General features: G+C 42.4%; 6 protein-coding genes across 7 annotated transcripts; 2 read left to right on the top strand and 4 right to left on the bottom strand.

The window, feature by feature from the left end:
- Window positions 1–6647: 6647 nt before the first annotated feature.
- LOC311488573 (ribosyldihydronicotinamide dehydrogenase [quinone]-like) lies at window positions 6648–7970 on the bottom strand. The gene is made up of 6 exons (XM_084545363.1): window positions 7952–7970; window positions 7663–7827; window positions 7457–7587; window positions 7260–7373; window positions 7089–7190; window positions 6648–6998 (listed from the first exon to the last, which is right to left on the bottom strand). Exons 1-6 carry the CDS (start codon window positions 7953–7955, stop codon window positions 6699–6701), a joined length of 816 nt encoding a protein of 271 aa, XP_084401489.1. The 5' UTR covers window positions 7956–7970; the 3' UTR covers window positions 6648–6698.
- Window positions 7971–16046: 8076 nt separating this feature from the next.
- Window positions 16047–17057, top strand: LOC311488020 (helix-loop-helix protein 1-like; the record flags this gene model as incomplete). The annotated part of the gene is made up of 3 exons (XM_084544523.1): window positions 16047–16096; window positions 16419–16480; window positions 16693–17057. The coding sequence occupies 3 exons, from the start codon at window positions 16047–16049 to the stop codon at window positions 17055–17057; spliced, it is 477 nt and encodes a 158-aa protein (XP_084400649.1).
- An 8548-nt stretch (window positions 17058–25605) lies between these two features.
- vangl1 (VANGL planar cell polarity protein 1) lies at window positions 25606–39234 on the top strand (the record flags this gene model as incomplete). Its single annotated transcript, XM_084544097.1, has 9 exons — window positions 25606–25676; window positions 26273–26444; window positions 32754–33182; window positions 33739–33914; window positions 34923–35056; window positions 35201–35236; window positions 36616–36769; window positions 37277–37511; window positions 37967–39234. 9 exons carry the CDS (start codon window positions 25606–25608, stop codon window positions 38225–38227), a joined length of 1668 nt encoding a protein of 555 aa, XP_084400223.1. The 3' UTR covers window positions 38228–39234.
- A 1821-nt stretch (window positions 39235–41055) lies between these two features.
- On the bottom strand, window positions 41056–46827 carry casq2 (calsequestrin 2). The gene is made up of 11 exons (XM_084544002.1): window positions 46211–46827; window positions 44399–44483; window positions 44162–44262; window positions 43921–44032; window positions 43447–43520; window positions 43244–43374; window positions 43092–43137; window positions 42942–42996; window positions 42299–42399; window positions 42063–42137; window positions 41056–41930 (listed from the first exon to the last, which is right to left on the bottom strand). Exons 1-11 carry the CDS (start codon window positions 46445–46447, stop codon window positions 41676–41678), a joined length of 1272 nt encoding a protein of 423 aa, XP_084400128.1. The 5' UTR covers window positions 46448–46827; the 3' UTR covers window positions 41056–41675.
- A 1188-nt stretch (window positions 46828–48015) lies between these two features.
- LOC311488019 (potassium voltage-gated channel subfamily E member 2-like) lies at window positions 48016–58314 on the bottom strand (the record flags this gene model as incomplete). The annotated part of the gene is made up of 4 exons (XM_084544522.1): window positions 48016–48680; window positions 48955–48999; window positions 49906–49913; window positions 58260–58314. The coding sequence occupies 4 exons, from the start codon at window positions 58312–58314 to the stop codon at window positions 48348–48350; spliced, it is 441 nt and encodes a 146-aa protein (XP_084400648.1). The 3' UTR covers window positions 48016–48347.
- A 1685-nt stretch (window positions 58315–59999) lies between these two features.
- Window positions 60000–67885, bottom strand: slc5a3b (solute carrier family 5 member 3b). Of its 2 annotated transcripts, none has more exons than XM_084544871.1 (2): window positions 67709–67885; window positions 60000–65491 (listed from the first exon to the last, which is right to left on the bottom strand). In XM_084544871.1, exon 2 carries the CDS (start codon window positions 65233–65235, stop codon window positions 63115–63117), a length of 2121 nt encoding a protein of 706 aa, XP_084400997.1. In that variant the 5' UTR covers window positions 65236–65491; window positions 67709–67885; the 3' UTR covers window positions 60000–63114. The 2 variants fall into 2 exon arrangements, with proteins under 2 accessions (XP_084400997.1, XP_084400998.1); XM_084544872.1 differs by lacking the exon at window positions 67709–67885 and adding an exon at window positions 66121–66156.
- Between the last annotated feature and the right edge of the window lie 3497 nt (window positions 67886–71382).

The raw sequence follows: 71382 nt of genomic DNA, 5'->3' as shown, positions 1-71382 counted from the left end.
TCCCTGTCTGGAAATGTAGCAATCAAGGCATTCCTCACGTTGACAGAGCGTCCCCTACACCAGGCGCTGAATCTGAGTGAAATCTGAGAACTGCTCGGATGTCAAACGGGCGAAAAAATATACTGAGAGGCTGTGCGTTAAACCGGTATGTGAAACAGATTCTTAAACTTGCATTGACTTTTTGACCGCGCGGTTTAAATGAAAACTGTGCCAACATTCTTTAAGCTTTTTGAATGCAAGGAAAACGGATTAACAAAGAAACCCAGCACACAGAGCAATATCATTATCACTGAGATCCTATAGCTGACTGGTGATTGTAGCCTAACTCTCATTTTTGCTATACAGCAACTCCTAAGAGAAATATTCAGCGTCTAAATGCTCCATGGTGTTCACCAGCTAGTTGCTTACTGTATGTATGAAAAAACACTCTAAAAACCTAAGCGGGGCAGCGGAGATAGGTGGTAACTCTCTGTGGATTTATCACTGCCAGGCTGTTTGTATTACATGGAGCAAACTGATCCATTTTTAAACAGGACCTTTCACAGAGAGTAGCTTTGCATGATGCACAGATTTAAATTGCAAGATCTCATGTAAATCTGTGCATGTTAGAACCCTAATGCATTCAGGAATCTGAGCGTAGGCAGCAACAGCGGCAACAGAAGGACATCTCTGCTTTGTTAAACATCACACTTCACCATCTTATTGTGCAACAACTGTATGTCGTATTTTTTATATGCTGGAGTACCATAAAAGCCTTACTTATTACTACTCACGTAGGCTGCAAGTATGCGCATATACAGTTACAGAGAAAACCACAGTTTGATTTGTAGGTATGCTGTGGCTTGAGTAGATGATGATGAAGTAATCAGAGTGAAAGTAGAAAAAATAAATGTTGGGAGCGTGCTGAGCAGTCTGAACCTTGAGCTCCTTTTGGGACACAGGGATGACTTTTACATACATCCACCTCACCGTAGGAAACTTTACGGCTTTCTGAACTTCTTGTATGGAACGTCTTCTTTAATATGAGAGCGCTGTGGAGCTTTTTTTATCGCGTGTCTCTCTTCTCTCTGTCTCTTGCGTCAGTGAATCCATCAGTGCCTTCATGCTAAGCTGTTGACTATGAACGCCTGCACCTCATACAGTCCATTGACTCTGTCTATCAACTCTGTATGGAGTAGTAACTTAAACAAAAAGCAAGCTCTGCTTTCCACAAGCCTTACTTTGTTCACTCACACCCTTTCTCCACCTTTACACACACACATGCACACACACCAAACCACTCGCGTTCATTAATACGAGCCAGGTCAGCGGGATCATGCAGAAGATGGGTAAAAGCAAAGAAAAGCTTTGCCCCAGGGGAGTGAGCGTCCACTATGGATTAGTGAATGACAGAATCTGTCCACAAGAGAAGGTGTCCTTCTCTCTGCGTACCCTCGGGTCTGCAGCTCTACTCTAGTAATCCTATCCTGACAATCCCGACGTGTGCTTTACAACACGTTGCTCTTCCTTACTGCTGACACAGAGTTCACAGATACGGTGGGTAACTTTCACCCCTATTGTCCTGTCACGCTGAATGAAAAATGGACCATCAAAGCTGCTGGAATGCAGCGGTGTTTTGGAGAAGCCTGCAGCAAAAGCTTCTCCAGCCATATCACCTGTAGGTGTCGTTCTAGGATGTGACTGTTCCCGAAAGCCTCGGTGCTGACATACATGTCACGGGGGATCAAGGTCACGGTTTAATTCAAGTTCTAAACTTTGAAATTGCACCAACAGGCTGGGTTGACATAAACAAAGTGACATTTCAATTGCAAACACAGAATGTCAAGTTTTATATGAGCGTGACAACTCGGAGAACACAAACACTGCGGGCTCTATCGGATATAAACACAGTTACACAGCGCTCAAACAAGATGATGGAATAAATAATGTAGATAAACATACTTGCAGAATGAACTCTGACTCAGTTAAATGGAAAAAGACTGAAATGTCGATACACTGTAAATAAAAAATGACCCCGAAGCACTAAGTGATAGATCAATATCGCGACAGCGCCATGCGACGGAAAATACCCTCAAGCCACATTTTTTTTTCTCCGTTCCAGGTGGTTCCCATTCATGATTTCCAAACCAATCGCATGCATGCAAGTCGACGCAGCACTGCAGGGGGATTACAGCCAGGATGTGGCAGCCCAGGCAGCATCTGGAGTTGAGCCCCGAGTGCCCAAAGCTCCAAGTGAGAGGAACTAGTATTCCCACTCATCTAGTCTTTCTTCGCAGTCTCATCTATAAATCTGAGACAAAAAACATACAAGGGCATTTGTTGTCTGTCATTGTTTGCGCGGATATGTGGCAATGTGAGAAAGACCCAAAGGAAACACACGAAACAAAAAGCAGAAAGAATACAGAATCTGTTAAAAACTGAAAAAAGAGGAGGGGTCAGCGGTGGATCAAGGGAGCCAACAGGAGTGAAGGGTATGCTGTGTCTGTTTCTCCCATCACTGTGCAGCTTGTGGTGGAGATAGTGGAGATCTGCTTCTCATTAAAATATAGGAAAGGATTTGAAGAGGAGCGTAATGGCTGACTGGAGTCTTAACCCTGTCACTCAGATGCTGCAAACCACCAAAAGCCTTCCACGAACCTCCCATCTCAACCCTTTGTAAATAAGAAACAGCTTCGGTGCCTCACGTCAACCTCCCAGTACCAGGCACTCTATACATCAGAGCCTGAACAGAAGCCAATAGCCTCGTGTCCATCCATTCATCAAAAGCATGAAGGCAGGCCTTCCGTGTAAGAGTTTCAAAGTTGCAAAGTGCAGGCTTGCCTGGGCCCTGTCACTGCCGGGCGAACCGCCTGTCAGGGGGCTTCATTTGTGAAAGCCTATATGCGGTAAGCTAAAATCCAATCCCCTTGAGAAATGGCCTCCCCGGCGAACACTGAAATCCCCAATGAGCAAAAGATGTGTGAAAAGTCCCATTGTGGTAAAAGTTTCCTGTGTAGTTTCACATCGGTGAGAGGAGAAGACCAACACAAAAGAAGGACGGAGATGAGGACAAAATGAACGGGGGATGAAAGACACATCCTGCAGAGGTTCATGAAAAGAGGAAGGAGGTAGTGTTTGTTATTATTTTTCACCCGTGTTTTTCCCTCCTTTTTTGGACTTTGTATGGAACTTCTTGGCCCTATTTGTGGTCGTGTTCCTCCACAGCTGTTGTACTTAGCTCTTTTTATATCTTTTCTAACCAGCTGTTCAGGCTGTGATCCCAAGCGCAGGGCTTTGGGAGGTTTATCCTTGACGCAAGCATACTTATGAACCCATGCTAGTATGTTTCTGGACTAAATTTATGAGATGTTGAAGCCATAAAAATATTTGAATTCTTATCATGCTTAAGGCAGGTGAACCTGAAGTGTTTCTTGTTACGTGAAGAAGCATTTTGTTGGACTACCAGTCTCAGAATTTTCCTCTTAAACAAAACTGTGGGAGCCAATCTACATGCTGTAAGAAAGACTTGATTTAAGAGGCTACTGTGATTGGCGCAGTTCGGGGGATGATTGTGCTCAGATGTCAGACTGAATTCCTCAGTTCGGTAATGACGTGGAACATACAATGGACACTCTGTGATACGAAGGTAAAGGGGGCCTTTTGGAAAGTTGAAGCATAAAAGGTAACGCCGGTAGTTCTTCATTACAAACCTTTCCTGCTGCCAATCTTAATATAACGGCCCCGAACGGTGCCTCACTCTCCTCATGTATGTGCACACATGGGTTCACTCACTCACACACACGGGGGCAAAGTTCGACGGGGCAGTTTTTTTTTGTTTTGTTTTTTTTGAGGTATAATTGATTGGATATTAATGTAAGCCGTGAAAGAGTGAGGGGATGAATGATATAAATAATTTCTCCCATTCCTCCGCCGACCTCTTTTCCTCCTGCACTTCCACATCTCTCTCTCTCCCTTTCTCTCTCCCTCCCTCCCTCTCTCTCTCTCTCTCCCTGTTTGTTGTGGGTCACTGTGTTTAATGGCTGGCCCGCTGTTAACCCCGTGACATCTGCTCCAAACACAGGGTCCGATTTATGGCCTAATCAAAACACACCAAAGTCAGCGAAGAACAATCAGTCACATCTGGCTCACGGCGACCTTAAATTTTGAGAAGTAGGGCTGCGTGAAGTATGACGTATATTTGTTTCATATTTACATTACAGCTTAGTCTCAGTTCTCCAAGAGATTAGCTTGATAAATTGAGAAAGCACAGAGACTGGTAACGTAAGAAAATACCATACTAATAGCGAACACCTCTACAGCTCATTAATTAATTAAAAAATGTTAAATCTGTTTCTTTATTCTGTGGGAACTTTTGCTTGGGAACATGTGGAAACTCCACAAGCTCAGTGGACAGCTACAGAACCCTCCTATTCAAGCCCCTTGAGGGTTTTGGGGGTTTCCCTGGCATGCCTTTATACTTTTTCTTTCTTTAATTGTGTATTGTTAACCTACTTTCGGTATTGTTATTGTTGTTGTGGTTTTATTGTATTTTATGAGCCAAATAAAATGAATGAATGAACGGTCATGGAGGACGAAGCTAGTTGTTTTCTTATCTTATCTTCATGCTAAGCTAGCAGTAGATACCAAATCTACCTGCTATATTCATTGTTATCTGTTGCCTGTGTTTTCAGCCTTTTAAATCATCCAAGCTCATCTGAACATTAGGTTTCTTTATTATTATTATTATTATTATTTTAATAAATGCGTGCCTCTGAGCTCTAAGTGAAGCAAGACTGTTTTTTTTTTTCCCACAGACACATTTCCATGCCTGGTGTAAGACGGTGCCCACTTCCTCCCATTGAGCCAGACTAAAAATGTCCTTCCCTGCTTCAAGTGTGGGAGAACTGGCAAGCCGGGAGGGACACCAGATCAGATAGTGTGGTGTAACCCTTAGATACATAAACACTTCATCCTCAAAAACACAGCAATTCTAACACTCTAGTTTTCCATCTGGGACATTAATCCCTGTGGACTATGCTCCTGTCAAAAGATAATGTTAATGTTCTATTATCTATGACTCAGTGTGGTAAGAGACTTAAGTATTTTATTACACAAACTAAATGTATGTTGTTTTTTTTGTTTTTTTTTTTTTTGACCGGAAAAGTAGGAAATGATTCCAAAACACTCCTGTCACTGAGACAGGTGATTATGAGACTGGACCTGACTCAACGTAAGCAAACACACGGTGACCTTGTGAAACCTCAGCTGTGAAATACGCTCACCGTCGAGTTCCTACATGTCACAAGCTGTGGTCTGGACATCAGAGTACAAGGCCATTTCCTTAAGTGTGCCTCACCCCCTCCACCCCCCCGGCCCTGTCTCATTTCCTCCCTACCCAAACAAAAGCTGCTTCTCTGGGAAAAGCGCTCAGCCACTCATGTTTCTTTGCAGAGCCCGAACCTGCATGCAAGCAGACTCTTTACTTGCCAGCACGTCTGTTTACAGGGCACAGAGCACTCTGGCTACAGACGGACAGCATGTGGAACGAATGACTTGTTCAAGATAACCGGCCCAGAGCGGAGTGCTCATAACAGACGTTGGCTCGGTGCACCCAAACTTTCAAGTCAGACCTGATTGGCGAGAGATAAAATGCAAGCTCTACAAGATGAGCCGCGTTCATTTCTTCCATCCAGCTTTGATCGCTCTGTTGGAAAGGAGTGTATTCACGCGATGGGTTCCATTGTCATGCTCCGCGTTTAGTACGTTTCCAGTGGACTTCAAGTTCCACCTTTAATCCTCAAGGAATTGTCAGAGGGCGTCCCCGGAGGCCCCCAGAGAACTGGGCGGGGTGTTGGAACAACACGATGGGAACAATGATGCATCCTGACCTTTTACACACCCTGCACTCTCAGAGGAACGTCAGCATTCATTTGCAGGTTTCTGGCCACTTTAATGTAGCACTGCAACGTTCAGGGTTTAAGATTATCTGGATTTTCAGTTGCACAATCCACCAGCTTACTGCTATTTGGTGTTTAGAAGTTGGCATTGAGCGAGTTTGCGTTGCTACCTGTTGTGACTCAAAACGAGACTTAAGTGAACCAAAACAGAAAAGTAGCAAGTTCAAACAGCTGAAAACCAGGATGAGTTCATTTCATGCAACCACTGTAGCCTTGACAAAATGTGTTGTAGAGTAGATGGCACCGTACCGTCAAGATAGATAAGGTCCCTGAGGAATATGCTTAGAAATGAGGATTACTGCAAGGCCAGCAATTTACTTTAAAACCTACCCCAATCTCCTTCCATATTAAATGGTAGGAAGCCAAGACAGCCCTGCGTGCAACTTTCCCAAATCTGCTACGTGCATGAGCAAGACACGTATGAATGCCTCCGCCTGCTTATTCTCACATCGGTCTGTGAGCTACTTGCCTCGAGCAGAGAGGTTTCCCCATGAGACAATTCTGCTCAAGTTCCTTTTAAAGCTTTTCTTGCCATCACCCTTTTCTTTCAGACGGAAATGCACAACTTGCTAAGACACATTGAAAATCCAGTGGTTGTCATGGCAACATTTAAATTATTCCAGAAAAGCCCAAATGTTTAAGACTAAATTCATAGAAACATTGACCTTTTATAATCAAGTCTCCCCAGCAAAAACAACAAAACAAAAAAAATCCATATGAATCTGCTTTTATTCACACACACCCATCAAGACAATCATGTGTCTAGACCCCAGCTTTCATCTGGTTGTTGGGCGGCAGCGGCAAGCCCAGGTGGATTCCCACAGTCAGGCCGAACTCTTTGCCGGCGTGTTTCTCGCGGACCTCGGGCTTCAGCTGGAAACCCTTCTCCCCGTCGAAGCAGTCCAAGGGAGTAAAGGAGAGCGGCAGTTCCGCCAGAAGTCCTTGCAGTCGTGCGCGCCAGCCCTCCAGCATGGTGTCGCGGGCTTCCGAGGGGACGTAAGATGGAGCCCAGAAAATCTGAGGGGCCAGAACCTGGAAGCCGCAGTAGTGCAGGATTCCATTCTACAGAGAAAGCATTTGTATCGAGTCACTTGATGTTCAGCATTAATGGCCAATTTAATGCTTGGCCGAGCCAATTCAGTGAAACAATACCTGAAGTGGCCACAGTGTAACATTCATGTCTCCATTAATTCCATTTGCGCTGAACATGGACTCATGAGACCCGGTGGTGAAGGACAGCATGGCTTTCTTGTCCTAAGACAAAGTAAACAAATGAGACAACATCTGTTTAGATTAAAAGTAAAGCTTTGCTCCATCCCTTACCTTGAAGAGACCCTGACTGTATCGCTTCTCTTGAGAGTGAGCGTAGCCCAGCGTGAGCACCCGGTCTATCCAGCCCTTCATGATTGCAGGAACTGTGAACCAGTACATAGGGAACTGGGAAAATTGGTTAAAAGCCAGGGTTAGTGTCGAGGACTCACAGCATAACACACACACACACACTGCCACTTAAGCTCTACCTGAAAGATGATAAGGTCAGCTTCAGTGAGTTTACGCTGCTCTTCAGTAATGTCAGCAGACAATTTCCCTTCCTCCCACGCCCGTTTAGTCTCTTTTGCGTAGCAGAAGTGCTCAGCATTTTCAACCTCTCCTGCAGCCAGATAAAACAATTCTTAAGTCTGAAGAGCAAACGGAAAGCCATTTAGACTTGTGGACATTAACATACCGGTTATGTCCTCAGCAGTAGCAGCGGCTTTAAACTTCATGGCATACAGGTCGGATACTTCCACCGTGCAGCCCTGAGCCGTTAAAGCCTCCACAGCAGCATCTTTTGCTGCAGCGCTGAATGAGCCAGGACTTTGGTGGGCATACACAACCAATACTTTCTTTGCTGCCAAGTCAACAAATAAAGATTAAATTCAGACCGGGAACATTTCAGCCAATTCATCACAGTTTAGAATAAACACCATCAAAACTTTCAACAATTACAGGGGAAAACAAGAACGAACAATTACCCATCTTGACGCAAGTTGTCAACAATGAATGATTAGTTTTACAAATAACTGGTGCGCTGATGGAAAAATGTGCTCATCCTGCAGAAAGGACCCAACGTGCTGGTTTTATAGGGCCTTCCGGCTCATTCAGGTGCTGCCAATCAGCAATTGAGATCATCAATCAGTCAGAAAGATTACCTCCCAGGACTCTCATCAGCACATCTTTTAATGAAACTTGGAAGCATTTTCAAATGGGAGTGGAATTAATGAGCCTCTCAGAGCGAGCCGATGACTTAGCCAGCACACGTGCCTTCTACTTCAGGTTATGATGTGTATTTTCCTATCTGAGCAAAACCGGAAAGAGGCAGAGCCCGCGTTCGTGCGCCTCTCCCTGCCTTTGCATCATTCGTGGGTGGATACTGGATAGCCCCGTGTGTCTGTCTACAAGATGTTCAAAATTTGTGCGCCACTCCTGATGTCTTGAAACCACATGAAGACAAATCCTCTCGCTCCATTGCTTTCTAGCTGTGTTTTCATTTACATTTACTTTCCTCTGAAGAAACAGTCGCCTGCGGTTGAGCCCACTCACGAATGCTACCCCGTAAAAAAATCAGCATTTTTTTGGCATCAAAGTCAGACATGAGCTGGCGCACATCTGGGAGCAAAGCAATCCCATCTATGTAGCCACAGTGAGAAGAAGGGGGGGGTAATAAACAACTGCTACGTATTATCGCGTATGAGCGTGTGCGTGCAAGCATGCCACATGAGTGAGATTTGGATGTGCTTTGTCAGCTCTTGCTACTGTCGCTCCTTCTTTTCCATGTCATTAGTAATTTTTAAAGACGGGCAGCCATTGTCAGACTAACACTTCCGCTGATCTAATGCAAACGTGATGAGCTAATCGTGTTTATGAGGCCGTAATCTTTCATCTCCGTGGCCTTTCTGTGTTTTGCACCATCACCGCACCAATGTCAGCCTCCACTGTGCTCCGTATTGAGCCGCCTCTGGCTACATTCCCTCTGTTGTGACAGGATGGGATCATGTGTTTTGCTGACGGGTATCTTTTCACGGATTGTGATGTATTGAGCTACACGATCCCACTCGGTTCTGAGGCCCCGTTTTTAAGTGTGTTTTACACTTTCTCCTGCATCTGTTAAGTTGTTCGCATGTTTCACCCCGGCTTTGGTAATATACAGTAAAACATAAAAAAGGAACATCTGCAGGTTTTCGATGAACTTTATACACAACCACGGCTGTGCAAATGATAGAGGACACAGAGGGCATAAAATGGTCCATACACATAATTATAGATGATATTCAACTGGTTTGCTGGACAGTAACAAGGAAAAAAGTTGGCCTACAGTGCCATCATGTGGCCAAAGTGAGACCTCATTCATTCATTTTCTGTAACCGCTTGTCCTCTGGAGGGTCAGGGGGAGGCTGGAGCCTATCCCAGCTGTCATTGGTCGCCAGTCTATCACAGGGTTACCACAGAAAGACAGACAACCATTCATACTCATCACAGCTACAGCCAATTTAGAATCACCAATTAACCTAACGAGCATGTCTTTGGACGGTGGGAGGAAGCTGGATAGAACCCAAGCAGACACAGGGATCCACAGGCATCCACAGGGATCCACAGGCATCCACGTCTTAGACTTCCTTTTATATACATATGCTTGTGGCACATATTCTGTAGTTTTCGTGTAATATTTTTGGAGATAGTTGAGCTGTTGCAGGGATTTTGGACAAGATTAGTTGTAGACCAATCCTCTTCATATAAGACAGAAGCAATGCAGTGAAAAAATAATCACTAAAATATCACTAGAAGAAACAAAAATCTTGCTTGCAGCTCCTTGTTTTTTCTTCCACCCTCTTTTCTCTAATCCTGAAAATGACTTTTGCTTTTTTTTTCTACCGTTAGAGGGCGACAGTTCCCCGTTTCTCTCGCGGCCAAGAGATTGATTTGAAGCAGTTTATAGTTTAATCACAAATAAATTCCAAAGTGAGTAACATCCCTCCAGATGGTGACCCCTGAATTATGACAGGACAGAGTCACTGCAAAGCGTGACAAACTGGGCAGCCTTTAGCAGATTAATGTCACTGATCTAATAGCCAGAAATAAACAGAGCTCCAGGATTTACTGTGATACTTTTGGCACTCTCAGCACTGCTGCCTTGGCGAGGAGGCAAACTGGCCGATGTTCCAACACGCAGGAGTAGATTCCGGGGAAGCCAAATCAATTTCTCCACTGATAAATGTTTCCCTAATGTGAACCCAAACCCGACCCAAGCTGATGGTGTTTTATGATGATTTAACCTGGCCTAACGTTTAATTATCCGCACTGGAGTGGCTAAATTATGGGCGAGAAATAAAATGCAATCAGTAACTTCTGATTGTTGTTTTTCTATGAAATTCTTCAGGTTTCTTCACAGGTGTGGCTAGATAATTTGTTCAGCAGCATTTAGATACCTATAGTCTATAGTCTATATCATTATGAACAGATATGACATGAAGTGTTACAGTATATATTCTATATATTTTGTTCAGGTATACAGGTTAGAAGATAAAGTATATAAGAACGCTTTAACCCAATGTGCATCTGTTCATTCGGTGTGAGAATACAGTAATAGTAAGTAGTGAGGGGTGGACAAAGGGACAGCCAGTAAGTCAGTCTAACTCAAAAATAACATCACATGTACACTAGCTAGCCATTTGTCACATTTAATATCAGACTTCATCATCACCTGAGAAAAAAAAAAAGCCCAACTTATCTTCCTTCAGCCCCTTCACTTGACATTTTGTCTGTGGAGTGGCACGAGGCAGTGAAAAAAAAAAGTGACTGAAGCAGGTTTTTAGTCTGAAAACGCAAGTAAACTTGCCAGTCACACACAGTTAATACGTCACAGCTGGATGAACTGATCTCAAGGTGGAAGCTCATTTTCTGGTAATGAAGTCTTGATACGTGGAGAATGTGGATTTGAAACAGAAACCATAATGAGTTCTCAAAATCATAGAGGAAAATGAAACAACATTAAAACTTTTTTTTTAGTACCAAGGGATTTCCAGAGATTTCATGGGGGCCTCAAGAGAAGAGGGAGAAACCTGGTCTTCTTCACCATTATATCATCAAACATGTTGAATGTTTACCTGTCCTTTAATGATGGAAAGTACATTTACTCGTGCACTGTATCGAAGTACAGATCTTACATACTTTTTCCTACTTTAGACTTCCACTCGACCACATTTATTGGACAGCTTTAGTTAATTTTGTTGTGCAGTGAATGTTACAACAAGCCTTTAAAATGCAGCACATTGTCAAAGATTAAACTCCAACCTTTGTAACTTCTGATTCCTTTTAAAAAGAGACAAATTTCAGATGTCTATGAGTGATTTCCCCCCACGTGGTTTCATTTTAATGAACAGATGATAGCCATCTGCAGCCACTGATCGTTGTGAGAGATGCCGACTTATGCAAGTAATAAAAAACAAACTCAAAAATGGAAAATGGGGCAGCATTGAGTCTTTAAAGCTGCAAATGCTGTGCAACACCATTTGGAATAAATAAGCTGTCCAAATGATTATAATAACTCTCTGACTCTGTCTTTAGTTTATCTTTTAGTGTTTATTACATCTGGGGCATTCTCCGTGTCTTTTCAGTTCTTGTGTTGTCAAGCGTTTAGCTCATACATGATATGTTTCCCTTTTGGATGTATTTTTCTATATTTAGTTTTGGAAAGTGATTTACTCGTCAGGTGGGACATTGCTGCTTTAATTCGCAGTGTCAGTAAAAATTCCACATTTTAAATCTCAGCATGTACTTCTCGTGCTCCCTTATGTCAGCCCTCCTCTGAATAACAAGTCACTTATTTTGTATTCGTCAGCTGGGAAGGGTTTCCTGAGCCCAAAATCCCCGAAGGCACGGCGATCAAGGGATGTTCACTGAACCGGCACAGCGTCTAGCAGCGCAGCACTGAGTTACATTGTTAGCAGAGCGGGTGGCAGAAGAACCTTGAGCATTTTTATTCGATGTTACAGCACAGGCGTCCACGGAGATAAGAGACACTGCTTCCGGAAAAATCCTCCAACAGAAGTGAGAGTGTCCACTTGTCTTCACCCTACACTAACATGAGGCGTGTGTCTCTCTCCACTGTCCCCAAAGAACCCCAGACAAGTTAGAAACAGGTGTTCTCTTTAATGTTTTTTTTGTAGTTTAACTTCATTTTGAGAAGTTTCAATTTCAAATGTTCAAATTGAGGCCTGTTTTGGTTTCAGGGAGGTAACTCTCAAATGATACAATCTCCCCAGTGTGATTCGCAGATGTGCAACAAACCATCCACCCTTCTGTTCCATTTAAGCCTTTCTGTATCAATTATATTTTGTCTGTTAACTGTCACTTCCTTTCAGTTACATGTGGGAGTTGTGTACACAGGCATTTAGAGAAAGAGTTCCAGATTAGACTGAAAATGGACTAAAAAAAACTTGTTAGAGAGGCTAGACATCTTGTTTAGTTGTCAATAAACACAAGACAGATTGCTGCACTAAATTAAATCATGGCGTTGCACTTTTCTTTTCTTTTTTGCTTTAACTTTTGCAGTATGCAATGCACAAGGTTGCTGAAAGTAAGTTTTCTTTCAGTGATCTTTGTAAGTAAGAAGTGATTTTGTATAATTACAAGGAAAAAAATGACATTTTGTGTTTTAAAAGCAGTTCTATGTTTGCCTAAACAACGTTTTTTTGGTAGTGTGCAGCTGATCTGTATATCCCGACTAATCAATTTATTGGATAGGTTAGCTTTGCAATTATAACAACCTTGTGAAGATGTGCCAAGCATGCGTGATTAGGATCAATTAATCAAAGGCCGGTTTTACTATTTATTTAGTGCCAGTTCAGATTTTTACACACAGTTAGATGTTAGTTGTTTTCAGTTTCAGTTTTTTAGGCGACACTCAGTTTATTCTCTCCTCTTCTTTCTTCTTCGTTTTCAAAATCTCAACAGTGCCATAATTGTGTCTATAATTTGTGGTGACATTTAGATTATTGCCTTCTAAATTACAGCATTACTTTTTAAAGAATCTCACTGCAAAAAAAAAAAAAAAAAAGAAAAGAAACTGTTAACAGCACATGTCAAAGGTTTTGCCAGAAATATTGGGAACGACGGCCAAGCTGCTGAACTATCTCAGCTAAAATATTACTGCAGCTTTAACCAGACAGAGAAGCCGACTGAGGGAGAGGTCGGAAAAATTGTCATCAGAGAGAAAAGCGGAGAAAGAGAAGAGGAACGACTGACTGAAACGTGTGCAACTTTATCAGCACTGAAATACGGATAACACGTAAGACAAAGTTTGCACCTGGAAACATGCTTATTTATTTTTTTTCACTCTGTGAGGATGATTTAGCTGTTCATGCATGCACAGGTGCACATGTGCATGCATGAACAGATGACAAGGAGGAGATGAAAAAGTGAGGCTCGTGGCTCCGTCCTTTAAACAGATGGTGTCTGCACCGCACAGACGAGGAGTTAAACCCTGAAGAACCCATCAGACGAGGAGGAGGAGGAGGAGGGGACGGGAGGGGAGTGTACACAGTCACAAAGGATCCTAATCAATTTTAAGTTGTTGTTTCTGAGTCCACAGTGGCTGAAGTCCAGCCAGGAGAATTTAATTTCTGATCTAAATATTATAAAACATTTGGACATAAAAAAAATTGATGATTAAATATGTCATTAGTTCTAGCCAGGCGTCCCAGCTTCCGTGAAATCTGCCGCATAGGCCTAAAGATCTGACAGATGTGGAGGGTTCTGGCATTATTTATTCATTAGTTTGCGGACACCGTTCTCAAAATGGATGAATGGTAAAAAGAAGAAATCTTTTATACGTTATTTTATTATTATAAACACACAACAATTAACATTAATCTTACAACACCAAACACTGGTAAGGTTACCAAACGTATTTTAGTGCCAGGAGCCACAATCTGACCTTCAGATGGTCTGCTGGATGCGTTCTCCACTAAGAGACAACAAAAGGACATTTTCTTTGGGTTGTAGATCTAATAATGGGGAAGAAACATATTCTGATTTCAAGATTATGGTGGAGAACAACATTACCCTTCATTACATGTAGGGGCCTGACCACTTAAAGAAAGCTTTTCACTTAGACGGAGGCAGAAATGATTGTCATCGATTCAACAGTTACGGCAAATTTAGCGGTCCAAAGGGCTCGAAACAGCAAATCATCTCATTCATTGATTTCCCGACACAGGAAAGGAAACATAATCTAATCCAGCTGGCAGCAAGACATAAAACAAAACAGTGAATGATATGTTAATACGCCATTAGTCTAACTTTTGGCCCTTGGCTTTCTACAGTATAACGCCCTCGATTTGTTAACATACTCAGCAGCAGTGGTAAGTTCCAAGTTAAAGTGTTTGTTTAACAACTCCTCCTGCTCAACACAGATCCTAATGAGCAACACATTTGCATTAGCTCTGACAAAAATTCATGCCCTGAAGCCCGTCTAGTCCTCACTGAAAAGGGTCAGCAAATATTAGTAACAATTCTGAGAATTAATTTCCATCATATTTCTGAGTATTGACGTCATTCCACCATTCGACAATACAGAAATGGCAGCGCAGCGTCTTTGAGAAAAAGATAATGATGTTAGCCAGATGCCGAGGCCTCCTCACTGACGGCACGCAGTCCCAATAGAGCCTTCATGGTGCCATTTCTGACAGCGTCTGAGGAAACATTTTCCTTCACCAGCACAGAGGTGGAGGCCCCTTTGGTGATTAACTTCCGGTGATTACGTTAGTAATGATTACCACTGACATTTCCCTCTGAGAGATGAGCTGATCAAAATGTCAGAGTCACATTTGACCAAACACAACAGGCTGCAGAAACACAACATAATCTACAACACTGGGCCTGGTATTATGTTGTCTCACACACAGCTCTCAGTCCCTCTGTGGTGAAATTTTACAACTTTGTGTTGTGCAATGCTGTTTGCATACACCGATCAGGCATAACATTATGACCACCTCCCTAATATTCTGCAGGTCTCCCTTGTGCCTCCAAAACAGTTGCGACTCATCAGAAAATTGACATGTCCTGTGGTGTCTGGTAACAGAATGTTGTTAGTGGGGGCCTTTGGGTCCTATGGGCTGAGGGGAGGGGCCTCTGTGGATCATCCCACAGATACTTGATCAGTTTGGGATCTAGTGAATTTGGAGGCCAGTTCAAGACCTTGTGCTGTTTTTCATGTTTTTTGAGTTAAAACGTTTGTGTGTGTGTGTCTGTGTCAGGCTGCATCCTGCTGGGGATGGCCGCTGCCATCAAGGAGTGTCATTGCTATGGGGTGGGGGTGCTTGGTCTGGTCTAGGTGGGTGGTTCATGTCTAAGTAACATCCACATAAATGCCAGGTCCAAAAGTTTCCCAGCAGAACACTGTATTGTTACAAGATGGTCAATGTTATTTACTTCTCCTGTCAGTGGTCATAATGCTGTGGCTGATTGGTGTATCTGGAGTTATCTGCAGGTCCCCTGGACTTTAAAAACTTTGAGTCTCTTGACCAGCTCCTGCTTCATTTTCCATCACTCTACAGCTACACATACTTTGTTTGTATCTTAACAGCAGGTGTTTCAGCTGCAATGTTTGCCTTGGCGCTGAGACTATAGGCTGATTTTACCTGATTTTCTTTCCATTCAGACACAGGTGCTCACTTGACCTTATACCGACAGAAAAAAAAAATGTGTCAGAGGTTTTCCACTGACTGTTGATAAGTTCACTAACAGTCAGCAGGAAACGTCTGCAGAAACAAAACAGACAGGATAAACAGCCTGTAGCCTGTTTTCACCTGCTGATGATAAAGGTGAAAGGAGGGAGAGGTTGGGTCAGGGAGCACATCCCCTCATTATCTCCCTGAGCTCGTCGTCGTCACTCCTCTTCAGTTTTATGGAGAGATGGGAGGCACGGACACATCAGCAGTGTTACTGAAGGAAGTGGCGCGCACCTGACAGTGTGATGGGATGTGAAGATGAGGACGAGAGCCTGGTTATTCCACCCGAACCCAAACCTGATCCCAAGTCCCGTTTTAAGGTGCATTTCGACTCGAGACCATGAAAGCTGATGGAGAGCTGATGCAGCTTAAATCTCGTAAGTGTGAACGGTAAGTTACATCATAATGCTTTCTGCTTCTCCCGCTCAATACAGCGATCCTTCCTTGCGCATTGTTCTGCAAGACACTTTCTTATAGTTTGATTATAGGTTTTGTTATCTTTTAACCTTGAATGAGCACGTTTTTATATTTGAAACGTTCTTAGACTCCCAAAGAACAGAGAAAAACTGCTAAAATGCGAAACATCTGCTGCGTAATTCGTTGCAATCGCACTTCCAGGATGGATTAAACAAAGCAGAATATAATGCCTGATCATACAATGCTTCCACTGTGTTGAGACTGTAATATATTTTTTTCTTGTTTGTTTGTTTAGTGTGTCTTCTCGATATTCTTTCAGCACCTCGGACAGCGTGCTGCCAGAGATCTCTGATTGCAGTAACATCAATGATCCGCCACTGAGGGGCAGCACGAGTCCCTCATATTTCTGCCTTCTTTGTGCACATTTATTATTATTATTAGTTAGCCAGTAAAATTTTAATATTTACATATTATCTCCGTTCAAAGTTGAGGCAGACCTATTCCCAGACAACTGTCTCTAAACGGAAGTTGTGTGTTTTACTTTTACTCAACTACCACCCTTCTTTCAGGACGTTTGACGCGTGAGGGCCGAAATATGATGCTTAGATCTGACCATCTGGAATCAGATTCCCCCTGGAGGCAAACGGATCCAGGGACCTTTCTGGACACTTTCAACACGCAGCGTACCTCCATGGATGAGGACGGCAAGGCGCGCTCCAGGGAAGAGAAGAGACGCAGGAGGCGCGCAACGGCTAAATACCGATCTGCCCACGCCACCAGGGAGCGGGTCCGCGTAGTGGCCTTCAATGTGGCCTTTGCGGAACTGAGAAAGCTGCTCCCGACGCTTCCGCCGGACAAAAAGTTGTCAAAGATTGAAATTCTGCGACTGGCGATTTGTTACATCTCCTACCTCAACCACGTGCTGGATGTTTAGGCTGTGAGGACCAACAGCTGGAGGATGGACTGAGGTAGGATGGCAGCTCAAAACCAGCCACGACAGAGCAACTTTAAATGTCACAAGATTTGAGGAATTCCACATGTGTTAACCCAATGGAGTACAGCAACACAGTGATCTATAATAATCAGTTGTAGGGCTGTAAACTTAATGTCACAACAAGGATGATATGAATGAAATTAATTAGAAAATTGCAGTATATTATATCTGTGAGTCAAACTACTATACTATTGCTGTCTATGTATTTACATATGCTGCCTTGTGTTTCCTGTTTGCACCTATTTGTAAATACATTTATTTAAATTGAAAAGAAAAATGGTCTAATTTTCTATGTGTGTTCACTTTAGTGGTGGATGAACATAAGACGAACAAAATTCTACCTATCAGCCACAACATTAAAACTACTGACAGGAGAAGTAAATAACATTGACCATCTTGTGACAACACAATGTTCTGCTGGGAAACTTTTGGACCCTGGCATTCATGTGGATGTTACTTAGACATGTACCACCTACCTAGACCCCCACCCCATAGCAATGACACTCCTTGATGGCAGCAGCCATCCCCAGCAGGATGTGGCCTGACACAGGCACACACACAAAAATGGGTTAGAACAACTAAAAAAAAAAAAAAAACATGAAAAACAGCACAAGGTGTTGACCTGGCCTCCAAATTCACTAGATCCCAAACTGATCAAGTGTCTGTGGGATGCACTGGAACAAGTCTGACACCGCAGGACACCCTCAGAAGGACCGTGTCCATTCTCTGATGAGTCAGAAGCGTTGTGGAGGCACAAGGGAGACCTACACTATATTAGGAAGGTGGTAATGTTATGTTACGTCATCATGTATCTCTGTTGAACCCAGCTACGTGCAAAGCTAGCACCTCCTCCAAACTCAGCAAAGTGTAATGTGCATATCAGCTGGGGCAGACGATCACCAAAAGGCCTTGAGGCATAAAACAAATACACAAATCACAGACGTTAAGTTAACACATGCACAACATTAGGAAAACATGCATAAAGTGACAGAGCAGCATTCTAAATATAACCTGTACTTACATTAACCTTTACCTCATGTGCAACAGCACTAAATCAAAAAAAAAAAATGCAAGTGTTTTGAAGTTTAAAAAGAAAAACACACACATGCACGCGTGCATACACCAAATGGGAACAAAAGAAACAACCAAAAACCTTTTTTTGATAAATGCATTCCTATCTCCAATATTGTATACTGGTGTATACTACTGTATGCTAGTGTGGCATGTTGCAGCTCAGCCATAAAATTCCTATGGAAATTAAAATTTTGAGATGCAAAAAAAAAAGAAAATAACGATCATGTATTCCGAATAATGTTTTATATACAGTATATCCACAGCAGGAAAAACAGTCCCTTCACCACACTATGGAAAGGAACCTATCATCATTTCTGCTGCAGCTCTGTTTATATGAGCGGCGCCGGTGAATTTAGTGAAACGGTAGAGTCGAGAGATAAGTTGCTGAGCATGTGCGGCTCTGACATTCTGCACATTATATATTATACCGCACGAGATCAAGCTGTGGATGTGGAGCCGCTTGTCCCTTTGCTTTTCCTCTCCATTAGTCAGAGGCCACGCTCCTCCTATCAAGCCTTTATGTGAATTTCTCTGCAGAGTAATGTGACCCAAGGGGCTCAAGGTATTGTTCGTGCCCACTCCAGCAGCAAGAGTGACTGCGCTTTGTCCGCAGACTACACATTATACACGCCACACACTGGCCTACGCACCGCATACAATCGTTATGTCTAAGAATATAGAGGATAGGGGGCGCCTGGATATTGTATATGATGATAAATAAGGCAGGGAAGGTAATGAAGGTACAGTTTTGATTAATATCCTGCATAGTTTTAGCTTGAAAATAGGAATTAAAATGACATAAGCCTGAGTATTGGGTGTGTTTTATGTTATTCTGGGCATTATATGTAAAACAGCACTTCCTGCATATTTCAGTTCGGTAAAGATTTGATATTTTTTAAAGGAGCAACACTGCCCTCAGCTGGATTCAACCTCTGATGAACCATTAAAATACAGTATTAGATGTTTCTTGCATATGTTCTCTGCCACTTAAAAAGGCCTTTCTATAAAACAATTGAGACAATTGTGTCATAATTTTATCATTAAGGGCTGCTTGCTCTGTGGGGGGAATTTTAAAAGGATTGTGTTCCTTGAGCTACTACAAACACTGCTGTATCACTGCTGTATTTCCATTTATTGAGTACAGTATTTTACTTTTCATTCATACTGACTCGGGAAAAAGTGTCTTGAATGTGTTTGCCAATAAGTTTGTCGAGGTTCAAGGTTAAGAGTGAACTAAATTGCTCATTACTAATGTGGATGTTTTAGTTTTTGTACCGCAACCCTTTCAGTCTTATTTTTCTCGCAGCCTTAGCCCCTCTTGCCCTTTTTTCTACTGCGTGCAAAAGTGACCCATTTCATAATAGCGAAAAACATCCTTTTTTTCCCTTACATTTGGTCTCCGTCATCTGGCCAGAGATAGAAGGCCCTATGGCAGTTTGAACAAAGCAGAAGCCAGCCGAGGCAGGCCCATGCAACAAGCCTCTGCTGCAGCTTATGTCTCCAAAGATCAGTTATAGCAGCAGTAACCAGATGAGATAGTCTTAGTTAGCACATGCAGGTCCTGGGCCTCTCTTTTATAGTTAAGCTGGTGTGTTAGCTGACCCTGTTTCTTGACTATATGTAAATGAATTAATGGACGTTATGTATGGTATCAGCTAAAATGTGACACTTAAGAAATCGTGACCACGTGAAGCCCATATCAGGACCTGAACGTGGGTTTGTGTGAATATTTTTGCCAGTTCATTAGGTACACCAGTGACAACAAATGCAGACTAATACAACAATAATCCTGTGCTACTAATCCTACATTAAATCGTAGCTTCGGTATAGAGCATATTTAAAATAACTGAGAATGCTGTTGATTCAAATGTGTTTTTTATTTTGGAGGTTTGCAGCACTATTGAATTGTATATTGTTGTTCTTCCTATTATCTTGATGAGTTCATTCTAGTCAGCAGACAAAGCTAAATAACACTCCTGGGTCCAAGAACGAACAGAAATAGAAATTCATTGCCACTGTATGCGTGATACGACAAACTTGAAAAATACCCAATACCGCCATGCTTTTATAAAGAACGAAATACAAACATACATAAGAAACACTCAACAGCACGCGCTTACAAACTACCCCATTCACAGACAGACTGAGAGCATAATAAAATACGTTGCACCAGAATTATTCAATTCGCTGCAGTGTAACAGCACCACAAGCCACGTCCTCCAAAATCATCATGCAGTTGAATTTCCACCTTTCTTGCACTGCATCAGCATAAACTGAACATTAGCGCAGTCATGAAGGAGGATTTAGTGCAGGACTGTGTCAGAATGTTAAAGCAAAAGTGGGGATGCACCCTGGGTCTGCATGCTGGACCACAAATGGCTTCCAAATGAATGATTATGGACTTAATATTTAATACTTAATAAGCTGTTTTAATGAAAACCTTAATGGATTAAATAACTTAATGTATTTTAACGGATTATCCCTTAATTTATATTCATAATGGGCGTTTAGTTTCTGATTGAGGTAATCCTTCAGAGAACCTCAGCATGCATCCTATAATCATAATGCAGTAAAAAATAAGGAAGTCATAATTTAAGTGGATGAGTTAAACTTCAGGTGAAATATTCCAACTTCCCCCCTCTCATTGAAGGCCTCTCACGGCTCTAAATGACGACCTCTTGTGGGCCACGGGAGAAAATACTCCATTCTAGTGCTCTTGAGTGTATTGTACATCCATGCTGCCTCCCTTTCTGATCCTGCTAACCACAATGGCCAGTCTCGTATGAGGGAGCAGCCTCTCACAGACGCGCCTCACATCAGGAGCAGCTGCAGCAGCACCGCGACGACGGCGGATTCACCGACACGGGGACGCAGTATACAAGGAATATGAAACACTTCTGAGACAAAGGTAGGACAAATCCGTTATCATGATGCTGCTTTGAGAACACCGGGTGTAGGCTGTGAGTGCCCAGAGCTGGAGACACTCCGATATGTAGGATTTACTGATGAAGTTCAATGCTACCGTCGTGGGAGGGGGGGCATGGGCTCCTTCTCATCACACAGCATCATTAACCGTGTTCATAATGGAGGCTTACATTTTGGTTTTTATTTGGACGCTGATCCCGTGCGTAAATAAAAACGACGCGCGCCAGCAGAACGCACGCTTTTATTTAAGGTGATTGTACATTATCAAGCCTCCTGTGGTCGAATGGCTTCCGGATGAAACGAGATCTGATGTAACCCAAACCCAAGCCGCTGTGTAAGAGAGGAGTGACATCCCTTGCTGTTCCAGTAGCCTGTAAAATAAAAGGGCCAGGCTGCCTCTGCGGGCATCGCCATCAGCAGCAGCTGTCTGGAGGCGACACAGCTGGATGAGGTGTTACTATGACTGAAGCGGCTTCACGTGTCTCCTCTGACGCCGTCTCCCACGGAGAGTCATGATGCTGCGGTGAAACTGAGCGCAGCCACTCTTGTTTAATTATTGAGCAGTGCTGATGGGTCCTGTGCGGAGAGCTTGAGGACCCTGTGAGATCTGGGAACCCGCTGAATGCATGATTCATCCAGCGGAGGAGAGGATATCAGTGTCCTGCCATGAGTGATCAAAAGAAGGTGGCAGTGCTTGTGCCATTGTTCTCCCTTTAAACCGTGTTCTCTGACCTGGCATTGCAGTGCGCCAGGAGGAGATAGAAGTGTAATGAGAACTGGAGCTACCTTCAGGCTAAAGCGGCGGATCCTGCAAAGCTTGGGTAGCACAGTGCAATGCATGATGCATTATAGAGCGGCGTGTAGGAATGCACTGAGGGATCTCTTCCACAGCCAGCACCACCTCCCCTCCCTGCCTGCCTCCCTCCCTCCCTCTCTCCCTACTGTACTTTAATTTAGTTCCACATGAGCGGATCAGAGCGGACTAAAGTTTGCATTCCAGAGAACTGTGTCAGGTCTTAGCTTTCTCCTTTGACTCCGTGTGTGGGTGTGAAACAACGGCGGGGCGGGAGCGGTTGAGGCTCTATCCGGTTACTCAAAGGTCACAGGTTTGCTGCCCGAACATATCCAGCAAATACTTTTGTGCCTGGAAGCAAATGCCAGAGTTGTCACAGCAAACAGTGAAAGACAAAAAAACAAAAAAAAAAAAGCGCACAGAAAACAAGTCCCGGATCCTATCTCTGACTAGTAAGGTCAGTGAAATGTGAGAAACGGCTGGAGGTTTCATGCATCTTTGGGCCATGGGTTTATTTAATATGTTAACAAACAGCTGTTCCTCGGGGTTATCGGAAGTCCATGGAGGGATTGGAGATTGTAATCACTATAAATAACACTGGCACACACTGTGTCACCCTTTGTTTGACTTCAGAGAGGTTTTGCCCAGATTAGTGGGCTCTGTTAGTTATGTGCTAGTTGTGTTTCCCCTGTTACTTTTAAATTATGCATTTGTTATCATACTGCTGGATCAGCGCAGGTCCTCTAACATGACTACTGGCGGGCTTTTCTTGTCTTCTGGCTTTTGCACTCTTAGTTGAAGGCCCATTTTAACAGGCTATGTCCGTGCTATTTTGCGTCCCAGTGGCTTTGTAGCTTGTAGATCGCTTTGAGATTGCGAAGCCGCCGATAAAATAAATAAACTACCACAGCAGACAGCCAGCTGCCGCATCCAGATTATGGCTTTATGCCACCGGGGCAGGGCACACATGAAGGAGGCAAGGCACGGGGGCCTAATGGGTGTGAGAGGGAGGGCACAGATGCCATGGTAACAAGGCCTCTGCATGTGCTCTAGATGAGCAATGACACTGATCTCTGCCATTCAGGGTGCCAACACTGCACTGGACACTTTAATTGAACCTCTCTTTCTCTGCCCAGATTCAAAGGCGAGCGCCTCACTGAAATCATGTGCAGGTTTCAGTGTTAATTGATGAACTGGAATCAGAAGAGGAAATTGCTGCAAAGTGTTATCGTATGTTGCAGCTTTCACATGTTTCTGTTAAAAAACGTGTCCATAACGCCGCATGTACATGCGTCTCCGAGCAGGGCTATGTGCAATTACAGTGGCTCCCACTGTGCTGCGGCCTCCATCCGCTAAACCAACGCATTAATGAGTGTTTGTTTTACATTAGTGTCAGTTTCTGCCCTCGTGAGTCTCTTCCCTGTGCAGCCAAGCAGAACGGTCCGCAGCAATGCAACTGCGGTTCGCTAGAGAATGCATTTGCCTCACACACCCCCTCACAGTGGACTACTTTTTGGATTCGGAGTAGGCAGGCAGCCGAACGTCTCTGATGCACGTTGTTACTCCCGCATGCTTTATTCATAGTTATCTTTGGTTTGTAACTGATAGTTTTTCTTACCCCCTGGCTGCGATTTTCCACATGGCCTGTTTCTTGATGCCTCTTCATGCTCGTCTTGTGCATGAGTGGCTCGTCGGTGGGATCGGTCGTGGCCCACATACCGCTGCCACGCGCTCGGGGGTCAGCACTCAGGGGGTTAACGGCTTTTATTCAAATCACAGACATATTCATTTAGCCGCAGAGGTGCTGCTTGTGTTGAGAAGCTATTGTTTGCTCTTTGTGCCCTCTCTCGCTGCGCCGCCCCCTGCTCTCACTCTCTAACACACACACGTTAAGTGTATCACACAAATTTACTCTCAGCAGGGGTGATTGATTATCGCTGCTAGATGTGGCCTCCTGCCTCCTGCCTCCTGCCTCCAGCGTTGCCAAGGCAACAGTGGACGCTCCAGATGTGGGTTAGATATGAGGCAGATTACTTTATTGTTAAAACTCTGGGTTGTGTTTCAATTTTTATCCTGCAACATCAGTTTTGATTCAGTCGGTGGTGTGTCTTGGTTTTATTAATTGAAGTTCTGCATATATTAAATTCATTATGTCCCTCTGCTTTCAATCCATCTCCACAGACGCAGCCACTTGTGCTGCACTCACAGAAAAAAAAATGTTCCTTTTATCATTAACAGCTTCCTTGCACACCTGGATGATGACACAAGTAATCTTAAAGACTGTGATAATGACACTGCATAACTAACATCTATTTTATGGCTTTGTCCCTAATGGAAAATCTGCGATTTCTCATGTGCACCAGGGACATTTTCCATGATGGGTAGTGGAAGGAGAAAAAAAAAAGACTCCACCATAATGGAAAACAGCTACATAGCAGTGTCTTCCTGTAAGCATTATTTTAAGAACATGATCTCCGAGGCATTCGCGTCTTAATATGCTGAACAGGCTGTTTGATTGTTTATACGCACCATTGGCCACAGAGATAACAAACAGCCTGTAAACGATGAGCAGAATAATCCCGGTTAGCAAAATGAGACGGAGCCGGGGGACGGTGATTGGCAGATGGTTGTCAGGACAACAGCTGGGAGACAGACAGGGTGTAGATTGGGGTCTAAATGAATGGTCATGCATGGTGAGGCGCCGAGACATCCCGGTGCATGCATCACACGACATACATTAGGGCTCGGGAAGTGAGTCTGGCAGATTCAGTCTGATCTCGTAATGACAAGATGGAGAGGGACTTGTAAATCTAAGAATGGGAAAAATAGGTTAATGTACACACGGTGGATATTTTGTCAGTATTTTCTGACTCAGTATGTTTAGATTAGTCTTTTTTTTGCCCAAGATTAATAAGTAAATGAAGACTTGAGGATTTATTTCCCAGAATTGTGCTCACTGAAAGAGAATTGATACCTTAATTTTGGGTATGGGTAAAAGTATGGAAGAAAAAATATCATTTTAAATGGCGGTGGAGATTGTGATGTCGAGATTCACTAGTGTCCACTTTCTCAGAAATGCAGGATTTTGCATTATTTTTATGGCACCTTTATTTAACAAGAAAGTCTCCTGAGATGGTTTATTTACAAGAGAGATCTGGCCAAAACGGCAGCATTTAGACACACTGACACACACACAAATGATTTGAGAGCTATAAAAAACTAGCTTGCCTGTTTAACATTCCTGGAAACCTAATGGGACACATGTTAATTGTGGCATTTGAATGTATGGTGTTAAGTCAGTTTTTCCAAATAAAGTTTGAATTGTAAATTATTCCAAGCTGAGAGCGCAGGGGACAAAATTATTGTTCAGAACAGACTAAACATCCATCTTATCTGTGCACAAATGCAGAAGCCTATCTTGTATATCTGATGCATAATTTGTTTCATGTTGCAGACAAGTTTTGATGCAACCCTCATACTGTTCACTCTATCTGCTTGCTTCTCAGGTCAATGTGGTTACCAAAGCTGCTCTCTGGGCTAGATGTCAGTCATCGTGGATTCCTGTGGCCTGTCTCTATAGCAACCCATTCCTCTTCCTGAACGCTGCTGCCAACTTACCCTCTCTGCCACACGACAAGTCTCTCCTCACCCACCCCCCGCCCGCCCGCCCAATCGCCGGCTCTGAACTCCGCTGGAATGGACACAGAGTCGACCCACTCTGGCTACTCCTATCACTCCAGCCGCTCCGGGAGATCAAACAGACATGGGTATGTGTTCCCGTCTAATCGCCATCTGACCGTCTGCTTCTCCCCTGTGTCCGTCTAACTGTCCAGAGCATATGCTGTTTTTACTATGATTCCTTGAGAGATCGGTGTGAGCCTTCTGTTAAGGGCGGCCCACATGTTTGTTGTAGCCAAATAAGAGAGAGACGGGGAGGGAACGAGCCAGAGATTGAGATGGACAAAGCTTTTGGATTAGGGTCGTCACAGCTGAGTAGCTTTAACCTATTTCGGTGATTGCCTCGGCCTAGCCTGAAAATGAGATATTCATCTGATCCTCGTCCTGCCCCTTCCACATTCCACGCCTGTCACTCTCACATATTTATTTGCTTTCCCTTCCATCGCCTCTTTGTGTGGCTGCAACAAACAGTTTTATTATTTTCACAATTGTGGATGTAAATGAAAATCAGTTTTATTGGTCCAGTATATTTACGTATACACGTATGTGCATGAATTTTTTTTTTTATCTACATTTAACTCACCTATTTGCACAGGCAGCCAGGGTTTAGCAGTTTTAGGGGTGATAACCAAAAAATGTTTGGTAAATTCCCTGACTATCAGTAAATCGACTTATCAATTCCCAGAGATCGAAGCCGAGAGCGACACAAAGCCAGCAGCAGCAAAGACAGCAGTCGCTCTGAGAGATCCGTCGTCATCAACCCCCCTGACACGCCGTCCCAGGACTCGCCTGTTCACAACGGAGAGCCGCTGCCAGGAGAACCCTCTCCGGGAGCAGAACAGGGAGATGACGCCCAGGTATTTGTTGATGTCAAGTGTGTAGGTGGGAGTTGCTCAAAACTCTTACCTGACCAAATAATGTGTTTTGTTGTGAAGCATACCTTGAAGCTGTCCCTGCTGTGATCATATTCCTGTAGAGTAAAACAAGAAAGGGCAGAAATCCGTGTATGATCTTTGCGCCGTGACCTTATAAACTTGTTCTCACACAGCTGGCTTCCCACAGCCTGACACATAATAATAACAGTAGTGACAAGGGATCAAATAGGTCAGTGCATTAGCATCCCTGTAGGCCTGGATGGATTTGAACAGCTCTATGGTACGGTGCATGCGTTTGTGTGTGATAGCTACTGGGTGTAGCTGTCATGTCTGATGGGTTTGAGGAAGCAAACTGGAACCAGTCCTTCAAAAAAATCAGATTTAGACTTAGAGATGGGCACCAGGAAAGACAGGTTGTCTATGTCAGCGCAAGGATTAGAGGTTCAGTCGAATATTATGATCATGTTTCTAGTCTTTATGCTAAGCTAAGCTAAATGTCTCCAAAATGTTCCTTGTAGTTAACCGGGGGCACTGTATTGAAGGTTAAAGCATACGAAAAGAGAAGTAAAAAGAAGAAAAGGAGGAAGGAGGACCAGAGTGAGAAACAGAGACACTGATAGGTCTTGCTTTTTATAGAAAACTCTGCCTTTGGCTGCTTTAACAGCGTCTCTGACCTACTTGAGACTATAAACAGACCGTTTTCTCACTGTGTATGTCCCATTAGTTTCTATGCTTAACATAATTGCACAAAAGCTGTATATTTGTAGGTAACGCTGACTTCTAAAATGTACTTTCCCAGCTAATGAGCTAATTGTTGTGATTCTGATCTTTCTGACCTATTTTGCCGTCTCTCCTCTGGCGGGAAAGACACATTCCTCAGTGGCATGTGATTGTCAGCTTGCTGCTTGCATCCATTGTCGCCGGTGTAAGGTGATCTGCCATTGTGCTGCGATGGCCCCTCCAGACAAGCGCGTCCAAGTGGCACCGAGGCATCTGCAGCGCCACGGCCATCCCCTCCGCCACTGAAGTCCACTCCGACCAGAGCGTCGCAGAGCAGCTTTGTTAGATAGATAACAGAGCTGCTGTAACGCTAACTGGTCTCCAGTGCAGAGACGCCTTCCCACAGATGGAGATTAGCCTTTAGCACCCAGCCAAGCAGCACTTTGAGGAAAGACGATATGAATAATCCTCTATGTTTACACGGATGCCTATGACATAAGGATACGGTCTCGGAGCGCAGCTTGTGTGTGCCTGTGAGAGAGTGAATGAGTCACAGAGAGGGCGCCAAGTCCGTTAGTGACACTGTCTGCGCTGCTTTGTGCGACATTGTGACTTGTGTGTTTCCTCACAGTGTTAACGCCAAAGCGTATGGCACTCTTTTTTTTATTTAGCATTTCACAACTTGCTTCCTTGCCCTTTTAAAAACAGCCCTCACAATAGAAAGGAAGTAGTCAACTGAAGACCTGCCAGGTTTCTGAAAAGCTTTAAAAGCCCTGTGACTTATTTTAGCAAAGAAAAGAAAAAAACACACTATGGCGCTAATACCCTAACTAACACAAAAAACACAACATGTTAATGAGATTTGAGCCTCCAGCCTGGATAGTGAGGCAGAGCCGCTGCATTTGGTCCTTGGCTGTGGCTGTTTTGCAGCTCACTGTTGTGCTTTGTGATGTTAGAACAGGTCCAGTGGTAATCCATATACACATCCCTGCCAGAAAAAGACTGCCAAACAAGAGTCTCGCTCCGCTGTAGCCCTTCTCTGTGTCACGCTGATGCTTTCCCTTCCTGCTCATTCACTGTATACAGAGATCAGGTCTGATTAGTGTATCATTAATCTCCAAGATTAATCCACTGAGGCTTAATGGTGTACTTAACAGTGTATTAGCTCATTCAGCGATACACTGTTTGCTTCCTCTGAATGAGACATTAGCATGAAAGCTCGTCTGTGTTAACGCCTTGGCAGAGAGACTGTTGAGAATGAGATGTTCCGATTGTGCATCCCAAATAGAGAATGTGATGCAGAATATGAGCTATTAGCTATTAACTATTCACCATTATCAGTCAAAGTAAGTAAGTAAAGTAACATAGCGGGGGACACGGGCAGTCTGGTTCCTCTCTCGAGTCTGAGCTGGTTAAAGCCGACGAGCTCTGTGACATATCGCCTCCTGTTGTCTTTGATCATGAAGCGTTTTTATTAAGGGAGTTTAACACAGTGAAAAGATTGATACCGCTGACCCATCAGTCTTTTCACTATGAAGCTTAGTTTGAGCTGCCAGGAGAGCAGTGGAGACTCCCAGATCACTGCGAAAAGACAAAAAAAAAGTCAAATACAAATACTTGTATAAATAGAACATGAGGTATGAGGCTGGATTCTTGCACGATTCAAAAGATCAAAGCTTTCCGCTGTGCAATTTTGGGAAAATATCAGTGGTTGTGAAGCAACTGTTCATTCAAAAAACCACAATGGCAGAATACATCCTACGGGGACATTCGTAAACTTTGGATTACGATTAGTTGCGATTAGTCTGGTAACACTCATGGGTTGTGTTTCAACCTGTTCAGTTGGATAGTCCTGCAACCAATCAGAGACATTTTTTTGCGGATGACGTGCGTGAATCCCTGTGCGGTTGGGATTGCACAGGCTCAGATTTTTTTAAAGTCAGCTGTTATGTGATGACAGTGGCTAGTCGCTGATGGCTTCACTAATAAAAACACAGTAGAAAATAATGCTTTACAACAGTAAAGTCTAAATTCTTGACCTGAACACATTTGCTGAGAACAGACAGCTAATGCGCCACATACTGTACCCTGCAGATATGTATAGCCTGTATAAAAACAGGCTGCAACTCAGCAACGTCAATAGCATTTAATAGTACTCCACAGCATGTTATACGATGAGATAATGTAGCCAGGTAAAAAAATAAAAGTGATATTTCTCTGAAGCCTTCTCCGTGTACTGCAGCTAGGGGGTCTGATATCTTTGAATGAAATTTACCTCCTTCTTGGAGGAGTTGGACCATTCCTCTGCTAGCGTTAGCGGGTGTCTTTTCATATGAGTGTGCGTTGCAGTGGTACATTTGTTGTATTTCAGGACTGACTTACATATTCTGCATGTCACGGTAGTATGGGCTTCTTCTTTAATGAAGTGTTTCCTTTCCACACACTTCCTCACCTGTCTTCTCGGAAGCGTCCATATTGTTATTGTCACGTGATCGGCGACTAGTCGGCATGATGCTTAAAGCGTCATGGCACAGCAGTAAAGTCTACTAGTTAGTACAACCCCTACTGTACGCTATGACAACGTTTCTGTCACTCTTTTGTACATCACAGCATAACCCTTTGCATAACCAGGGTTTCCAAGACCAGCTTTCCTCCACAAACAATTTATGGGTGGTGAAGTATGTCAGGCTTCCAGGCTAGGTTTTAATATTTCTTTAAACGAATATTACTGACCATAGACTTTAATGCAACATAGCAATAAAAACAAAAGCCTACGAGAACCGACAGAATTAAAATAGTTTATAAAACCCCCCAATGTCAAGTAAAGATGTTGAGATTCTTAAGATTATCGAAGACCGTGGATTTCCTCTTCAGAGCACTCCTACAACTTAATTTGGGTGATTTTGAAGTTAACTTGTAGTAGTGATAGACAGATGGTTTGTATATTTGAAAGTCAACCTTTTCCAAACGCTTTCCAAGGTTCACTTCTCAAACGGTTCTGTGTAACAAAACACCTTGAGCTTTCAGGTTACTAACACATCATCTGTTCATTCATTTAAAACAGTTTAAAACATTTTTTTTAATTCTAAGTGTCCAACCATGCTTTCGCACAGCATCATTTTGAAAAAAACTCCATTTTATTCCATTCGCACAAAAAATAAAGGCCAGCCTTTTCAGTCTTCTTTTTACTGAAGACTATTCAGCATCTCTGTTCAGGTAACAGGATGGCACTTATGTATTCATACCGCTCTTGCACTGAAGAGTGGAATGATGTAGATTGCTCACAGATTATCAGGTTGGGACCCTGGAAAGTGGGGGTCGGCTTTTGAACGAAATGGAGCAAAAGAGGGTCGATGTGAGCTGAATAAAAATGAGACTGGACGCTAAATGGGGCTGACATTATACCTACAGTATATAGCTGACCTCTGGTTTCACGCATTAGTCTGGCATACACATACCTAGGATTAAATACTTCGGCACCCCACCCCACCCAACCGTTTTTCTCCCTCTACTCATCTACTGCTGTCTTACACCTTAACCACTGCCATCCCCCTCTCTGACTTTCCTTCCCTCTTCTCTTTTCATGCTCGTTCATCTCCGGGCTCCTCCTAGCATCCCCTCCTCCTCCGGCATGAGTTAATTGGCTGTGAAGCATAATGGAGGGCAGAATTCGTACTGATGCTTCATTTCATAAAATATGGAAATTTCACATTCCACAAATAGAAGCTGGGTCCGCTTAATCTGTAAAAGCTTATTTTAACTCATTAATAGCCTATAATGACCCAGTTTACATTGAGACACACACACACACACACACGCTGGAGGCAGGTGAGAAGCAACGTGACGTCTTCTGTCTCTGTTACTCACAGCCTGTCTGGTTTCCCAGCAGCTTCATCGGGCTCATATGGCATTACGTACTGTTTGATGTGCTCAGGTGTATGTGTGTGTGCATGTGTGTGTGTGTAAAGCCACAAGGGTTTTTTTTTTTTTTTTGTTCAGTCTTGTCACTTTCTGAGCTCTCGTCCCTTTCTCTGCTGCTGCCTCTCCTGTGATTTGTTGTGGTTGCTACAACTCAGTGAGGGACAATGAATGGCTAATTACATAAATCAAAGACAGGCATACAAAAAAACTAAATGCATCTTCAAGTAGTAGACTTGTCACTAATGTATTCTCCTTGTGTCTCTTTGTTAGAGAGATTTATGCTTTAAATGATCCTGACGTTAGATATAAAAAAAAATTATAAAAAGGACTCTAATTTGAAATGATGGGCATGGAAAGCTTCAGCTTTTGTTGTCGTTATTCAATGTGTGTGCTTTCGTATGTTCTGCCGGCGTGAACCTTACTGCACATCCTGTCCTGTCATCCTGCATTACTTCAGCTGGACTATTTTTTGCCTTAATGAGGTAAAACTCCAAGAAAATCCAACGTGAACTATGTGCTGTGTGCACTGTGCATTAAATCTGTGGAGCTTTCACGTACAAAGGAGGGAGTAAAATAGGTTAGTAGAGGTGCTGTTGTCCGTCTGATTTAGGCCTTTTTGTTATTTGACTTTCAAGGTCCTCATGGGCTCTGGATTGTGTGTTTTTCTGTTATTTTAAAGGGGTTTTATTCGCCCAGGCTTTGACATATTGGTCTCTAAAATGTCCCAATACAGTAGTGATGACCAGAAAGTGTGTTAAAGGTGCTCACGACATTAAAGGGGAACTACTGTTTTTTACAACCTGGACCTTATTTCTGGCATAAAATACGATCGTTTACTCACCCATATAACTTTGGTGTTATTTTGTGTCGTTCATCAGATATTTAGATCCACATATATCCATATAGTGGGAGTGACCGAGGCACCAAAATGCAGCCTCTAAATAACGCATCTGCCGCGAAACTCGTTCATTTCACCAATATTTTATTATGATACGCTAGTGCTAATTTCCATTGAGTCCGGAGTTACCTGTTATCTATTTGCGGACATGCAGCAGTTTGTTGTTCTTTGGCCAGCCGTTCCTCTCTCTCTCTGCCTCCGCATCCTCCTTTCAACGAGCTCCTCATCCGTATACTCTGGCTCAAAACGGCAAGGACGTCCATCATAAACAAAGTCGTCGTCCACAACCTCTGAATCGGACAAATATTCAGCCATGTTACAAAAAACTAGCAGTAGCAAATTACAGGCAATGACATCATCCAGGTCAGAGGTTAGTAGGTCAATCTACAGACCCCGGCTGATGATAACAGGTAACTCTGGACTGAACGGGGAATAGCACTAGCGTATCATAATAAAATATTGGTGAAATGAACGAGTTTCGCGGCAGATAATGCGTTATTTAGAGCGTTTCGGTGCCCCAGTCACTCCCACTATATGGATATACGAGGATGTAAATATCTGACGAACTACTCCAAATGACACCAAAGTTATATGGGTGAGTAAACAAGCGTATTTTATGCCAGAAATAAGGTCCAGGTTGTAAAAAACAGTAGTTCCCCTTTAATACTGTAAGCCTTTAAGTGTCGTTCAGCTCATTGTTGTGATATGGCCGTTTAAGTGCCAACACAGACAATGTCCATTTTCCCTTTCAGGATGATAACTGGGGAGAAACCACCACCGCTGTGACAGGCACCTCAGAGCTCAGTATCTCCCAGGAGGAGGTGGTCGGCCTGGGGAAGGAGATACAAGACCGGACCCAGGGCTTCCGCCGCTACCTTCCCCTGGCCGTGGGCTCGTGCGTGGGGCTCCTGGTCGTGGCCACGCCCCTGGTCTTCCTGCTCCTTCCGGCGGTCATGTGGCCCGACAGGCTGCAAGCTTGTGGCTCCGCCTGTGAGGGCCTCTTCCTCTCCATCTCCTTCAAGCTCCTCATTCTCCTGGTGGCTATCTGGGCCTTGTTCCTGCGGCCGGGCCGGGCCAGCCTGCCGAGGATGTGCGTGTATCGTGCCTTCCTCACCACGCTCACACTCCTGCTCACCATGTCTTACTGGCTCTTCTATGGGGTCCGGATCCTTGATGCGCAGGTGGGTTTGAGATTATGCTGTTGGAAAAAAAAAGATGGTGATCAAAGTAACGACAATGCTGCAGTAAAATATTAACAAAAAATAACATTTTACCAACTGATCATTCCTTAAATATTACATGTTTAACAAACAGTGACTCTTAACTAATGAAAAAATAAGTTTTATAGTTAAAGTCTGTATCATATTCGTACATATTTGTATGTTAAAGGTAGATTTTAAGGTAAATTATGAGAGTTTTTTATTTTAAATAGCTATTTTCCTGTGATCAATTGAGCTTGCTCCTCAGAGTCTCCCAAGAGTCTCCCTTTATACACTCTCATCATTCTTTTGTTTAATTGCATTTGATTACACCAGAAAACGTCACAAATTCAGAATTACCTTCTGAATTTGTGACATTGTCTGGTGTATTGTATGTAATTCAATATTACTGTCTGTCTTGCCGGTGTCTCTCCTGATTAAACCGGATTAAATAACGCTTGAATTAAATTTAATATCTTTATTTTTTTTTTCAAGCGGCAGTTAATGTTTCACTGAACCTGTGTTGTGTTCTGAGCAGGACGAGGACTACCACGGCATCGTGCAGTTTGCCGTGTCCCTCGTGGACTCCCAGCTGTTTGTTCACTACCTGGCCGTGGTGCTGCTGGAGCTCCGCCACCTCCAGCCCTGCTACAGCGTGTGCGTCATCCGCTCCACAGACGGAGAGACGCGTCACTACAACATAGGGCAGCTCAGGTAGGTCGTTGTACTGTGAGCACCTCATCTGTGATTCCCAGTGGAACATGAATAAAGTAGGCCTTTTAAAGATTCTCGTGTGAAACAAAGCAGCCTTTCTGTACAGCTTGCACGGAGACACACAATGACACTTGGCCGCAGTCATTACACCCTCCTTGTTGGAGCATGTGTGTAATTGGAGGCTCATGTCCGCAGGGGAGACTGGCACCGGCAGTAATTGAGTTACCCAGCAGTCTCCTCGGCTTGGAGGCTATTATAAATGTTCAAAGGGGAGGGAGGAGAGTGTGCCGGACACAGACTCTCAGCCTGTGGCTAACTTATTTTGCTTCTGATTTGGACAAATGCATCATCATAATGGGACTAGACAACGTCTGTGTTTAAGTAAGCTTTGTGCGATGAGACTAAATGGGTTTCAAATGAATCTTCTTCTGATTCAGAATTAATTTGAAGGATGATGAACAAGAAATTAGGACTCAGACACGAGGATGAAACCAACTCAGCATACACTTTGCATTAATAGCTTAAGATAACTAACAGGGGAGGCATTGATTTTATACATTAAGGTCAGCTCACTGCAGCTTATCACTGTCGAGGAGTGCAGCTGCATATGTGAACAAGGTAGTATAAAGCTCTTTGTGGCTCCAGAGGGAGGTGACACTGTAAATGAGGTCAGTTGATTCAGATTTGGTTGAAGACTACAAGTCTAGATACGAGAAGAATCTGAGGGGCCGAGAAGACATGACAGACTTCTGCATCCTGCTATTTTATTGCTGTCCGAGATTAGCGGTTCAAGGCTGCCTAGTTCTCTGATTGAACTGTCGGTAGTGGAGGTGCATTGTGGGTAATGTAGATGGCAGATTTTGACAAGGAAGAAGAATTCATGGAATAAAATATCTCCGGTTCAATTCACGATCACACGGTGTTGTAGAAGTGACTTGCTAAATAGCTAGCTGTCAAATACTGTATAACCTATTGCTATTTTTTCTGTCTCACTCTCATCTCACACAGCATCCAGAGGGCTGCTCTGTCCATTTTGGAGTTTTACTACAGAGATTTTCCGCTCCATAACCCGGCCCTTCTCTCTGCCGCTAAGCACCGGGCTGCCAAACACCTGGCTGGATTAAAGGTTTACAACGTAGATGGTTAGTCGCCTCATGTGTCCTGATACATTATGCAACATTTCTGCTGACGTCGCCCGCTCTGTCGCCTTTGGTTTCCCTTGTTCCACTTTCTTGCGGTGACGTTCTTTTTTTTTTTTCTCCATCCTCCTCTCTTTTCGCGAGCAGCTTTTAAAAACAAACTGAGAAGGTATCTTTTGGACAGTAAGTACGGATGATGAGAGTCCTTGGCATCACTCTACACGGCACTTTATCACAGGAAGCCGCTTATTTCACGGTTCAGTTCTCCTTTTCCTCACTGTGCTGCACTCTAAAGCCTCCATCTCTGACGTTAATGTATATACTGCATCAGTGGCAAGCACTCCAGCTACTCCAACTGTGGCGCTACAGTTTTCCTGATATATTGCCTCCCCGCACCCACACTCATACTCACATCCTGTAATGACACATATTGCACTCTTCCCTGCAATTTGAAAGGGTTTCCTTTCACCACCCGCTGCACAACACTCTGGATTTGTTGATCTATAGCAGGGATGCAGTATGGGATATGGTGTCCTCATAGCACTTTTCATCCACCCCACCCCCTTCCCTATCAAAGTGCGGGCGGAAAGGCCTCTAGGGGGCCGTGGAATTTCAAGCCTTAAATAATTCATCAGAGTAACGCTCATTCCTCACATACTCCCACATTTCTTTTTTCTTCCTCCCGCTCTGCACGTCTCCAGCTCCGCCGCTCCTTCTATCCTTTTCCTCCTCATCAACCCCCACGCACCGCTCTGGCTCTTTCTCATTCAGTCATTCACTCTTCTCACAGCGTGAATATGTAGGCCAGGAGGTAAAAGGAGCGGCGCGTTATTTGTTGAAAAATATTTACAATGCTTCTTGTGCAAATTGCGTGGCGGCACGTTCCACGGCGGATGGTGTTTCTGCTCTGTTTTATTTTTATTTTTGTGTCTCGTTTTCACCTGCGCGCACGAGCATGAGCACACATATGCAGATGATTTCATAAATGATTTATAACCCCCCACCTGACCTGCAGGATTAAATCTCCCCCCTAACTTTACTGATTGTCCTGAATATGAAGTAAATCACAATGAAAACCCAAAGAACTCCTTTAGCTTGGTGGGTGTGTTACACAAACCAGTAAATTCACAGATGTGACTAGAATTATGGCCTTTGATGTGTAAAATAATGAATATTTATCCCAACCCCCCTTAATAAAAAGGTTTCCACATCAGTATCTGTGAAGAAATGTGGTTGCTTGCCTCCTTTCTCAATTCTATTATTAAAATGTTCTGTGACAGAGACTGGCCGATTGCCCCAGATGTGTAACAAAGATTGATGCACAGTCCTTAGTGGAGGATCAGATTGGCATAAAACTGACCAAAAAGCTTGATTCAGAGTTGTTTCTACACCTCTAGTGACAAAATCAGTCTCCTCCTCCAGTGTGAGGTTTCCCTTCCATGATTCAGACCAAGATATAGCCCATTAATCACTGGTGAGGGACCGGTGAGTTGGGGGGGGGTCGCTTCCTCCAGCTCAAACTGATATAACCAATTTAGCCCTGTCCTTTCCTTCTGCCACAGCCCCAGGTAGCACGGCGGGGGCTCAGCCTGGTAATGGAAATCAGTCACGGGCTATGGTTACAGCTGCAGAACGCAAACGCAAAGACAGCGCGCACAATGAGCTGTACTACGAAGAGGCCGACTACGAGAGGAGGGTCCGCAAACGTAGAGCCAGGTGGGAACAAAATGTCAGAGTGTAAATTTGATCCCGGTGTTACATGCTGATTTAGTGTATTGCTGAGTTCAAGTCAATTTAACGTAAAGGTCACAAAGCCAGTTGTAGAACTAGGCCAAACACTTTTCAACAATTAATATTTATTAATGCCCTTGCATAATTAAGTGAAACATATTTTTCTCAAGTTAACATGTTGTCATTCTGTCATTTTTGCACAGTTGGACATTATTAAACAGGCAATAGATTTCCTATTCAATTAAATATTAAAATTTACGAGAATTTCTTTGGAGATTCATCAGTGAGCAGTGGCATTATCCAACCTCATAATAATTTGTTTTAAAAGCTTTTTCATGGAGCAGTGTTCTCTCTTGGTCTACGTCTAAAGCAAACATCTGCAAAGGCATACATCTAAAAAGGCTCTTACTTCAGCAGCATTACATACGCACTGATGATTATCGATGAGTAAAACCCTAGCTGTTGGTGTGCTAACTGTTCTGTGTGTGCCAGGCTGGTGGTGGCTGTGGAGGAGGCCTTCACGCACGTCCGCCGCATGAAAAAAGAGGACGAGCGCGCGACACCCTCCGACATCATGGACGTGCGCGAGGCGGCTCTGGCCATATTCCCCTCGATGGCTCGCTCGCTGCAGAAGTACCTCCGCACCACCAGGAGGCAGCACTGCCACAGCATGGAGAGCATACAGAAGCACCTGGCTTTCTGCCTGGTCAATAACATGAGCCCTAAGGTCAGGGCGGCTTTGGATGTTTGTAGTTGTATCCGAATTTCTTTTAAGAAAAGGGGATCTTGGCGTCACTTGTGATGACTTTGTGTTTCTCAGTGCTGAGATCTGGGACCCTTGATTCTGACGCTCATTATTTGTGGCATTTATTCTTATTGACAGTGGCAGCGGTGATACAGGCAGGAAATGTCAGGAGAGAATCGAGGACTGCAGTTATGAATTATGCATCTTTACCTTATTTCTTCTAAATAGAGTACAATAAAGCCATATATATAAAAATTTTGCTATGGATCCCTTATTATTCATAAAAAGATATCTGATCTCAACAACAAACACTGTTTTTGCATTTAGGAATGATGGTCAAAACTATGCAATTCAGACATTTTTAGGCTGTAATAAAATTTTAATTTCATTTGAACCATGCATATGTTTTAATTAAGCTTCTGTTTCTGCGTTGCTAGGCCTTCCTCGAGGCCTACCTGGCCCCCGGTCCAACCCTGCAGTACGGACCTGAGCGCTGGATGGCTGATCAGTGGACTTTGGTCAGCGAGGCTTCCGTCACCAGCGGCATTAAGGAGGGGACAGAGTTCCTGCTGAAGTGTCTCGACTTCACCTTAGCCATCACCGTCAAGGGCATCCCTTACATCCGCCTGACCGAAGAATACATCGACCCCAAGTCGCACAAGTTTATACTGCTGCTCCAGTCAGAGACCTCAGTTTAACAGCGGCACAGCAGACCAGCGCTGCTCCTCCGGACTCACGAAACTGTTATCCTGCTGACTTTTTCAAAAAATGAACTTTTTGTACTGTTTTTTGTAACTTATGTTTTTTGTAGTCTTAGAATATCTGTGTTTTTTGTCTTCGTCCCGGGAGAAAGATCTTAAGAGACAGCAAACAAGGGGATTTCTCTGTCCTGACATCTGCAGAACACAGTTCAGTTATTCCTCTATGCACTACAGAAGACCGTCGCAAATCTTCCTTCATTCGCATGTGCCAGCGTGTGCCTGCACGGGAGAGCTTCGAGGATTGTGTGATGTTAGGATAGAAAAGTGCGTGTTTTGAACTGGGTCCGTCTTAACTCGTCTCCTCCACTGTAGTGACATTTGATAGAAACTTCCCACTAGAACTTAGCGATTATTATTTAATTGTCCTGTATTGCAGATGTATGTACAGTATTTATATGTTAATATACTTTATCCCTACACACTTTTTATACCAAAATCGTGCATTGCTTGAATGATTTTTTTGAAAGATTTTTTTATCTCGTCTGATTGCGCTGTATTTGTTGAGATAACTGGACTGTTATAAGTACCTGAAGACGCATTTGTAAATGTCAGGAGACTCTTGGACTGAATGCCAACCACAGTACAACTGAATACATACACATATTAGTCAATAGTTTGTGAAGGAAAACATCTGATTGCTTGTTATGTTTGTGTTAGCGGCGTACCCTCATCTCTTTACGGCAAAGAATCTTAATGACTGGACGTCTGTGACATTTATCGACCTTCGTATGCCATTTGTCACGAAGGGGTTTATTGTTCAAGCACCTCTCTGCGTTATGTAAGACAAGTGATGTACAGTGTAATCAACCATAAACTCAACAGAAATGATTTAAAACCTGATTTCAGGAGCAATTTCAAAAGATTTAGGACCATCTGTCCAAATCTTTCCCAAAAATCAAACAGTCAGTTATCTTGTGCTGGCAAATTAAACAGAAAAATGACTAATTTAGTGTAAATTATCTCAACACATTGTCAGTATTCCTGCTGTCAGTATTTTGTCCTTGGACACTGGAGCGTCACACTACTGCCACCTACCTACCACTGCTGTAACGCCGACTCCACTCAGCATCGATCAAAGTGCTGATCCGCATCTGAAGACTTTTTGTGCTTATAAGGCTCGTCATGTGGTAAATTTATACTTACAAGAGTGTTGCTGTGCTCACGGGAGGTGTAGTTTTGTTTAGGAGCATTTGATGGCTGTAAATACCTTCTCTTCTCTTCGACTACACACGTGCCTCTGTTATAGCTACATATTTAGGACGTGCTCAGCAAACATGTGGAGTTCTTAAGTGTGTGTGTGTGTGAGAGAGAGAGAACGTGACGGTGTAAAAGATGAAGAAAAAAAAGAACACAATGAAGAAAAGAGAGAATGATTTCCCAAATGTCAAATTGTGATGCAGCCGACAAGTCATGAGTTCCATGTTGTCCTCGTCTTCTTTTATACAATATAACATGTAAAATCACAGCGGCAGTGTCAAAGTCACATTTGTAATAAATAAATATTTGTATTGACCTTTTTTAGTGTAGTTGATCTAATTCTCGGATATGGGTATGTGGCCTTTGGGTCCTATGGGTTGAGAGGAGGGTCCTCTTTGGATCATCCCACAGATACTTGATCAGTTTGGGATCTAGTAAACCTGGAGGCCAGGTCAACACCTTCTGCTGTTTTGTCATGTTTTTTTTTTTTGTTTTTTTTAGTTGTTCCTAAACTGTTTTTGTGTGTGTGTCTGTGTCAGGCTGCATCCTGCTGGCTGCTGCCATCAAGGAGTGTCATTGCTATGGGGTGGGGGTTCCTGGTCTGGTCTGGTCTAGTCGGGTGGTACGTGTCTAAAAGTTTCCCAGCAGAACATTGTATTGTCACAAGATGGTCAATGTTATTTACTGCTCCCGTCAGTGGTCGTAATGTTATGCCTGATCGGTGTATGTTGCAAGTAGTTCAGGCTAGGGCTGTTCTAGTCAAATCTCCATCACATAAGTATGTGGGAAAGTCAAGCTTTTCTGAATTACAGTTCAAAACTCCTCCAACATATTTAATTTTTCTGAATAGGAAAGATTCTGCTTTTACTCGTTGCTGGTTCATAAAGATGCGAACTCAGCGTGACCCTGGACACCTTCAAATGTGATCTCAGCATTTGGATCTCAACACATTCCTGATGCATCTTGCAGCCATTCATAACTGTGTTCAGAGCCGAATCCGTGCAGAGAGAGCGACAAGGAGTGAGCAACAAGGCGTGGAAAAGAAAAGAGAAAACCAGAATGAAGAAGTGAAAACATGAAGAATTTACATCAGAATGAGCTCTCTTGTGTCTATCCAGCGGCGTGAAGGCAATATTATCTCCTCGCCTGCCTCATTAACTGAGGTGACAAATAAACCTGATGGAGAAAGAGGATTGTGAGAGATTAAGGAAGAGATTAGCAGCTTGCTGTTTTTCAGCACGTGGTTTTTCCAATTCCAAAGCTGCAAACCCCCCGTGGCAGAAAATGCACCTTCACTGGGTAAAACAAATCAATTACATCTTAGGTTGTATTACCTGAAAGAGGAGGTGATTTAAAAGCTAAATGAAAGTGGAAAACACATTTACCACCCTGTTTGGTTTACCGACAGCGAAGGCAATGAGTCTGAAAAGACGTACATTTAGTTCGAAAAAGTGAAACTCAGAGGAGGAGGCAGTATTCAGACCTTTTGTTTTTAGTAGATGACAAATGAAAAATGTTCTGAATTCAATATGTAGGTTTTTATCATAAAAATGTACTTCAAAGGTTCAGGTCTACATATAACAAGGTGGGAAAATGTCTAAAAAATAACAAGAAGTCCCACAAAAGACATTTAGGAAACACTGGTTTAATTTCTTATGAAACAAAGTAATCATATGCTATTTAGAGTTTTATTCCTAACCAGTAAGTAACTGCAATAGGGGATAAAATGTCATATTATCCTTTGAACTCTATATCCTGTTAAGTGGCATAAAATTGAAATACTCAAAGTATAGTACCTGAAAGTTATACAGTATATGGACAGAATATATATTTTTGGTTTTTAATCTTCTTGCTGCCCCACAGCTGAAGTAAGTAAGCAGTGTTTCTACTAAGAACCAAGGTTTTCACAGCATTCTGGATGAAAAGAAGAAATGAATTTGATGACACCGACTGTCCTTTATTGTTAACAGTCATTCATGTTTATATTCATTTAAGTATATATTATTTTAAAGTCCAAAACCCATTCCAGGTTTATTTACATTTTTGTGGAATGACATTATGGATATTAAATAATGTAGAAGGCACATACTCCGAATACAAATCTTCAATTATTTCTTAGAGGATAGTTCTGAAAGCCTGAAGAGTAAAGACTGAAGAAGAGCAACATTTATTATTCTCAGGCTATGAATTACTCATCATCATCATCATCATCATCATCATCATCATCATCATCGTCGTCGTCATCATTGTCGTCATCTTCATCTGTGTCGTCATCTGTATCATCATCATCCTCATCATCATCCTCATCCTCATCATCATCATCATCATCATCATCCTCCTCTGTATTGACTTTGCCAGAGAGCACATCTTCGATCCAGTCCTCCAGCTCCTGAGCAGTGGGCAGGTCCTCCTCATTGTCCATTTCCATCCACACACTGTCCGCCTGCTCACACACACACACACACACACACACACACACACACAGAGACAGAGAGGGACGGGTGGGGGTGGGGGGCAGACACCGTCAGAATATAAACAGAAAACTGAGTGCTGGTGTCTAAATTTAGGAACTTACATCAGTCACATTGACAACTCCAATCTGTGGTCTGAACAGGTCCACCTTAAAAGTCTTCTCCCAGTAGGGAATTAGCTGGAAGCAGACAGCAAAGAAAAACAAAAGCATTAGGCCTGAAACGTTTATGCAAATAATCCATCTTTTCTTTCCTTTTTTTTGTTTTCTTTTCCAGTGATTCAGTTCTTCCTTGACTGCATGCGTCTCTGTCTGTTTGAACCTAGAGGTGTGAGGCTCACCAGGGGGAAGTCATCGGGATCGATCCAGACGATGCTGAGGTCGGGAAGGTGAGTGTTGTCCCTGGCCACCTCCTTCAGGATCTCCAAGAACTCAAAACCATCTGAAGAAAGCAACGTCACAGAACAACAATTCATGTCCCCTTTGTTTTATTTGTACAAGCCAACCTGCAGTTTTCCAGAGCATTTCCTTTTTTACTGGCTGCAGCGACTGCAATAAAGTCTTTCCTCCGTTTTCCAGCTCCTTGAATGGTTTGCTAGTTCTTGTATTGATATTAAAATGAATTTACGAGTTCTGTGTCTTGCACAAGCCTATTTGTGTCACAGGCTCGCAGCGAATAAACAGGAAGGCTCCTCTGGTCCTCCGGGACAAACTGATGGTGAGGAAGCTTTTAGTGTTTGCAAGGCGCTCTCTGAGAATGTGAGAGCAGATGTACGTGGTCATCTCAAACCTTTTTACCTTGGCTTTGGATTCATTACATTATTATTTTATGCATTATTTTTTTTTTGAGGTTTCATTCCTGGCAGTGATTTTAACTGCTTGATTTTTTATTTCATGTGTCACATTATGCCAAAAGAGTGACAGCACAAACTGCTGTGAATCTCCCATCAAACAGTAGCACATCAACACGTGATTTGCTCATACCGGGATCCTCCTCCTCAGCAAAAGCCACAATGTGGATGCCCTCGATATCATCCTCCTGAGGAGAAAAAGGAGAAAATACCAGACAAACATACATTTTAACTAAAATTACATACAACAGTACTCATGTTGCCTCTGCAGCCAGACACTCACCCATGTCTCAAACATATCTTCTGCACGAAGCTTCCTCAGGGTTGGTCTGGTGGCACAGAAAAGGGATTAAATGTTTGAGAACATTGTTATACGAAGCATTCATGATTTAAAGTCATAAACAAATCCGAATGAATGCTTTGCCCTTTGTTTACCGTCTGTGCTCGGTTATGAATTCCACCAGCTCCTCCTCGGAGTGGGGCTTGCCTGGGATGGTGACGGGCTCCTCCATGAAGGGCTCATAGAAGTCTACCTCATTCAGTTTCAGAGTCAGCTCTTTGGCCACCTAGAGCAAGATCGGTCAGTGATAATCAGTCGCCTGTTTAATTGTTAATTGGTGCACTCGTTTGCAACTTACAGATTTCTCAAACGTGGCAAAGAACTTAATGTACGGCTGGAACTGCTCTGCAGCTTCTTTAAACGCTTCGTAGTCTGCAGATTAAAACAACAGGAGAAAGACAACATTATGTACAACGAGGCGCTGTGTGTCATGATCACACATCTGTTATGTCGTTTCTTTGGCTGTTGTGTACTCGACATTTGGACATCAGGGAGCGGAAATAGCTCCACTTTGACCTCAGCTTAGTTCTCCCACAGTTAGAATTCAAGTGGGATGCGGCGCTCCGAGTAAAGTAAACCATAGACTCAGTTGTTCTACAGGATGCATGAGGGTACCGGGCAGTGGCAGCTGAGAGTGCAGCAGTGGTAAAAATGGATCTGTAAATCCTTGGAGATGAGGGGGTTAAAATGCATTCATGTCATAATGAAGGGCATGAGCTGCAGAAATCCCATCTCAGACCCGTCCAACAAGTTGTGTCCAGGCAACACTCACGCTCAGAGTCTTCGCTCTTGAAGTAACCAACGAGTCGGATGTCTTCTTCCATCCTGTCAAAGGCTCTCAGCTCCAGAGCATTTCCTATCACCTCCACTGGCTCCTCCAGCAGCTAGAGACAGATAGACAGAGAGAGAGAAGAGAGGATTGAAGGGTAACCAGTGTCAGCTTGTAACCTCTACAAGACTGGAGGTGATTAGAGCTAGCAGCTGAGAATCTGCCCTCAGATAATTCTACTCACATCTAATAAGAACTCCACCAGGGTGTTAGCAGAGAGCAAACCGTCAAACTCGATCACCCTGTCGTCCTTAAAAACATACACGCTTCCCTCTTCCTCCAAGCCTAGGATGAAAGAAAATTGCATGCCATTACGCATGTTTAAACAGTGTTTCCGTTCTTTACTTAATATGTGTGATATTTTTAGGTGCCGCTACAGACCAAGGCTAAATAAGGAGAAGTCAAGTAAACACATACTCACCTAGTTTCTTTGCCACTTTTGCATCCTTGTGGGAGTCAACCATTCCAAACCCGATCTCCCTCTCTTCCAGTACCTGAGCTGCAAGCTGCAACCAATAGGGAAATGTCATAAAGGATTCAGCTGTTCGGATGTTTCATTTCGGAAACAAAAACGAGGCTGTGTCTGTGAATGGAAGCAGGACCAAAGTTGGCAGCATGACAAGCATGCCCAAGGTGCCCAGTTACATAATCACCCAGACTGTCTTGTTCTAAATATAACTACATTAAGACTTTAAATAAAACTGGTCTGGCAATTGTTGTACGAACTACAGTGAATGGGCTCTAGCGACATTTGTCACAATACATTATTGAAGCTTTTAAATTTGAAGGTACAGTATCCTGGTGAAGTTGCTGAGCATTAGTAGTGCTATGGAGCCAAGAACAAACAGTGGATCTCCATTTTGTTTAGCCCGCAAGGACATTCGTGCAAACACGTGATTGTAGTCGGTGAAACATACTGTATATGCTGCCTTCACTTTCACACCATTGCACTGGGCGGAGAGTTGGTTGCAGACATGCACCAACGGTGGCAATAAAGCAAAATGCCAGACTGTGAATATAATCAATGCATGAGCTAAATCATATATTTTATGTGTTAGCTGGAAAAGTGAGGAAAAGATATTTTACAAAATGTGCTCCATTACATGTATGTACTATACTGTAATGCGTTTGCAGCATTGAAATGCAAATACCTAAATTAGATGCAAAATGATCTTATTTAGACTTGGCACCTTTTTAATAGCGAAGTTCATTTTAACAGCTTTATATCACATCTTGTTCTGAAACGTGAACTTGTTAACATCGGTCACAAGAGCTTACATTTGATTGTCAGATTACTTCAGCTGACCTCTAAACTGCACTGTAGCAACTTTATATGTGCTTTTCAGCCAATCAACAAAGAGGATGTGAAGAGACATCAAGCAGGTTGCAAAACTGCACCTGCAAATGGCAGGTATTGAAGGCACATTAGCTCATTGATTGGCTTTTAGAGGTTCACGGTAGATGGGTTCACGAGTGCCTGACTCCAGCGCCATGCCCCACCTGTGTAGTGTAAAATAGCTGAAGCTAATATCAGGAGAGCACGCCTGGGCTCAGATTACCTTCAAGAGATCAAAGAGCACCTGCCCTCAGCCATGTGTAACATGAGACGGGGCACCGTGCACAGTTCCCCACAATATGGGCTTCAAACTGAGAGATTTATTCATCAATCATCAGTTAGACATGTTTCTCTGCTTCGTTGAGCCTGAATACTTAATAGTCTCCAAGTCTTACTTCTGCTTTGATAAGTCCACCAAAGAGGAGAAGGTAGCTGTGCCCTTCAGGCGTGTAGCTCAAAAGCATAATGCACATGAGCTCTTGGCCTATTTCTGCCAGCAGAGGAGTGCCATGGGAAGAGTTTTCCCCGTGCATTTCTATGGGATGGAAATGCACATTTGATTTAGGCTGAAATGACTTTAAGTGACAGCACTGCATCTCACTGGACTTCTAGAGTCCCTGCACGCTGACCTTGAGGAAACTCATACATACTAACATTAAGACGGAAAGCTCTAGAGATTTATGTCTCACCATTTGCCTCTCCGCTTATCAGAGCACTAACTCTGAGTCTTTTAGTCTGTAATTAAGAGTCCTTTCTCTCGTATCACTGCCAGCAAGGCATTTCATTTATCTTTCTTTCCTTTAATTCTTTGTTTTTCTCCTTTCTTGGTCCCTTTTTTAAGGTTACCCCTGTCATTTTCTCATCCACTTTTCATTCATTGTTTCCCTCATACTTTACCTCCAGCACCAACTCAGTCATCTGGTGTTGTTTTTGCTGCTCCTTGCTGTCTGGTATGGCCTCGTGGTAGAAAAGGCAAAGCATGCTGTGCTTCTTCAAGGCTTTCTTGTAGTTCTTGTCATTGATATCAAGAACACGGTCTTTCCCATCATACTGTGGGAACTCCAGGCCCTTCTCGGCTGGGGCCAGAGGCACAAGGCTCAGGCAAGGGAGCAGGAGCCAACACAGGGAGAGCATGGTCCAGAGCTACCACACACCCCCAGAGTAGGATTTGGTTTCACGGTGCGATACTGCACAACCGGAAAGGTGACCTATGGCCGGTTGAAAGAAAAGGGAAGTGTAAGAAAAGCTGCAGGAAGGCTTAGAGGTAAAACGTTGTCCGTCTGCGGCGGTTCTCCGGCATCCCCAGTTCACCAAAGAAATCCAAAGTATCCTCAAGACCCAGAGACTCTTTTTTTCCCACTGTGATTACTCCTTCACGCCTTCTCTCTGCAGACACAAAGGCAAAAGAGGAGTCCTGCCAGGCCTTTGAGGTAGTGGGGGAGTGGATACCATACATAGCAGCAGTCCTCTTCCCCTACCCACACAGGAGAGGCCCATTTTTAGGAGACCAGTTGTTTGAATGCTAAAAATAAAACTCCAAGTGAGAAGCGGAGATAGCAAAGGATGACAGTGGGGGTTTAATAATGAGTTACTGTAAGTGTTTCCTCTGATGTCTCTTAGAGGGACTCAGTGAAGTGGGAGGAGAAAGGCTGAGCCCCGGAGATTTGACGGTTCAGTTATTTTGAGATGTTTAAGTCTGTGAGGACAAGAAACTGTGGTCATGATGTTTGGTGCTATAGCATGATGGCGTATCATGAGTGACAGCTCACGGGACAGTCTGCCAACAGGTGTGCAAAGGGCGAACAATCTGTAATGTTTAGGCTGAAGATGCTTCCGTGCAGGTTTAGCATATGCAAAGGTTGCATATACTCTGGTCTGTTTTTCTCCTTTCAAGCCTGAGCTCAAACTCCCATAAAAACTTTGCACTTAAGAACCAACTGTTTCTTTTCTACTCTACTGACACCACGGAAGCAGCTGTACTTCTATTTCTGTCCTCCTCTTTTTCATCTCCACTCTTGTCTCAAGTGCAACAGTTCAACAGTAGACCAGGAGTGCTGCTCTGCTGCCCTCTGGAGGTACAACTATGCATGAGGTGCTTGATCATGAAAGGCACAGAGAAGTCAGATGACAGTGGAGGAAAGGCCAAGTACTTCTTGCAACGCTATAAGATGTTCAAGCTCAGAATCACGTTGCAGTAGACACCTCTCTCCACAAAGATGAAAACCAGATGGAAGCTTTTGAAGAATAGGGAGAATGCATCTGGTTTGTGCTTTGGCAACTGATCTAGTTTTAATAAGTCAACCCGCACCGCCCCCTTAGGTCCAGCCGTGAGTTGACACTGAGAAAGTTCTTCTTCGTTTAGAACTTGACTTGTGACTCTTTCACGGAGTTATGATGTTACTACTATCACACTGCTACTTAGGTAAAGGTAAAGTGCTTTATTTGTCATTATACAACGAAATTGCATGGTCGGATGGAGGGTTAGTCCTGAGTCGCTGCGACCGAGCACACCACCACTGTGGACCAACCTGACCCGGTGCCTAGCACCCATGTTTTGATGATGTGAGGAAACCAGAGTGACCGGAGAAAACCCACGTAAACACCGCGGAGAACATGCAAACTCCACACAGAAAGGCCCTTGAGAATCGATCCCTCTCTGCCCCGGAGATTCGGACCGAGGACCTTCTTGCTGTGAGGCACCTGTGCTACCCACTGATCCACTGTGCCACTTACGAAGCAATGTTCTGCTGGAAACACAAAACACGGCCATATTCATAACAGGCCAGAAATGACTGCAAGTTGATTTCTTGAACTCAGTTGTGAGGAGTCAATCTTATATTTATTTTTTATTTTTTTATTTTACATAGCAGAATAGTCCACCATTTATTTCCATTCTCTCTCAGTTTACATGTAAAGTGTGTATGTGATCCATTACGGATTTTAGCTGATGGATGAAAAAGATAAAACAGTAGAAAACAAGTACAATATTCCTGGTACTGCTTGTGCAAGCAATGCTAACAGAGATTTGCTTGCATTATCTAGCTGCAAAGTTAGTGACGACGTCCTCCTGGTGTATCTGAGCAGTCCAGTCCTCCTTGATGTACTGGTGGTAGGGGTCATTGGAGTGCTCCCTCCTTTTGGATTTGACTGTGCTCACCAGGATGGCCACAACGATGAACGCAAACATGCCAATCATCACCGCCAGGTACCAGATGACGTCCCTGAAGTTCTCCTCGGCCATAGTCTTGTCCAGGGCGTTGGCTGTAGCCGTCACGTTTCGCCTCCAGTTGTCGAGGTAACGGCCCAACGCGCTGGTGAGCGACTCCTCCAGATTAAGGGTCAAGTTGGACCCACCAGATGCACTCGGCTGGTTGGAGGAAAAACTATTTCAGTACTATTTCCAGAAAGGTCTAAGCAAATTCTACTATATATGACTCTAATACTACACAACTTAGACTTGTGCAAACACGTGTGAAAGTATACAACATTTAAATCAAGATGTTTGTGAAATCTCACCAAATACCCATTATATACACAGTCATTTATGAAGGACGAAGTATTTAATAGTCAGAAATCATAATATTGTGTATTCATTTATGTAAGAGATACGGTTTGATTTTTCAGATTTATATTGTACCAACCTTTTGCCATAGCTTCGAAGGCCACATCATGAAATTGGTCAGGAGCTCAAAAGAGAATAGCGATTGAAAACAAAGAGATACCGACAGCGAGCGAGTAAGCGGTTCACTGCTTCACAGGAAAAATATCTTCAGTCACTGCGCACACTTTATTTACCCTTTTTAATCTTTCCTGCTTCCACCCTTGTGAGAGTATGTGTGTGTGTGTGTGTGTGTGTGTGTGTGGAAGTGGGGGAGGAGGAGTGTTCCCTGATAGTGGGGTACGACCTTGAAAATACTGATATTTCCTTCAGCTGATAAGCAAAAGGGAGAGATGGACGTCATCATAGACTGACAAAAACACACATTCAGAAAAAAATATATATCCACACATTTATATCCAAATACCAGCAGGAGGTGAAATGACTGGACATTAACCTGATTTGTTTGAGAACATCTGGCCACCTGTGTATTTATTCACCTGTAGTTCCTCGGCAGTCCGCACGGGGGTAGTAAAAATTAAGTATTCGTGTTTGCCATTTTGTAATTTTCCATTAGCTCTCCCTAGATGGCAGTATAATGCAACACAACTTGGAGCTATATGATTCACATGTTCTCAAGTTTTTAAGTGAAATGTAAAGAAATGTCTCCTTTGTCAGATTAGCACAGATTATCTTCCTCGTTTGCAAAAAAACAAATGATTTCTACAAGTACAAGGCGCATAATGAAAGAGAAGTGGGGTAATTTAAGGTGATCTGGGATGTATCAGTGACAGTAGCCAGGGCTCTTGCTCAAGGACACTTGAGCGCTGCATCTGTTTGCTTGCAAAAACGCTTGAAACTGTATCCCGCAAGAGTTTGAAGGGGTGGTGTATCTACCCCACGGAGCTGAAGAGGATGCCTCCCACCACCTCTGATCATTGCCAGACCATTTATGTTTTGCTATGCAGCGCCAGCGGGTGGACGCTATGCTGACTTTCTTTTCTGCAAACAGAAACAAGAGAAAAAGAGAAACAAAGAGCACAAAGAACACACTCAAAAAAAAAAAAAGGAACTAAATAAATGAGTTTGCATCTGGTAAATTTCCACTGCCTAAAGGGAAGAGAGAAACTAGAAAAGGTGAAAAGTGGAATAGGCTTTGCAAAGTGCCCTGTTTTTATCTGTAAGGGAGGGGAGTTTTATCTAAAATGCAAAAGCACTACTGACCTTGTAAAAGCTGGTGTCTTACTGTATGTCAATTGAGATTTCCATATGCAAATATTACAGAGAGAGAGAGATTTTGCTGAAGTGTACACACGAATCTCTACAATAACCCTACATTTTGTTTTGTTCCTATGCTAAAGTCTGGTCAGTTTTCAGACAGAATATTCCTGTTGGCTCAATGTGTGGAAAGTTTGTTACAACACAATATGTGTTGAAATGAACCGACAGCTGGGGACCAGAACATCTGATGCTTTTCACAATAAAGGATAGGGACACTGCATCAGTCAAAAGGACACTATCATCTTCTGTCATCAATTATCTACAGCTCAAATTCCTATAAAGGGTGCCTTGTTACAAATGCATCAGTGTTGAACCATTTGCACCTTTGCCTTTGTGAAATAATGGTATCCATTAATCTAAACTACACCACTTGCTCTGCCGGTCCTACTCTGTAAGCTTCCTACTCATATTTGCAGATAATATAATTTGTATATTCAAATTTTTTGTGATTGAAGACAAACATTTGAGTAAATTTGGAATATAATTAAAAAAAAATGTAAAAGTGCAATTCTCACTGGGTGTAAACAAATATGGATAGCAAAGCTATGACTGACATAATCAAAGGCCATATGACTGCATCATAAGACTGGCTGGAATAAACCTCAGTGGCCAGAGACTGACCAGAACGGTGTGGAAGCCCCACGGCAAAAGGCAGTGAAGCGCAAACCCCTGAAATGCAGATTAACAGACACACACCAAGTGTACTGTTCCTACTTTTGCACATACAATCTGTAGTTTTCTGATGTGCACTTTGTCTGTCTCATGACAGATGATAACATAATCATGACATAGTACAATCATGTCTTTGATGAGTCTACAGCTGGGTATAATCCTCTACGTTGTTAAAAACCCTGATATACATGTGCAGTTCAAGTGACTCATGCAGCTCTTACAGAATGTCATGCTGGAACTGGCCCGTAGTGAAAGTAATCCTCCATATCTTTCCATTCCTTGTTAGACCTTGGCAGATTATATTGTAGTACTTTTCCACTCAAGCACTCGAGGTATTTCTCTTGGATTGCCTCTCCCTCTTCCTGCTGCAGGTGATGATCAAGCCTGACCTGTAGCGAATGCAACTACACTTCCAGTGGCAATAAGGTTAATATTATTATGGTAATTAGGGATAACTTCATACTACCTTAAACGGGAACTACTGTTTTTTACAACTTGGACCTTATTTCTGGCATAAAATACGATCGTTTACTCACCTATATAACTTTGGTGTCATTTGTAGTTGTTTGTCAGATATTTAGATCCGTGTATATCCATATAGTGGAAGTGACTGGGGCACCGAAACGCAGCCTCTAAATAACGCATTATCGGCCGCGAAACTCGTTCAATTCACCAATTTTTTGTTATGATACGCTAGTGCTATTCCCCGTTGAGTCCTGAGTTACCTGTTATCTATTGGCAGCAGTTTGTTGTTCTTTGGCCAGCTGTTCCTCTCTCTGCCTCGGCATCCTCCTTTCAACGAGCTCCTCATCCGTATACTCTGGCTCAAAACGGTAAAGACATCCATCTTAAACAAAGTCGTCCCCTACAACCTCTGAATCGGAAAAATATTCAGCCATGTTGCAAAAAACTATCAGTAGCAAATTACAAGTAAACAAGCCTCACTCGGTGTGTGTGGCGCTCAGAGGTGACGCCATCCAGGTCAGAGGTTAGTAGGTCAATCTACAGACCCCGGATGATGATAACAGGGAACTCCGGACTCAACAGGGAATAGCACTAGCGTATCATAGCAAAATTTTGGTGAAATGAACGAGATTCACAGCATTCATTTAGAGGCTGCGTTTCGGTGCCCCAGTCACTTCCACTATATAGATATACGCGGATCCATATGACACCAAAGTTATATGGATGAGTAAACAATTGCATTTTATGCCAGAAATAAGGTCCAGGTTGTAAAAAAAACAGTAGTTTAAGTACAAATTATGGCGTTGCATGTGATGCTGCTGTAAGCTATCATTCTATCTATAGCTATCTGCTGTAAGCTATCATTCAGTCCAAACATCCAGTACAGTACAGTACAGTCTAATATGCATGTTCTAAGCAAAAGATCCTGAGTTATTTTTTAATGTCCACAAAGTGGCTGAATCCCAATCATGTTTTGAATACATCTTGGCTCCAAAAGAAACAATTCTTGCCATTTGTAGTGTTTGTTGATTTTAGTTGGCCTAGTTATTATTAGAATAACATTTTTTTCACGCTCTTCCCTTAACCTCAGCTCATGCCTCCAGCTCAAAACACAGGCCTAGCCAAGTGCATAATAACTGAGGAGTGTTTGTTGAACAGCTTTGTACGTGACCACAAAAAAAAAACAGTGCATGACAAAGGACCAAAGAAAGGTCCACTGACATATCTGTTAAGAGTTATTCCATTTACTCTTTTAATCTCTAAACTTTAATCAGGGTGCTTTCATTGTCAGTGTACCGTTGAGGGCATGAGAAAAGTAAAAATAAAAAGTTTACGACGTGATAATACAGAGGTGTTGACCCAGTGGAAATCCTCCTGTAGCGCTCCACTGTATGGGTGTAAGAAAAGATGTGAAACATTATTATGTCATAGTCCTTCTGTTTCGACTTGTACTAGAAGCTTACATAACGAGTAAAAACAATTGAAGTGGTTTCAGGTGGGCGGTGTTGTAGTGTAGTTTTGATAGCTTGTGATATTGTTGCTCATATTTATGGTCAACAAAGTGGATGGGACTAGCCACCATGTTTTTTTTTATTATTATTTTGATCTGTTTTTGAGCAGACACACTCTCTAAGACATCCGCTAACCTGACAAGCCAGTTAGCTGTAAGTTGCGACAACGCCACTGCTAGGCAACTGCTGGTGTCTAGAAACCACTGAGGCAATTTAGCAAGCTGACTAGAAGGTAATATGTAATATGTAATATGTATAGGGAAATGTATGATGTATGGGGACGGAGGGAATATCAACATTTTCCTCAGACAAATTATAAAACTACAAACAAAACTCCACAGTCTACCAAAGAAATTAATTTCAAGGCCTCCATTGTACCTGACAACTTGTGAACTCAGGCCTTTCCAAAACTTTCCACTTACAAGTTTGTGAATGTCACAAGATGGGGCTGTTCATGTGGTTTCTTCTCGTAAACATGGTTAACACAACCCCATCTGAAGACAGCATCCAAGTAACTGAGCCTTCTTAGGGTGTCCTGTGGTGTCTGGCAATGGGATGTTGTTAGTGGGGGCCTTTGGGTCCTATGGGTTGAAGGGAAGGGCCTCTGTGGGTCAGGCTTCTTCCACTGCATCCCACAGATACTTGATCAGTTTGGGATCTAGTGAATTTGGAGGTCAGGTCAACACCTTGTGCTGTTTTTCATGTTTTTGGAGTTGTGTCATTGATATGATGTGGGGGTGCCTGGTCTGGTCTAGGTTGGTGGTACATGTTTAAGTAACATCCATGTGAATGGCAGGTCCAAAGGTTTCCCAGCAGAATATTGCATTGTAAATTGTAAAATAAGACATGACACTCTGTTGAGACATGCGGTTGTGTTGAAAGCTGTTCAGTGTTTATTCATCCAGTGATGAGTGATCATGTTCCAGAAAACAGAGAACCATTAAAACATGAATTGAGAAAATCACCTTGCTTGACTGCAAGCAACTGCTACCAAGTTTGTCTGTTCATTTAGAGACGTGTTTTCAAGGAACACCTACAGATGGTTGCCAGTTTCTCACCTCTAGATTGAGTTCAGAGGACATCTCGGAAACCCAAAAGAGTTTTAAGTGATCAGTGCAGACTGATACGCAGGAGTGAGTAGCAATATGGAGAGTATTGTTGTGTTGGTTGAGTGCAAGTGTTTGGTGATGTCTTTGAGAAGGCCCAGTTCGATGCATGTAAACCACATATTAAAAAGAAGACCACCAATTTCTGCAATACATTTGACCCTGAACAGCATCAGTCAGTATGTCTGATTGGGTATGGATATAATGTACAGTTTATCAGAGGCTCTGAGTGGTCAGAAAACATTTGACAGATGGGGGAAAAAAACCTGCAGGAAATCAACTCTATAGAGGCAACTTTGATGATCAATTACAGTAGATGCTGTATACATTTACAAAGTCGTTGTGATTATTATTAAAAGTATATAAGTATAAATTAAAATAATAAGACCTACATATCACTAATTTAATAGATAATCCTGGATTTTTCTGACTTTTCTGACCTTCTTGTTGTGTGTCTAATTATGCTCACTAATACTGTATGAACTTTTACCACAGTAACACAACAATTGGACATTTAGCAAAATACAGTTTTTGTATTACAACACCCCTCCCAGACCAAGGTTATATTCCCAGGGAAATACAAAACATGGTACGAAGATACAATTCCACCCTTGTTTACCCAAGAGAAAAAGCAAAGGCTTGAAACATTACTCAGTCTTAAAAATTTCCATAAACCCTCACCTATTTTCTGGAAGCAGTAGCAGTGAGCTCAGTCACAGGGTAGTAACGGTCCATGTGATAAGGATTGTTTTTCCCCACAAATTATTACGTGCGAGAATGACAAGTGTTGATAAGGTTTTCTCCGTCACATATAAACTAGGCTGTTGTGTTTTTCTTTTTCAGCATATCATGTCAATAACTTACTGTGTCCATATCAGTGAACTCTTTATCAGCAGTTTACACTTGACATCCCAGAAGTAGTGTTGTCAATTTGTCACTGATCAAGAATGTCACTGGTCAGACAGAAAAGGGAGTCACTCGTGTTTGCCTCATTAATTCACAGTCACGGGTCCCCTAGACGCTAGACACCATTCTCCCTGCTGTTATTTCTAAAGGAGGTAAATATTTCCTTTTGCCACTAAAGCCCTATTCCATGGATTAAAGCCAGAATCCCAGGCATGCCGCCATAGTTTAGCCAGGGCTGTGAATGGGGAACGACAGGAATGCATTGACTATGTGTTTGCTGTATATTTGAAAGGTCACACCACATTCCCTACATGGCTGCTTCCGCTGTCACCCCAACAGGAATGAACAACAGAGGCTATTTTAAACTTTCCAAATGTCTTGTTAGCTGTGGGAGAAAAGCAAGCATGTTTTTAGAGATTAACATGTATCAAAGTTACATTAACAGTTAACTCACACCTGAAATCAAAATCTTTTGAGTTTCCTAGATGTCCTCTGAACTCCATCTACAGGCCAGAAACTGGCAACCATCTGTAGGTTTCCCTTGGAAATACGTCACTAAATGATCTGATAAACTTGGTAGCAGTTGCTTGCAGTGAAACAAGGTGATTTTTCTCAATTCATGTTTTAATGGTTCTCTGTTTTCTGGAACATGATCACTCATCACTGGATGAATAAACGCTGAACAGCTTTCAATACAACTGCATGTGTCAGCGGAGTGGCATGTCTTGGCGTGTTTTATTGACAGGCCGGGCTTCAACACATCACACAACCTCTGTAAGTTTTTACACTGACAGCTTTTACCTGTAGGATTAAAGGAACTGTATACTGTCGAGTAATTGGTCAAACAGAACACAATCAACAAAAAAGGATTACTGATACTGATGGGAGAGATAGAAATGTGCTTCCCTGTATGAGTGAGGAGGGATTGAAGGCCTGACAGTCACAATTCTTCCCCCAAACTGACTTTATTACTTACACCGCCACAACATTAAAACCGCTGGCAGGAGAAATAAATAACTTGTGACAATACAATGTTCTGCTGGGAAACTGTTGGACCTGGTGCTCGTGTGGCTGTTATTTAAAAATGTAGATAGACCAGACCGGTCACACCCACCACATAGCAATGACACTCCTTGATGGCAGCAGCCATCCCCAGCAGGATGCAGCCTGACACAGGCACACACACAAAAACGCTTTAGGAACAACTCAAAAAAACATGAAGAACAGCACAAGGTGTTGACCTGGCCTCCAAAAGTATCTGTGGAATGGCACAGGACACTCTCAGAAGGCCCATGTCCATTCTCTGATGACTCAGAACTGTTGTGGAGGCACAAGGGAGACCTACACAATATTAGGACGGTGGCCATAATGTTATGCTTGATCTGTGTATTTCTTTTGAACCTAGCTGTGTGCAAAGCTAGCACCTCCTCCAAGCTCAGCGAGATGTAATGTGCATAGCAGCTGGGGCAGACGATCACTAAAAGATCTTGAGACATACAACAAAAACACAAATCATAGACGTTAAGATAACACATGCACAACATTAAGAAAACCTGCATAAAGCGATAGAGCAGCTTTCCCAGTACAAAATGTACTTACATTAACCTTTACCTCATGGCCAACAGCACTACATTTTAATCAATACAAGTGTTTAGACAGCCAGTCCGAATTTAAACCTACTTTAAAAAAATAAAAACAACTCTATTACTGTAATATTGTGGTTGTAACCACTGAGGTAGGGCAGGGAGGATATAACGTAGCTTATCTCGTTGCTGTTTGTAAAGATATGCTTTTATTGTAGTGCCCTGTAAAATGAGTTTTAACATTTCTACACGTGTAAAGATTAAATAGTTTCATAAGTTGCAAGTTTTGACGGTAGGTTGGCTTTTTTTAAGCTGTTTTTCCCTTGCCAGACTTCACGGTTAAGCTAATTACTCAGAAGCATGCAGTCTTTTCATCGAAAAGGCCAGTAAAAATAAAACAGGCCCATAAACTGAAGCAATCATTTTTATGTGCACTTCAAAGAAAACGACTGTTACTGAATAACGATAACATGATATTTTTACGATACTTTGAATTTTTGCTGGAAGAAAACCCCAGCTGGTGACTTTGATTGTTTTAGGAAAATCTCTTCAATTCAGTAGAATAACTGTGCACTGGTGTAATGTCTTTATAAGACATATTACTTGATGTCATATGTGCAGAAACAGGGAGGACAAAAGCAAGTGTTTGGCTGATGCAAAGAAAATGTAGATTTCATTCATTCATCTTCTGTAACCGCTTGTCCTGTGAAGGGTCGCAGGAGGGCTGGAGCCTATCCCTGCTGTCATCGGGGCGAGAGGCGGGGTACACCCTGGACAGGTCTCCAGTCTATCGCAGGGCTAACACAGAGAGACAGACAACCATTCACACTATGGCCAATTTAGAATCACCTGTTAACCTAATGGGCATGTCTTTGGACGGTGGGAGGAAGCCAGAGTACCTGGAGAGAACCCACGCAGACACAGGGAGAACATGCAAACTCCACACAGAAAGGACCATGGATTCGAACCCGGGACCTTCTTGTTGTGAGGCACTCGTAACTGTCCCGCCCCAAAATGTAGATTTGTCTCTTGCAAACAGTATGTCCATGTGTCATATTGGTTTTGAGCTAATACACACAGTTTTGTGATTAACACGTATGTAGTAATCATATTTCATGGCTCCCCTGATTTACGTTTTCAGGCTGGAAACAGCCATCAATGTGCTGTTGCTGAAAAATACACATCGTCTTTGTAGTGGCCAGAAATTCTGACTTAAACCCGCACTAATACACTGTGGGCAGAAAAACAACTTTCCAGCTCAGAAAACGAGACCATCCCATGAGGAGCATGTGAATGCTTCATCAGGTCTGGAAAGTTTGTGACATGTTTTTTTACAGGCAAGGTCAAAGATACGGAAAATAATTCATTGTGTTAAAAAAATGCTCTTGGAAGGTGTCTATCTCTGCTTGTTAAAGGGCATCCATCCCAGATTGATTTGGTCTGACTGGGCACTTAGGAATCTTATAAAACTGGACCACAGATTGTATGGTTGGTTTTTTTATGGAAGGTGGTACAGTAAGAGGGCGTTAAACTAAACTCTAAAGTTTTAATGCAGAACTTGCTTTCACTGTGTGACCCCTGGTGACCTTTGCCATTATAGTTCCTCACAGTCAATAATGGGGGAGAAGTGATGAAAAATATGTGTTCAAAGATTTTGAATTAAACTAAGGAAACCAGAACATCACACTGTTAGCCAAGGAATGTTATAGCTAATAGTTAATGTTTAAAATTTAGGGATGTAACCTTGCTCCTAGCGTCTACTGATGGTCATTCCCTCTTATTTTACCTCAATAAACTCTGCATGTTTCGACAGAACCGACTCACCTTGACCCCAGTTACTGCCTGAGGCCTCATATTCACCATCTGTATCATCAGCCATTTGATTAGTGTCTAGATGTTCCTTTGTTTAACATCTGCCAAAACATTACCGACAAGAGATCACAATCTACAATAAGGAGACAAAACACTTACACAGAGAACAGGACACTGTATCTGTAAAGATTAAATAGATTATTGTATTATATTGGGTAAAATTCTGGTATATCATTCAGGCAAACCACCCGCATGTGTTGTTATATTTAACAACCTTAACATCTAATATTTGTAATATACACATTCCACGTGTACATTCTGGGTAGGTCTCAATGTTTAGATTAAATCTGAGAATATGTTTTCACACTTTCATATATGTTACACACAGCTGCTGTCAGACTGCAGTGCCCGTTGACTCGCTCCATCTAATCCATCCATTTCAAGCATTTGTCTCAGACTATTGTTCGTGTTTTCACTGTCCAAAATAGACAATGAACAAAGCATGGTCGGGATGCCAGTACTTTTCCACAAGGACAATATCATTAGTTTCCTCTTGGGAGCGATGGGGGAGGGCATGAGTCGAGTGGGGGCTGGAGGAAGGGGTAAGCGAAAAATGTGCGAGAGTGACCGGATTACATATTAATTCATCCAGAGTAGTTTGTGTCTTAGAGCAATGAGGTAAAAGAAAACGAACACAGGTCATTCTGCTCCACAGTTTTATTGAGGTTATTTTGCACCAGTAGAGAATCTATTTGCTCTGTGCTGCTATGTGAAAGGTATCAGTACACCTTCAGTAAAGGGTATTCAGGTCATTTATTTCAGTAAAACAGGCAATGCTACAACAGCGGCCATAAAGAAGACATCGTCAGCTCAGTTACAACCTTGTTCGGCATTTGATTTGCAATCAGTCATTTATTTGACACATGCCTGAAGCACGTACAGAGGTGCATTTCTTTCCCAGCAAACGTCTTTCCGCACATTCACAGTCATTCAGATTTACGGTTAGCTCAGTGATGCACGAACATGAATCACTTCTTTCTGCGCAGGTTGGCATCATTAAAGCAGAACTGTGCTCTTCCCAAACCGAAGAGAGGAACCGAAGGCCAGGTTTCTGGTGATACTTCAACGTGCCTGCTAAAAACCTGTCTCTAAAAGCAAGGTGATTTTACCTCAATTAATGCTTTAACCGCACGAGTCCCTTTTCAAGTGTGCATGCTACATTTTAACATGTTGCTGTGGCGAGTCATAGAACATCAGAGGTATGAGTCACTGTCTAAATAGGATTACAGTTCACGGCCTCTGAATACCACCCTCTGACTAAAAGAGATAGATTCAATGGTGTTGAACGTGTCACTTTTAAAAACAGGGTATTAGCCAAAAGATTACCTAACTACAGAATATGGTGTAAAATTATTGCTTAACATTATGCGTATTGGAGTCTGTGCTTCATACCAATGAGAAATGCATGCTGAAAGATGATTTTTTTAAAATCCACTCTTAAGTATGGAAATTTAAAGAGGTGTGAGGTTTGGTCAGCTAAGGGGAATAAAAGGATGTAAGGAGCTAAACTGGTAAGAAGCGGAGATTTATACGCCACCGATTCAAGCTTTTTTTATTGGTTGAATCCTGTGGCAAGAAGCCTGGAATCGCCCAATCCTTGTCTGGCTTTGAGCAGATTAATAGGGCCTTGCTGGGGTTTTATGTAATCCTGGTAAACAATAACAGTACAGTATATGTTACAGTACAGTATATGTTAACAAGATTTAAAAACAGCTTCTTCCCAAACGCAATAGTCTTCCTAAACAAACACTGCTAAACCCAGCCACCTACTGTCACCTCTTGCGCTTTAATAGTTGCACTATTTGATCATTGCTCTGTTTTACTCTTTTTACTGTGTTTTATATATGTCCTGATAGTGTGTTTTATATATGTCTTGAAATGTTTATTTATTGTATGTATGCACCCAGTGGAGTAGCGCTCCTAATTTCGTTGTATTGCAATGTACAATGACAATAAAGGCATTCAATTCAATATAGGAAACACTGAAAGGGAAAGTTTTATTTTTTTCGTTTTTTTTTTACAACCCAACCCCAATGTGAATTCCTTCATCGCGCCAGAGTTTTGAAAACATCTCAATCACCACACACAGGATTTCAACACATCGCACTGAAAACACAATGCATTATTTAGAAGTTGTAATAAACTGATAACCACACGAGAGGATTTGCAAAGTGGCGTACACAAATACTAAATTAAAACTGTTAAGCAATTTCTGCGAAACAGATGCTTAGACTCAGAGGCGCAGCTCATCAACAGGCAAGGCAGGCAACTGCCTGATGCAACAAGCCAATAGTGGGGCCCCCATCTGACACAACTCTGCGCACTCAATCCAGTTACATGATGTGTGCATGATTTTTTTAGGAAGTCATGTATGTGAATGGCGCCCAATATGAAACATAAGTTATCCCTCTGGGAGTTAAAAGAATGCAATAGTTTTTTTTTTACTTTCGTTAAAATGACATTTTTTGCCTAAGGCCCCAGTAGACTAGAAACACCTCTGCTTAGGATTCATTCATTTTGGAATCAACTGATCCCATGGTCGATATTTATTATGGTGCAATCTATATGGTCTATATTTTCTGGTGCAATTGAACACAAGTCAAAAAAGCTGCTCCCTTTACAGGAAACTAATAGCACATTATCATGCCTCTGTGGTAATTTTTATTTGTTGAACAAAATATGAAGAACAGAAACAACATTTGTCTTTTGGTCTTCCCAGGAACTTTATTTTCAGGTTCTAAAAATAAAATCCATAAAAATAACAATGTATAATCTCTCAGAAAGAAACTAAAGGTTTTAAAGCTCTTTCCCAAACAGCCATCATCTCTTATCAGTCATTCGTATTATGCATAATTTATGCCTGCCGTTGATAAGGACTGGCCTGTTGGAATATAACACTGACATTTTGGACCGAGGTCATACAACACTGGAGTCCAAAACACACACAAACACAGTATTATTCCTTTATCTTCTGAATTCTGAGGTTTTAATGGGCGACGAGTTACGCTGTGGGATTAATGACCACATTCCAGAAGGCCAGCAACTTTATGCGTTATGGTGTAATTAACCTTGATGATGTCATGACTTAACGCGTTCAGCTAATCCAGACACAAATAATTGAAATGTCATTTATGTTTTGCACGATCAACCTCCGCTAACTCAAAACATACTACTATGAGAAAGCTGATTTATGACATGGCTTTAAACAAATGTGGTGTTCACTGCACACAGTTCTTAGGACATGAAAACAACAGGTTTTTGTGTTCTTTGTCTTGTTTGTTTCTTTTCCACTTAAGCGTTGCACACTAAGACACAGTTGGTAGGAGGTTCATAAAAGATGCACTTGAAACTAGATTAGATGCATTTCGGCACTGCAGTGCACTAGAAATACATTGACACACAGTAGATACACAAGACATAGCTTACTACAGAAGAAATGTGTATTGCGAATGATGCAATGAGCCCTGAAATATAGTGTACACGACATAATGCAACAGACTCAACACGTTTTCCAATTATGCGAAACATGAAATGAGATATGCATAAAAATATAAACTGATACAGAATCATGAGCATTGGTACTTGTGGCTTTTTGTTATGATACAATAGTAGTGCATTAAAAGCTGTATGTATATTGGTTCTAAACTATAACACAGAATACAGCCACGCACACACACAAAAAAAAATAAAAAATAAAAACACAGTAGTAGAAAACACAGTATATAAACCATTAAAAATTACAGCTGCAGATATGACTGGAATTTGGTCATTGGTGACAACTTGCACAGTCAAATGTACCATCTATATTACCTTCTTCCTTTTATGACTGGAAAAGAAAGATTTTTAATCTTGTGCTTCTTTTTCTTTCTTTCATGTGCTAAAAAACAACATGTACATACTCAAAATACCAAGTATTAACTGTAAGCTTGAATAAAACATTTTAAATGCAACAACTCCAGTAGGCTAAATCAAACCGACAGTCTTAATGATCACCAAAAACATAATGGCCATATGCTACACACGCATGGAAGCAGTTCTTCATAGCACTTAGTATTAATTCTTGTTTTCCAAAATTCATAATGGATCACTTATAGAAACAGAGGCTTGGGTTTCATTTCTAACCATTCTCTCAAGCAAGAAGCCTAAAATTACCATTGAGGGAACAATGAAAATAATAAATAAAAGAAAAATCACATACTTGAAGTGCTATTGATGTAGCTTAATAATAAGAATAAGTATAATCAGTGTTAAGCAGCCAAAACTTGTACAGAACTGTCATGGCCTACAACCTATAAGGGAGTTTAAAATTACTACAGAGAAACATGTATGTATGCTACCACCAGCAGCTAAGCCTACAGTCCCTATCAAAAAAAAAAAAAAAGGCTTAAATCACATGATACAGTTGGATTTCACAATTTAAAAAAACAAAAAACAACAAAGACAGGTGCATATGTCAAATAAGGCAAATATTCAATTCACTTGGAGTACAATTCTAGAAATCCCAGGAGATATTTTGAATGCGGAATTAACAACAAGCGCTGTACAAAAAGGACACGCTAGTGCCAGATTCAATGTCATAGAGAAGTACAACTTTTTCCATGTACAGGCTTTAATCATTTCAAAAAAATGATTAGAATAAGCTTAGATGCCTGTTAAGGAGCTACAAAAGACAACTGTAAATATTACAGACACAACTTCTCAAATCTGTGAAAACGTCAATGTTTGTAACAGCCCCACACCTCCCACATGTCCTCCGCCTTTATAAAAGCCCTCGCACAAGTCCCTGTTAGTGCAGTGCAGAGTTCAACTACAGTGAGAAATAAACAAACATGAAGATGCCCACAGAGCAGACAAATAGCAGCCCCAAGTTGAGAAAGAGTTTAACTCTAGGTGGCTCATACAGCATCTCTGCAATGACCGTTGGATTTTCCCGCAACATGCTCTGTTCTCCTTCCTTGTATCCACAAAACCAGTCCATTAACCGCATGAACCGGCTCCTCTCCCCATTACCATGGCAGCCTTCCTCTGCTCTGATCATCTCCATCCTTCCATTACTGAAACATTCTGCAGGGGTGCTGGCAGGGGATGTTTCTGTACTTGGGGTTGCTGGGTCATGATCAGTGGATGGGACTAGAAGTTTGATATCTGCCCCATCCAAACACCTCTCCTTTCTGACATCAGGGGACATTTCTTCATGGGGCCTTCCATCGCCATTGCAATGGCTCTTCGTTAGTTGGTGCATTTCCTCTCTGTCTTTTGCGGGAACTTTTTCAATATTGTGGAGGCCCCACACTGTGGTGGTGCGCACCTGCTCTACATCCGGTGGAGAGGTGCACAAACTGACAGTCACTGCCACTAATCCAGAAATCCAAAACAACCCGGCTGCAAAATACATGTAATGAACATGAACAATGAAGGCAGGCCTATTATCTGGCTGATCACAGCGAGGCTGGCGGTAGATAAAAGCTAGGATCAGTCGCACTGTACCTAGCGTGAAACCAGTCATGCCTCCCCAAAAAGCACCTTTCTCGTTACAACGTTTCCAGAAGACACCTAGCAGGAAAAGGGCTGCAATTGGTGGAGTGAGGTAGCCAGCGACTTCCTGGATGTACAAGTATGTCTGTCCACCTTGCATCTCGATTATGACAGGGACCCAGGCAATGCTGATAGCCACCATGAGCACAACAAACATGCGGCCCACAACCAGCAGCTCACGCTGAGACGCCTTCTTCCGAACAGTTTGGTAGATGTCCAGTGTGAAGATCGTGCTTGAGCTGTTGAAGATTGAGTCAAGATCGCTCATCAGGGCAGCGATCATGACTGCCATCATAAGACCCCTGAGTCCCACAGGCATCACTGCCATAACCAGGCGTGGATAGGCAATGTTTGAGCAGCCGGCATGAGAACCGCACACGGCCATGCAGTGCTCTGGCCCGATGCAGGCAATGTCATCTGCAAACATGATGCGGGAGATCATTCCTGGAATGACTATCACAAACATGGGCAGGATCTTGAGAAATCCAGCCATGAGTGTTGAGCCTTTGGCGTGAGCAATGTTCTTTGCGGCTAGTACTCTCTGAACAATGACTTGGTCCGCGCACCAATACCAAATAGATGCAGGTGTCTGGCCAAGAATGAATCCTGGCCATGGGATGTCTTCATCCAGTGGACCTCGAAGGATGCGGAGGGAGTCCGGTTTAGGGTGAATACGACAGGAAGGTGAATAAGTGTAGTTCCCAGTGGCCATTATAGCAGAAACATTAGGAACTGCCTGCATGTACTTAGTTCTGACACCCTCAAGCCCACCCACTTTGATTAGGCTGATAATGGTTAGGGTTAGGGCTCCACCAATCATCAACACTGCCTGAAGGGCATCTGTGTACAGCACTGCCACCAATCCACCAGTGACAGTGAGTAGAGCAGTCATACTAATGAGCAGAACAACAGACAAATACAGGTTCCAACCCAGGGACTCCTGAATAAAGAGAGCTCCAGCATACAAGTCCACAGACAGCTTGGTAAAAATGTAAAGTAACACAGACAAGAAAGCAAAGTAAACTTTTAGCCTGTTGCCACCGTAGCGTTTCGATAGGTACTCAGGCATGGTGTAGACTCCTGAGTGGATATACACAGGTATAAACACCCAGCCCAGAAGCTGCAGAAGTAGAATTGCATTAAACTCCCATGCTCCAACAGCGAAGCCACTTGCGGCTCCAGACCCAGCCAGGCCTATGAAATGTTCACTGCCAATGTTACTGACGAAGAGTGATGCTCCTACTACTATCCATGTCATGGAGCGTCCAGCCAGGAAGTAGCCACTCACCGTGCTGCGGTTGGCTTTCCACATGGCAAAAAACCCGATGACTAGCACCAGGACAAAATACAGTGCTACCACAGCTATGTCCGCTGCCTCCATTCCAGGGCCCATTTTTACAGGTTACTTTAAAAAAAATCTCTCTGATGTAAACAGCTATATAGTCAAGGCTATGGATGTAATTTACAAAAAAGGAGCAATGGAAGTGCTCTGCTTTGGTTTGCTGTCTGGATGGAAGCGTAGGATCCACCGTCAGGTCAAATACACTAGGTGTGCTTCGGATGGGGTTATCCACCGGCACTGAGGTCGTTCTACTTTTAGCGGAGGATGTTGTAGACTTCTGGTCTAGAAAAGCCTACAGTTAACATTCCTGCAAGACAGCAAAGACAAACACCTCATTAGAGCCTTGATTTGAGAGGACAAAACACTGAACACAAAAGTGTTACATTTAACAACAGCCTCACTGACAACAGAATAGAAACACAAAGTGATGTTTATATGTTATTAGTATCAAATTGAACATCACATTACAATCCACAACATAAGATTGGCAAAATCACTAATGGAAAAAACACCATAAAAAAAGTCAAATTACTCTATAAACCAAATAAAATAAGAACAGGCTCATTTGAATTTATTCGGTTTTGCAACTGCCAGCGCAAGTCATTGGGTTTAACCTTCCTATTACTTTTCTCCTTAACCCGTTTTAAACAGAAACTCCATTCCACTGTGAAAACTTCAAAGAGACATTATGTAAGACATCACAAAGGTTTTAAACATTACCCAATATGCAGCCAGACTGTTGCCTTATACAAAATTGCCCAATTCAACGACAGCCATTGTATGCTGGTACCTCCAACAGAATTGTGCCATTCCATTATGGCTTAGACCACGAATAAAGTAAAAGGGATGAGATGCAACAGCCGACTTCCGTAATCCCACAAAACAAGGAACATTTAAAAAAAGGTCATTGTTTTTATTTTATCACACTATACACACCTAAAGCCGATTCACTGACATCATCCGTTGCTAGCCTAGAAATAGAAAATCCAGTTAGCTCAGGCTACAATCTATAGTTCAATAAATATGCGCAAAAGAATCCAAATTCAACACACACTTGTGAGATAATAATAAAATGGGTCAAATTAAATTCCTATGTCAGCAAAAAGTAGTATGCAAGGGGCTGTGTGAGCACATCTGTTTTCTGTCAATGTGACACACACAAACACACACTTGGACGTCTGGCCTCTCTGGAGGTTTCAGCCTGCCATGCATGGTAGAAAATAACCCCACGCTTTCGTCTTCACAGCCATGCTTTATGCATAACCAACCCTTCTCTATAAAAGAAGTCTTTGTTTTCATTTTACCATCTCATCGACACTCCCGTGTTTTCACCATGAACTGCCCAAGAGGCTCTGGCTCTGAAATACAGCAAGGTCATTCAATAGATAAATATAATTTCATTTGCAGTGTTATATGAAGCAGGATTCATAACATAACCACCATCCCTGCATGCCAGGACCTACTTACATAGCTATTCACTGAGTCCAATGGCCCAAAAAATAAAACCATAGAGCTGCCAGAGCCACTACTAAGTTAAGCAAGTGACTCATACGTCAGGTTTAAGCAGAAACAATGCAGGCAATTCTTTTATTCTTCCCCTCTCTGCTAAAGAATTGGCAGAGCAAGCAATTAACTTCCACCGGGTAAAACTTAAGCTCTGTTATGTGAATGTCTGTACCAGGTAGTCAAAAGGAGTTACGCCAAAACAAACCAGCCCTGACATGTAGGTGTTAACTCCAGTGAGATAAACTAACGGGACCCAGAGGTATGGCAGAGCCCAGAGTGCACATAACAATTAAACCCAAGACTTCTGAAGTTACCCTGTCCGCGCACATTTCACATGAATGTCACTCTTGCGCAGGTTAACATAACTTAAAATAAGACAGTAAATGCTCCAGGTTTGTTTTCTATTATAATACGGTAATAATGTAAATTATGATATCCAGGTTGAAGTGCAGGTAAGAGGGGGAGGTTACATAATGGATAGCTGGCATGCAGAACAATGCTTGCTTAATTAATGGTCACATGTGGCTGATGGTGTCTTTGTGAACACAAGGAAGAGGCGTCACCAGCCCGCTGCCACTGTAGGCGGAGATGCACCAATCAGGTGAAAGGAAATTTCTAGAAAAGCCACTCATTCATTCAACTGCGAAAGCTGCGCATCTTCAAAGACTCCTCGGTTTTTTTTTTTTTTTTTTTTTTTTTGTTCTTTTTACTCATCCCTGCCCTGAAGGAGTCGTATGCGGGTATTTAACACGATACAAATACATCGGACAGATAACGCCGCTCGTGCGTCTCCTCTAAAATGTCTGTGGCACGTCTTCCTGGCTGACGTCAGCGCTAAAATATAGGTCTGGTGTCAGGTTTGACGAGATAATTAGTGATAGAGGGCTGCCACTGCCGACCTTCACGGGGTTAAATCACCGTATACGACCACACATTTAAATGATGAATTAAAATGAAAATAAAAACAAAGGTTACATACAGACTCACCGGCCCCACTGTCAAAACACTAAACATGTACCTTGTGAGCTAGTGTTAGCAGACGCGCTAAAGATGCTAAAACTCCACGCCCCATGGGGGAGATGTGAATGAAGAAGATGAAGGTGTAGCGGCTCTCTTCTTCTTAAGATGTGCTGCTTCTTCGACCCACGCAGATCTTCCTCGTTTCTGGTTTGGCGCTAACAGCCGGGTGCGTCCTCTGAGTTTCACAGAAGATGTGATGCCTCTGACAACAGTGCCTTTCCTCCTTAAATTCCACGCCCCACACGTGTAAAACACTCGTGACGCGACTGAAAACGCCCACTAGAAATTGTCTTAGCCAATTATCTGTGTTTATAACAGCCTAAAGAAAAAAAAATGGTTAGTTACGTTTTAAGCAACTAAGTAACCGTCATTCAAAACTAGTGTCCACGCACGCGTACCTTGTTGTATGTTTTTGCACTTTGCATAATACTTTTAACTTGTACTAAAAATTAAATTAGGCTACTTATATCAAACTGATGCAAACTGGGCAGTGACACCTCTACTACATATTTATGAAAATGAGGATGGCATGTGTGCAGAGGTATTTGCACATGTTGGTAATCATTAAACTGCAGCAAGTTATCCAAATATTTTTATTATTATTATTATTATTAACCTAAGCATACTTATCCACAAATAGGTGGCACCTGAAATAACACAGCTGTCTTGTGTCTTATCACAGAAACTACTAGAAACGCCTGTTCTGGCTGATTAGTCTTAAGTGGTAAGCAGATTTAAGGTGACGTTTGTAATCTGGAAGAATCTAGAAGCTGACAGTCTCTTTAACAATGAATGAGGTTGGTTTCATTTTGACTTTGTTTCAGCTGCAGTTTCTCTGCAGCCTCAGGAATTTCAATATCTGTAGTAATGCCCGTTTTTATACAGTTACGCAGACTCAGCTTTTGCTGCGACACATGTTTTCATTTTACAAGAGACCTGGCACGGGTGAAGCTATTCATCGGAAAGCATCGGGCCTGTGATCAAGAGGAAATAGTTGACATTTTAGAGCAACAGGAGTAAAACCCACCACATAGAGTCTACGGACACCTAATCTGATGGCACTATAGTGCCATCAGTGAATTGCAGCGTGATGCTGTTTCTCAAGGTTAAGCAATATGAGGTTTAATCTGTTAAATTAAAAATCATGTTGCATTAAATATGGGATTTGATCTCTAATTCACACCATACAACAGCACCTCCAGTGAAATATGAAAAGGAACGACTAAAAATAAAGGTGAAGGTGTCCTGATTTCTATTCAAACTCCACGTTTCAGCTCACATAATCACTATATACAACAATGGCATGTGTTAATGTTTAATATATATATATATATAAGGTTGGTGCTTTTGTGTGTGTGTTTCAGGCAGGTTGTATGATTTAATGGTAAAGACCCTCTCCCACTGAATAATACAACATAAAGTCAGGTTGTCATGATCAGGCTCATTGTAATAAGCATAATAGCAGCTTTCTCAGCAGTCAGTTGAGAATATGGTTAAATTGGTTGACTTCCAGCAAAACATCTTACAAAGCAGCCTCAGCTGAGCTCTGCATACTACAGGGGGGAGGGAAACTGTGTAAATTTCCACTCCATATCTTGGAAATTTCCATTTCACGTCAAACTACGTTTCCCAGCATACCTTGCGCGGCTGAGCTGCGTAGTTGATGAGCGACGGGTTTGTTGTTCGGCAGAAGAGGAAGTATGAATTCGGTTTCTTATTTGCGTTTTTATTTTTAATCGCTGTGAACGTCCACTACATTTATTTTATTTGATTTATTTATTTATTTTGGAAAGCTCACTCGTATTTCGACTGCATCATTGTTAAATGTAAGCAAGCAGTGGATTGTCATGTGAATAACACAGTGTCTGAGGCGATGCTTTACATTAACTGTGGTGTGAATTAATAAGTTAAAGGCGTGAATTCTTTGCATTTTATTTGTTTACAACACGTGTTACTGGGAGACACTGGAGCCAGGCTTTTTCAATGGATTGCGGTGACCTGTTATGTTATGTGTCTAAAACTATAGAAAAACGAGCTTTTACTCAGCAACAAGCATAATTTAACCACCTGCTTCTAAGACATTAGTATATTCAAGTAGGGTATAAAATACAAAGCCCCAGAAGAAATCAAATAACTGAATAAACAAGCCTATATGGGGCATTTAAGACTACTATAATCAATACAAACCCTGTGGTTTGTAGCACTATTGGACAAAAAAGTGCTGTCAATACATTTTCTATTTGACAACCCAGTTTAAGTCAGACTCAACTGCATCTTCCAAAATGTTGAATTACCGCATTTCTAATGCTGTTTCCACATAAACTGAACATGATAACTGCTGTAAAGGGAGATTTGGTGCAGGACTGTTATACTGACTTGTATCCATTTTCACTCGTGTACCAAATGAACTTGGTAAGTGAGTGTATGTCGTCTTTAAAAGCTTATTTTATCATGTTATCTTTTACAGTATGCCACGACAAATGATTGTATAGAGAAAAGAGGAACGTAAAGACAAAGGAACACACATTTTGTTTCTGACGTGTCAGATATCACAAAAGAGTTTGTAATGTCCAGAACAGCAATTCTGTGAAAATGAAGTTACAATATAAGCCGAGAAAACAGATTTTGAGATAAATTAACAGGAAATTAGAGTGTCTTAAACAGTGTTGATGATCAAATACTGTGTATCTTGAGCGAGCCAGTTGTTTCCCATCATGTATTTGCATTTAGTGAATTGCAACATCCTGTATTATTGTTGGACATATGTTATATTTTGTTCTGTGCTTTATTTTTGGTCTGTGTTTGCACTCTTGCACTTTCACTCGTATTACATTGTTTTGAATAGATTTACATGAACGTCATTATTTATAGCATTATGTAATGGTGTTTTTATGTTTTATAAATAAAGTTATTCTTTGTTGATGTCGTTCATTACTGAGTGATTGATACCGTGCTGACTTTACTCATCTCCCAGCAGCTTACTGATGTGAAACGATGCTGTTTTTAGTTCTCTGCTTCATTGTCCTAGTCATAAGCCTGCGGTGTTGATAAGCATTAGGCCGAACAGCTGAATACTCACGGTGGCTTACACTGAAGATTCATAACAAATTTCCAGACAGGTTTCATCCTGTTGCCTGGCACAACATTTATGAAAAGGAAAGTACAATTTAGGAAAATGTAGACTGACCTCATCTATTAGCATTAGCAAAATTAGCAATTACAAGCAACACTAAAGAGGGAACTGATGTAAGAAGGGTGATTCTGAACTGTCTCAACATGTCCTTGGTTGTTCCATTTGCAGTTACGGACTGTTCATTTGCCAGTGTTGCTGTCGTCTTTGTGCCTCCTATCTACGTTTATTATCTGCGTTCTCTTGTCTAGAGCTTGATATCCACCCAAGTAATAATGTAAAATAAACTTTTCCAAGGGGGTTGAGCACTTAACACCACTAATGCATTATTCTGTTTTTGGAAAAGATTAATTGATTTGCATTAATCCAGAAGAATACAAGTATGATGTTTATGTAACATTCAGTCTGTTATCGTTAGTAAGAGGCTTTCTTTGAACCAACTGGTTAATGCACTGCTTTGTACCAAGTGTCGGCACTTACTAAAACAGAAGACGTCCTCTTCACTTCACTTTCAAGTAAAATGGCCACTCATCATATCAGGC

Source organism: Chelon labrosus, assembly GCF_963514085.1.
Source record: "Chelon labrosus genome assembly, chromosome: 5".
Lineage (NCBI taxonomy): Eukaryota > Metazoa > Chordata > Actinopteri > Mugiliformes > Mugilidae > Chelon > Chelon labrosus.
Note: the sequence above shows the minus strand (reverse complement) of the source record. Positions and strands in the feature narration are given on the sequence as shown.

Bases quoted from the DNA above. Each gene is read 5' to 3' on its own strand.
- LOC311488573 (XM_084545363.1), bottom strand. The intron at 7,374-7,456 runs GTAGAGCTTAAG...CAATTTTCCCAG, and splicing joins CTGACCTTATCATCTTTCAG to TTCCCTATGTACTGGTTCAC. The intron at 6,999-7,088 runs GTATTGTTTCAC...CTTTCTCTGTAG, and splicing joins TTACACTGTGGCCACTTCAG to AATGGAATCCTGCACTACTG.
- casq2 (XM_084544002.1), bottom strand. From the start codon at position 46,447: ATGCTCTCCCTGTGTTGGCTCCTGCTCCCTTGCCTGAGCCTTGTGCCT. The intron at 44,263-44,398 runs GTGAGTATGTGT...CTTTCATCCTAG, and splicing joins AAAAGTGGCAAAGAAACTAG to GCTTGGAGGAAGAGGGAAGC. The intron at 41,931-42,062 runs GTAAGTTCCTAA...GTGTGTGAGCAG, and splicing joins GAGTTGTCAATGTGACTGAT to GCGGACAGTGTGTGGATGGA.
- slc5a3b (XM_084544871.1), bottom strand. From the start codon at position 65,235: ATGGGCCCTGGAATGGAGGCAGCGGACATAGCTGTGGTAGCACTGTAT.